At 32.3% G+C, this 72,089-nt stretch overlaps 1 protein-coding gene and 1 pseudogene across 49 annotated transcripts; both read right to left on the reverse strand.

The window, feature by feature from the left end:
* Positions 1-24,100: 24,100 nt before the first annotated feature.
* On the reverse strand, positions 24,101-44,603 carry LOC115953241 (disease resistance-like protein DSC1). Of its 49 annotated transcripts, none has more exons than XM_031070814.1 (20): positions 43,808-44,603; positions 39,276-40,383; positions 38,818-39,090; positions 37,340-38,722; positions 36,445-36,608; positions 36,308-36,334; positions 36,109-36,181; positions 34,385-34,489; positions 32,995-33,152; positions 31,122-31,256; positions 29,706-29,740; positions 29,234-29,471; positions 28,869-28,964; positions 27,794-27,893; positions 27,176-27,280; positions 26,305-26,407; positions 25,350-25,502; positions 24,747-24,814; positions 24,571-24,617; positions 24,101-24,486 (listed from the first exon to the last, which is right to left on the reverse strand). In XM_031070814.1, the coding sequence occupies exons 1-4, from the start codon at positions 44,302-44,304 to the stop codon at positions 37,421-37,423; spliced, it is 3,180 nt and encodes a 1,059-aa protein (XP_030926674.1). In that variant the 5' UTR covers positions 44,305-44,603; the 3' UTR covers positions 24,101-24,486; positions 24,571-24,617; positions 24,747-24,814; positions 25,350-25,502; positions 26,305-26,407; positions 27,176-27,280; positions 27,794-27,893; positions 28,869-28,964; positions 29,234-29,471; positions 29,706-29,740; positions 31,122-31,256; positions 32,995-33,152; positions 34,385-34,489; positions 36,109-36,181; positions 36,308-36,334; positions 36,445-36,608; positions 37,340-37,420. The 49 variants fall into 49 exon arrangements, 48 of the variants coding, with proteins under 48 accessions (XP_030926674.1, XP_030926676.1, XP_030926683.1 ...); XM_031070816.1 differs by having other exon boundaries at positions 24,101-24,504; XM_031070823.1 differs by having other exon boundaries at positions 24,101-24,814; positions 37,340-37,975; positions 38,597-38,722.
* A 13,213-nt stretch (positions 44,604-57,816) lies between these two features.
* LOC115952104 lies at positions 57,817-61,524 on the reverse strand (annotated as a pseudogene).
* Positions 61,525-72,089: the final 10,565 nt, after the last annotated feature.

The following is a 72,089-nucleotide window of genomic DNA, read 5'->3' on the forward strand; positions in this document are numbered from 1 at the left end:
AACAAGATTTTATTTAGCAAAGACTTAGTTACAATGTTATACATTCATTTATTTTGCTTGTGAATTTTATAGAATTTCTAATGCTATTGCTTGTGAAACCTTGATTTTGAATAATAATGGCAAGTTTAATTTAAACATATGCTTACTTTTTTTAAATTACATATTCATGTTATAATTTCTCAAACTTAATTTTATTAGTTATATATATATATATATATATTTAATTTTAAAAAAATTATTTGATCAAGCGATTCGACATATGAGCCAGTGGCTCATAAATCGAGTCAATGTCTAGTCTGAGTTTAATAACTATTGTCTTACCATAAATGGTGATTCAGATTTTTTTTTTATGAGAGTATAACATTTTTACAACAAATCACAGGTGGTTAGTTGTTATTGGTTCAAATTTGAAACTAACATTAAGATTACTTTTTTGCCCTAACATAACAACTAGTAACAACCTGTCACTTAGGATTTGTTGTAAAAATGTTATAGACATATCATTTCTCTTTTCTTTTTTTTCTTTTTTTTTTTTTTTTTTTTTTTTTTTTTTTTTTTTTTTTTTTTTTTTTTTTTTTTTTTATAGAAGAAATTGGTAATTCATTTGGGTGAGAAGAAATTAATGAAATAAATGCAAGTGAACTTATTTCTATATTAATTGGGGGTAATTTAAACACATCTTAAATAAGTGATAATAAAATGATTATTTTTACAAAAATCCCAAGAAAGATTAAGATTGGCAATTTTGGCGAGGGTCAAAGTGTGTATTATTTGTGGGCTCCCATGCATTTTTGAAGAACGCGGCTCCACCGGTGGTAGTTCTCTCAATGTTGTCTCCTTCTCATCTATGTATCGCAAGGTTTATTACTTGGCCTTCTCAATCTGTGGATCGCAACCCGTGTTAAAAAATTGAAAAGGAATTGAAAAGAAAGTCACAAATTAAAACCTGATTTCCTTAGTTGTACTTTTTGAATCCAAATCTAAAACCAAATATTTAAATTGAACATTTAAACACAAAATCAAAACCCTAGATCGATGGCCGAAACCCTAAACCTAAAATCAAAACCCTAAAACAAAAATCAAAACAAACAATTTTAAAAAACTTACTGTTAGTCGGCCTTGCGAGAGTGTCTTAAGTGAGATTGAGAGTTCGAGAAAGAGTGTGTGTGTGCTACCGATCGATGAGAAGGGAATGGAGAGGAGGAAGAGCGGAGGGAGGAAGGGGATTCGGATAGGGTGGAAGTGAGGTTGGTCTGAGAGTGTTTTGTGGAGTTATGGTTTTTTTTGTGTTTCGTTGAGGGATTTTTTTTTTTTTTTTTATTTATACTGAAAGTTGAAGCCGCGTTTAAAGAAACGCAACTCCAAACATGTAGAAGCTGCATTTAATTAAATGCAGCTCTAAAGCATGTTTGAAGCTGCATTTTTTAAACGCAGCTCAAGCTAAATGTCTAAGCTGCGTTTGTTAAATGCAGCTCCAGACTTGTAAACCATATTTGAAGCATCTTTCAAGCTGCGTTCAAGCAATACTAAAAAAAAAAAAAAAAAACCCGGACGGGACTGAAGCCGCGATTTTAAAAACGCAGCTTCAGTCCTAGGGAGCTAAACACAGCCTCACTTGGGAAAAACGCAGCTCCACCCCTGGTCTATAGCCGCGTTTAGTAAACGCGGTTATAGGACCAGGGGTGGAGCCACGTTCTTCAAAAACGCGGCTCAAAGGAAAAGCTGTAGCCGCGTTCTTCAAAAACACGGCTCCAAGGAAAAACTGTAGTGCTTCAGAGCACGTTTTTTGTAGTGTAAGGAAAATCCCATCTCTCTCATTTTTCTTTAGATACTAGGAAGAGAAAAAATCATCTACATTATTTGATTTTCTTTAAGCTTCAATGGCTAAGGAGTTCATAAACTTGAATTCTTGGATTGAGGTTGCCGCAGCTCCTATTATTAGCCCCAGTTCATAATAGGATCATTTCATGAACATTCTATTTTGCAGTGTCTCTTTTGCTTTTATTAAAATGATATTGCTTATTTGCTGAAAACTAAAAATTTATTAGTCCCTGTCATGTCAATTTAAGGTCTATTTAGATACTGCTTATTTGCTAAAAACTAAAAATTTATTGCTAAAAACACTGTAGCAAAATAATTTTTAAAGGTGTAAATAGTACTATGGGAACCAATTTTACATAAAAATCTGCGTTTTGTTGAGTTTGGTGATCCGTAAACAGTATTCATAAAACCCACTAAAAAAAACGTAAAACTCACAATTTGAGCAAAATGCTGCATCCAAACGCACGCTTAGTCCCTATCGTTTTTTTTTTGGTTTAATTAGTCCCTGTCGTTATATATGAAATGAAGAGTAAAGCTACAAGTTTTTTGACAGCGATATTTGAATGGAAAAGAAGGCCTTGAAAGTAGAGAAGTCCCACTTCCACGAAGATTCCATGGGGCGAACTTTTGAACAGAGGCTCTTTCATTTCTCAAAAAGTGAGTGAGAAAACAATGAATAAAAGGACTTTTTTGACAACGCGGAATTGTCTAAAATAAATCATTGTGTTTACTCACACATACATTCGCTCCAATCAACAAAAACCTAAAAAAAGGAAAACATATTCAGCAAAAAAAAAAAAAAAAAAAGAGAGAGGAAAACATACCATACATTCTCTCACACACAAATGAAAGAAAGAGAAGATGGGAAAGGAAAAGTAAAAAGTAGAAATAAAGACAAGGAATCACGTGGGGAGGGTAGGCTTTTCAATTTTTAAGTTGAAACGAAACATCCTGAAAGGTGTCTTACTTACAAATACCATTCCATGGGCCAAAATGGCCGTATACTATTCTTTGGCAAATTATTTAGTAATATACCACCATTTGTGAAATATTTAGCAATTTATACCTTTTTGAAATTTAAGTGTGTTGTGGAACTCAAGTTCCAAAAACTCGAATTTTTTTTTTATAAATAGCCTTCAAATTTGCTGTGCTAATTTTTATGAAACTCGAGTTCCATAAAATTTTTTTCAAATAACTTGAGTTTGTGAAACTCGAATTACTTGACAAACTTGAGTTTTACAAAGTTTTAAAAATGTGATAGATTCCTAATTATTTTGCAAATAGTGATAGATTCATATATATTTTGCCAAATAGTGATACTTGGCCATTTTGGCCCCATTCCATGCATATTGTTTACAAAAATGCCTTTGTTGTTTTCCTTGTATTACCAAACGGTGTGGACTATGGACTGTGGTGGAATACAATATATAAGGACAAATGCATGATGCGTGCAATTATCCAATTTTTACATTAAAAAAAAAAAAAAAAACATATCCTCCAATTCAGGTCATTAGAATTTTTGTTTATTCTATTAATCAATTTAAATTTTAGCTCATTAGTAATAAGTAATAATATTTTATTATATATTTATATAATTATATATTACGGTAATCTTGAAATGGTAAATTGACATCAACCGGTACTAAAATAATATTTTGTTCCTATTACTAAAATCAACATCAACAAGCAGCAAACACAGAGACGAAGCTAAACATTGATTACCCCCCAAATTTTTTTTTAAAAAAAAAATTAGTATTTGAACTTCTCTATCTAAACCTAAGTTTCTCATCTAAACTTAACAGCCTTTTGTGCATGAGTTTTTTCTTTGTCTAAACTTCTCTTTCTTATCCTACAATACTTATACATTAACACATTATACAGTTAAAGTGCTAGATTATTCTTTTTGTCAACTAGCACCTCGTGCTTTTACAAGTTCTAGGTGAAGGGTAAGATTGTAGGTTCAAGACTTATTTGGTGCATGCTTACCAATTTAAAAAAAAAAAAAAAAGCTTCTCTCCTCATTGACTGATTGCACCTACAAGGGGCTTGCTAAGGCAAGCAGATCTGGCCACCCATTATCAGCCTCTTTTATAGTATAATGGAGAATGCATTTATGGTGTTCTTTGATGACCTGGTACATAGACCAGTCTGGGTAATCAATTAGATCGAATGTGCACAAGACTAGGTCAAAACTAGTAAAACCCAAAGGGATATAAGTAAACCATGTGACCTAGCTAGGTTTGTGAATTGTGTAAAATTACGCTAATAGTTCCACCTCAATGACTTTTTTACTATTTAATGTGTGATAATATGGTAATTTAAATAAGAGAAAACCTAAAGAAATTTAAAAAAGAAATGCATTTTTCTCTCACTTCTTTGCTGATTCATGCTACTGTACCCATCACTTTTCACAGTTCAATTCCCCAATACTAGGGCTATGCATCAATTTTTTCTACTCTGAACATATCATTTTTCAGTTTCACATAGCTAGTTAGTAGGTAGGTAGGTATGAATATATCAGTATATGTTATATAGTTTATTGCTTAAACCTTCTTTTTCTTATTTTGTTTTTATTTTTTATGCTTTATTTGTTTATTTCTTTAAGTTTAAGCCTTTAACATTTTTTTTCTCCTCTCTTGTTTACTTAGTTTGAGATTTGCCTTTTTTTTTTTCTTTTTTAATATACACAATTTTAAAACATGTTACAAGATTTTATTTAGCAAAGACTTAGTTGCAATCTTATGACATTCGTTTATTCTGCTTGTGAATTTTATAGAATTTCTAATGCTATTGCTTGTGAAACCTTTATTTTGAATAATAATGGAAAATTTAATTAAAACCCATGCCTATTTTTTTAATTTATATATTCATGTTATGATTTCTCATAAACTTTCTTTTATTATATATATATATATATATATATATTTAATTTAAAAAAAATTATTTGATCATGCGATTCGACAAATGAGCCAATGGCTCACAGCTCGGGTCAATGTCTAGTCTAAGTTTAATAACTATTGTCTTACCATAAATGGTGATTCACATTTTTTTTATAGAAGAAATTGGTAATTCACTTGGGTGTGAAGAAATTAATGAAATAAATGTAAGTGAACTTATTTCTATATTAATTGGGGCTAATTTAAACACATCTTAAATAAGTGATAATAAAATGATTATTTTTACAAAAATCCCCAGAAAGATTAAGATTGACAATTTTGGTGAGGGTCAGAGAGTGTATTATTTGTGGGCTCCCATGTCCCATCAAATTTCTCACACGTAAAAAGTTTTGTCTATTCTGTGAAGATTGTTGAGTAATTCTACCATGATACGAATTTTCCTCTGTTCTAAGCCATTTTCATTTTCATCATTGTCCACATGGACTCATGTACAACCGTCAATTAACTCCATGACTGAGAACTTTCTTTTGTTTCTTCCTTCTATATATTTTTTTCCAATTTGTTTGCTTCCTTCTCTTCCTATATTAATATCTGCCTCCACTTTCACACTCATCACAGTCAATTTCTTATCCTCTGCATTATACAAAGCCTCCCCTATAGAACAATTCTAAGGAAAATTCCATCTCTCTCATCTTTCTTTAGATACTAGGAAGAGAAAAAATCATCTAAATAATTTTATTTTCTTTATATCAAGCTTCAATGGCTAAGGAGTTCATAAACTTGAATTCTTGGATTGAGGTTGCCCCAGCTCCTATTATTAGCCCCAGTTCATAATAGGATCATTTCATGAACATTCTATTTTGTAGTGTCCCTTTTGCTTTTATTAAAATGATAAGTGCTATACACCATATTTCAATTTTGTCCTTAACATTTCAATTGTGTCATTCTTGACCTTTCAGTGTCATGTCAATTTATTCAATGTCATTATATCTTAAATGAAAATTGATGACATGGCAAATGGCCAAAATAAATTTTTTGTGTATTGTCACATCAACGAAAGCTAATTTTTAATTTTGGCCATTAGGCGCATCATCAATTTTAATCCAAAAAATAATGGTAAAGACTGAATTGAAACGATACTGAAAGTATAGAGACCAAATTAACACAATTAAAAGGCTAGAGACCAAGTTGAAATATGGTGTAAAAGATAGAGACTAAATACGTAATTTACTTTAAAATAATTTACAGCTATTTTTTTTTGTTGGTAAATTTGTGCAAAAAGTGAAGATTCAAGCAGGTTTTGCTATTTTGGTTAATTGAACCAATATAAGTTTATTTTTTATTATTGAATAAGATATTTTAGTGTAAATTCAACTTATAAAAAAAATTGATGTCTTAATTTAATAATAAATAACAATTATCTTGAACTGAATACTTAAGTTTAAATCTTATTATATCAATTAAAAAAAAACATCTATAGAGGGGCAAGTGTCATAAGTTTGGATTACTATGCATATAGGACAAATTTTGGTTCCAAACTAGTTTGGAACTATATTTACAACCCATTACATGGTGAATAATATAATTATTCATGTTTATTAGTTAAACAAACCACATGACTCATTACAAAAGTACGATTTTTTTAATTGTCATATAGTAGGTTGGAGCAAGATAACTCCAAATCAGTTTGGAACTAAACTTTTTTCATAAATAAATACTAGGAATTTCGGCTAGATCTTCAAATTTTAAAAATATATTTGAAACTGAACCTAAAATCATATTGGAAGATGTAATTGAGCTTATAAATTCATATGGAGAATCATTCTCCTAACATTCCTCATGTGACAAAATATTGGTACAAAATGGATCTTAATTTCTAATCCTACTTCTTGGCAAGAGCTATAGAAACATTTAATAGATGTTGTTAAACTTGGACAAAATTGGCCTCTGCCCTTTTCGGGCAAAATAAATAGCATTCTACCCCCTTTCCCAAACTAATTAGGGAAATACTCATCTTTTAAAAATCGACTTTCTCAAAATCGAGTTCAAAAAAAAAAAATTCTGGAGCCCTTTAGTGGCGTTTTAAGGAGTTTATAGTGGCGTTTTAAGGAGTTTATAGTAACGTTTTAATGACCTATAATGGTGTTTTGTAACTTGATTTCCATGAAGTCGAGTTACATGCAATTTTTTTACCTATAGCTCAATTTCATGGAGTTTGAGTTAAAAAATGTCACTATAGGTCCTTAAAAATGTCACTATAGGTCTTTAAAAACGTCACTATAGAACTTAATCTTAATTTTGAGAAAGTCGATTTTCAAAAAATGGGCATTTCCCTAGTTAGTTTGGGAAAGGGAGTAGAATGCAATTTATTTTGCCCGATAAAGGCAGAAGCCAATTTTGTCTTGATAAACTTATTGTACTTATTGATAAATTCAACGGATTTTAGTTTTGTCAACTTCAATTCCAATTTTCCAATTCTTCCCATGCTCTATCAACAACTTGGTTAAGATATGATTATATGAGGAAAAAAAATTATAGGATAAAAGTCCTTATTTCTTATGCTTTTAAAAGTGTATTCAAAATTACAATTTAGATTTGTCACCGATAATTGTTTTAATTTTTTCCTTCAATTCTTCCATTTGTCCCACATGTAAAAAAACTTTTTGAAGCTTTTAATTATTTATTATTACCTCTATAGTTTTGATATCGTTTGGATACAGCTTCCTTTCATTTTACTCTCAACTCTCACTCTCACTGCAAAGAAGAAAACCTCCATAGAATTCAGGTTCTCTAGCTATCGAATCCTTTACCTTCAATCTTGCTTCTCTTGCAAAGAAATAACTATCATCCTGTTATGTGTTCATCTTCTTTACAAGGGTCTTTTCCTGTTTGCTTCACAGGGTTGAATTTTTGGGTCTTCGGCTTATTAGCAGGATAAAGCGATTCTCTTACTACAATGGCAAAAGAGATCATAGATTTGAGTTCTTGGACAGAGATTGCACCAGCCCTTCTCATTTCTCCTAGTAACGTTACCATTTCTCCTGTATTGGAGACAATTACTGAAGATAATAAATTTAATTGTATTCTTTAAGCGCCGAATTTGAGATGCTTATAACGAATCTTTTATGACTCTTGGACATTATCTTGACAATTTTTTTTTATAACTTCTGTAGTTCTGTTTGCCCTTTAATTTTGGAAAGGTACTAATTGAGTAATTGTAATAGGTTTTGGTGCTCCTTAACCTTACAAGATACCACTAGTGACTATCTAATATTAGGTACTAATAGTCTAATACTACCCATGCTTTCACTTCGGTGAGAAGAAATTAATGAAATAAACATGTTTCTATTTAACAATAAATCTAGAGCAACCGACAAAAATTACAATTTTTTGAAGTAGCAAGTTATTAATGGTAGATAATAAAGTAGTAGTAAGGATAGGACCATATGAAAATCGATAATAATCTATCAACTCAACAATTGCTTTGTGCTCAGGTCTCTTGGTGAAGTGACTTTTACAAGCTTTGTTGATGAATTGGAGAGAATAAATGTATAGTGGTTACGAATTGAAGGCATAAAATGGGAAACGACACTTTGTAAATGTCCTAATTGTACAAGAAAAAGGGGAATAATTGTGATAGGATTATGAGCTATTGTACTATGCAATAGTTTTTAAGAGATTAAAAATTTAAAAAGTTTACTTTTAATCTCAGCTATAAGATTATAAATTTTGCAATCTTTTAACTTTTTAACTTTTTAAGTTGAATAAAATTTTCTATCACCTTTTTCAAAGAAAATTAATTGTATTGTTTATATTAATTAAAAAAGGTAATTTAAAAGCATGTTACTATAAGAGTCCATTTGGAAACAGCTTAATGTGCATTTGGCATGGCTTAAAAAGCCTTTTTTTTTTTTTATTATTCATCTTATTTTTACTACTATTTATAAGTCCCATTGCACTTTTTATACTATTAATGGGTCCTACTGTACTATTTCAACTAACTTTTAGTTTATTATCTACATTATTTTTAGCAAAATATTTTTAGTTTCAACTAAATAAGTGTCCGTTTGGGAACAGTTTATTTAGCTGAACTGAAATTTTTTTGATGAAAGTACTGTAGATAAAACTAAAAAGTAGTTGAAATAGTATAATGAAACTCATGAATAGTACCAAAAAGTACAATAATACCTATGAATAGTAGAAAAAATAAGCTGAATAGTAGAAAAAATAAGCTAAATAGTAGAAAAAATAAATTAAATAATAAAAAGCTCACTTTTTAACCGAATACCAAATTTAAGCTTTTTTTTTATTTATTTTTATTTATTTTTTAGAGAAACCTCAAACATAAGCTAAGTAGGTGATTAATAAAGTGATTACTTTTACAAAAATCTCAAGAAAGATTAGATTGACAATTTTGGTGAGGGTGTATTATTTGTGGGCTCCCAAGTCCCATCAAATTTCTGACACGCTTAACGTTTTTGTCTTTTACGTTCGGTCCCTTATTCTATCATTATACGAACTTTCCTCTGTTCCAAGCCATTATCAACATTGTCCACATGGAACTGCGTACTACCATCAATTAACTATGACTCAGAACTTTCTTTGTTTCTTCCTTCTAGATATTCTTTTCCATTTTTGTTTTGCACTTTCCTCCTCTTCCTATATTAATACGTGCCTCCACGTTCATATTCATCACAGTCAATTTGTTGTGCTCTGCTTTATACAAAGCCTCCTAGAACGATTCTAAGGTTATCCCATCTCTCTCATCTTTCTTTAGATACAAGGAAGAGAAAAAAAATCATCTACAGACATTTACCCACAGAATTTGTTTCTCTTTATATCAAAGCTTCAATGACTAAGGAGATCATAAACTTGAATTCTTGGAATGAGGTAGCCCCAGCTCCTATTATGTACCCTCGGAAGAAGCCTTCCAATTCACCAAGGCTTGAGCCTATTGCTGAAGAGGGTGCTGAGGAGTACGATGATGATTCATAATCTGGGTTGTTTTCTTTTCAGCTTCTTCTGTCTTGGATACTTAAAGAACTGCTTGCACTTCAATTTTGGCTACCTGTATTCAGATTTATATAAATTGTTATGTTGAGCTGAAGTTTAAAAATCGAAGAAGTATAGCAACCATTTTAATGTTTCAGACTATAGGTGGCTCTGATCCGGAGCCCTTAGCTGTTGTAATAGGGTCATTTCATGAACATATTATTGTAAAGAACAATTTGCATCAGAACAATGCTTTCAATTTGCAAATTAGTTTCCTTTGATGTAAATTTTATCTCCCTCTATGGAAAATGGAGTTCCAATATGTTTGAGACTACTGGACTTTATTTGTGATGCATTAGATTACAAAGATTCATCTTTATTAGTTTGCCCAAGAGTTTAGAGCTAACAAAAAAGCTTAAATTTTCTCCTCACTTTTAGTAATGAGGTCAGAAACTCCATCCTACTCATGAAGACTATCACAACAACAAATTCAATAACTGGATTTCCCCCCTACCGAAATTGGTCAAGTTCAACCCTAGCATGATTTTAGCTCAACCATATTCGTTGGTAGCAACAGCCAACGGGCAACAATAATCTCGAACAAACCAAAAGGATTCAATAGGGCAGGCCAAATATTGCAAATTTATCGTCTATACTGATTGCTTACTTAGCATGGATTAAAACAATCCATTAATAGAGATCCTTCAAAAGAAATATGTAAGTAGCTTACATAAGTCATGATTGACTTGGTACTTTGCATTCATATGGAAAAAAAAACATAAGAAAAGTACATTATTTTATGATAATTACTCTTTATCTTTTGGTCAAAATATTTATTGATTTTTTGTATGAATGAGATTCAAAGTTTTAAATTTTTGTCGCTTATTCAACTATCATGAATTTTACCAATTAAACTAACTTGAAATCACAAATCATTTTTTTTTAAATTAATAAAGGAAATTTTAAACTTAGGGGGTGTTTAGATTGCCGTGATATTACATTACACTGTAATATCATGTTATTGTAATCTTATAACAATGTAATCTCAATACAAGAATACAACATTACATTGTTTAGGACGGTGATGAAATTAAGGTGATGTGATATATTTTATAATTTTAGACTATGGTAATGTTAGAAAAAATAAAATAAACCAAAAATCATAATATCACATCATTGATGAAATTATCCCCTCTCCACTCACAAATATTTTTTTACCACTTTTACTTTTTAACTTTTTTTATTCAATGATTGAAATAAAAAATTATTTTTTTCAACTCTCAATCTCAACTATTGATAACTATTGCACCAGCTTCTCAATCCTTTTAAAACAATATATGTTCCTTGGCAACAAATAATTACAGCCCTATTTTCCCTAGTGTCCTCCACAGTGCCGACTGAACAGTGGAGCAAGAAATGCAGTCGCCTAAGGCCCCAAGTAAAAAAAAAACCCCCAATTTTTAACCAATAAGGTTATTTATAATCAATAAATAAAATAATATTTTTTTACTAGATGAAAAACAAATAAAAAATAGAGAAAAATGCAACGTCTACAATATTTTTTACAACACTTTTACAATTATGCTAAGTAGTAGATTGTTACAACCTGTTATTGATGGCAAAAAAATAATTATAGTGATATTTTCAAAGAAAAAAAAATTAGCATTTGTTGTAAAAAAATATTGTGAATGTTGTACTTCTAAAAAAAAATAAGAATAATAATAAGTGTTTAATTAACAAACTTTTACTAGTTCTCATCTAAGTCCACCACTAATACTATTTTTTTACTTACTATTATCAATCTACCATATCAACAAGTATGAAAAATTTTGTCAAATTTTTTATGTTTATAAAATTTCTAAAAAAAGAAAATTTTCTATATAATTTTTGTTAATTAGTAGTAATTTTACATATAAAATAAGATAATCAATTTTCGCCTTAGACCCCCAAATATATTTAGCCGCCCCTGGTCCTCCACACAGTCTTTCCACATTTCCCAAGTGTAAAACTTTTTTAGGCTTTTTAGCTTTTTACTTATTTATCTTGATATCTTTTTTCTTTTTGTGCCGCGTCCTTCTATTATTTTTCACGTTTTCTACTTTTTATTTATTTAATTATTAAAAAAAAATAGAACACATTATCGTTTTAACGCTCATAAAATGACATCCGCCAACTTTACTTTTCAACTCACTCTCACAGTCTCACTGCAATTGCAAACAATTATAAATTTAAAAATAGTTTCATTAGTTTCAAATCGAATTTTGAAAATTTTAAAATCATAAGAATTTAAACCCTTTTTTTAAAGTCTGAGTCCATGATTCAATTTGATTCTAAAAAAATTATATGGTTTAATTTGTAGTAATCTTAAACCTTGCAAATTAATTTGAAACTTTTGAAAGAATAAAGTCCAATTTGAAACAAAAGATAACAAAAATGTCTTGCCCAATCTTACTTGCTCTCTCCTTACTCAACCATGATTGGGTTTCCTTTGCTTTGAAAAGGGGATTGGGTCGAGGACAAGTTTGTTCGCCTCGTCTACTAGACAAAAAATTTCATTTGATGCTCATCTACTGTTGGTCAATGTTGATCTTAGTTTCAAAGAATTATCAAAGGTTTTAGCCAAAATCATCCTTGGATTCGCATACTCAACCAATTGAAATGTATATGGTAGCTTAAACCATCACTTGCTATCGATGAACTTTGATAATCTACTTACAACTTTGACTTCAACGAGCCATGTCCAATGTACATTGAAGACCTACTCACAATTCTGCTTGGCAAGTTGCACTCTTGAATTCGCTATTTGACGCCAACCAACCTAATTCACTTTGGGATGAATTAGGGACCGTTATTGCTTACTTTGCTTTATTATTGTCATCTCTACCATGATCAGTTTGATTTTATGGGGATTTCCTTCACACCTTGACCAAAATTGACCGAGTTTAGTTCAAGCACAATTTTAACTCCATTAGGATCTTAGCATCAACAAGTGGTGGGTACAAATAACCTTAGACAACCCAAACTAAAGTCCCATTAAGATTCAAATCTAGATTCAACACCGTATTACAAACCATATAAAAGTAACTTATGACCATTTAGCAACTCAACTTTGAATCTTTGAGGGTGTTTATAGAATCTATTTTAATTGAATGTGAGCATAAATTATAAACTCAATAGGGCATGTCAAATTAAGTCATGACAACTGTTTGTAGTTCAATTGACAATCCTTGATATTATATATAAAATTTGAGAGAGAGAGAGAGAGAGAGAGGGAGCATTTTTTTTTCTTTAAAATCATTTGTTTAAAGAAAAAAAAATGGTTGGCACTGATTAAGCCATCTATTTATAGAGATCCTACAAAAGAATGGTATTTACGAAGGCCATAACTTTAGTTATACCTCTAAAATTTTAAGTTTCATTTATCATTAAATTTTATTCATTATTTATTTAGGAAAAATTGTACTTCTTTTAAAGAAGTAAAATAAGGTAATAGAAATAAATTCATCCAAACTAGAAAGACATATCAACTAACTTATTTGTTTTTTTTTTTTTTTTGATGAGGAACTTATTTGTTAAGACGTGTTTATTGTTTTATATATCATATCTAGTTTATGATTATTATTCTCTATCATCATGTTAAGACATCAATTGATTTTTTGTGTAAATGAAAATTAAACATCAAAAATTTTATTCGATGATAATAAATTTTATCAGTTGAGTTAATTAGAAACTATTATTTATTTATTTATTAAATTGATAAAAAAATAAAAATAAAAATATATACTTAAAATCTAAAAATGCATATGACATCCCATTTTTAATTTTTTTAAATAAAAAAAATTTTTGTTTGTGCTAAATTGTTAAAATGAAATCTTACCTATAAGAATTGATCATATACATGATAATGTCTGAAAATTTGTCATAATAATATCTTAGCATAGAAGGTCACGGGAAATGTTTAAAGCAACATGTTTTTTGGCTTCTTGTGCCACCAATAATTAAGACCCATATTTCCCCAAGTGTAAAAACCTTTTGATGAGTTTTTGGCTTTTAGCTTTTTAATTATTGATTTATTTGGATGGCCCATATGGTGCCGCGTCAACTCATTGTTCACATCGTCGCTTTAAGGCTTATAAATTGACACGCCCACCATCTACTTCACCCTCAACCCACTAGCCTCAGTTTCTCACTCTCTCACCATAGCCAACAAGAACAACAACTTCAAGAAAGGTTCTGAAACTTTCATACACTCCATCTTCAATCTCACTTCTCCAGCGAAGGAAGAACTACTCTCTTTTCATTTCGTGCTAATTTTCACAACCAGGGTCTCTCTGTTTCCTTGACTCCGTTGAAAACTTTTGTGGGCGGCTTCTTAATCAGCAGGACATCGCTATTTTCTTAGTTACTACAATGGCAAAGGGTGTTAGATGTTTGAGTTCTTGGATTGAGGTTGCACCAACCTTTCTTATTATTTCTCCCAAAAAAGTTCCTATTTTTCCTGTATTGGAGACTATTACTGAAGATGAAACTGAAGAATGCAACGAAGACTCCTAAATTATTGGAGTTTTTTTTTTTTTAATTTATTTAAATTTTGTGGATTTGTTCGCAGACCCTTCAATTATAAATTGGGTAGCGAATGGGACTGTAAAAAGTTTTGTAGTTTATCCTAACAATTAGATTTGTCTTTGTAACAATATCTTCCTCTGCAATTCCAATTTTCCTCTGATAAGTGGGGCAATTTAATAATCTCTTTAGCAAAAACCAAAAAGGAATTTAATCACAAAAAATATGACCCATTGGCTAATTCAACTATGGTCCCACCAACTTGTAACTATCTTCTCTTGGTCTTGGCTCACTTCATCTCTCCAATCAAACGTCAACCTCTCTTTTCTCTTTCATTTTTCACTATCTTACTCTTACCTCAAATTAAAAAAAAAGTCTGGTAACGGTTTTTTTTCCACTTATCTTATATTTTTAAAAATAATTTTCTATTTTTAAAACTAAAAAACTTGTTTAGTAACTCAAAATGGACAAAATATAAAAATTGTTCTCAAAACTCAATTTGTGAAGAAAAACATGCAAAAAACTGTTTTTAGCTTCTAATTTTCAAAAGTCAATGAAAATACGTATTTAGTTTAATAAATATGTTTTATTTAATGAGTGAGCTTTAGAATTCAAAACCTAGTAACAACATATTTTAATATTTTCTATTTTTTTTCTTCAAAAAACTATTTTTTTTTTAATTTCAACTAACCAAACATGTTTTTTATTTCAAAAATACAAGAAAATTATTTTTTCATTATGTTACCAAATATAACCTAAGCATCCAACCAAGGACAATATATGCTTGTGACAAATTATTGGTGCCTCCTATTTTAAGCAAGTAAAAATCCTCTAAGTCCATAAAAAAACAAAAATTTCCAATGATGAATCTGTCATCATCTCAATACAGTATGAATGTAGATTTCATAAAATTGACAAGACAAATATCCTTGATGACTGCTTCTAGAATTTTGGTTTTCCTAAATAGACAAATATAAAAGTGATTACTTTAAACTTACAACAACTAAAAATTATTCATGAGTTAAATTTTAAAGTTCAATAATGTACTTAAGCCTATACACCAAAAAGTCAATCCGTCTGAAATTTACGTTTAGTGCCCATCTACTATAGTCTTTGTTCCTAAGAATTCTCAAGTTTTAGGCAGGATTAACCTTGAGATTTACATTGCAACCAATAAAATTTTATATGGTTTTTTAGGCCATCACCCACGACGTCTTCTACATCTCATATATATATATATATATATATAGAGAGAGAGAGAGAGAGAGAGAGAGAGAGGACTCATATTTGGGCTTAGCAAGTCATGCGTGATATATGTCAAATACCCACTCATAGACATGCTTGGAAAGTTGCACTCCTAACTCTTCTATTCGACACCAACCAACCTAGTACACATTGGTACAATTAGGGGGTTGTTATCGTCTACTCTACTTTGTAAATGCCATCTCCACCATGACAAGTTTGGTTTGGTGGAGATTTCTCGGGAAAAATTGCCTTTTAGCATTATTTTTAGCAGCTATTTTCGTTAGTTGGCATGTTTTGCAAACATTTTAGCAAACTAACATCTCAAGCATCAGAGGGTCGAGATTGGTGACAAAAATTGAGTCATTTAGACACAAGTTCTAGTCTAGTGTGGAAGAAAAAAGCCATGAGGAAATTGAGTCTGTAAGACTCGAGTTCCATAAAGAGAAGAAAAACAAAGAAGGAGAAGAAACCCAGAACATCACAAACCCACATGAATTTTTTTTCAAAAACCAAAAAAAAACTAAATAAATAAATAAAAACAAGAAAAGCATCTCCAAAAAGAAGAAGAAAAAGGAAAAAAAAAAAAAAACCAACCTCGATGAAGTTGAGGATTGATTTGGTCTAGGATTGGCTAGCCGTTGCATGAACTGATTGAAAATCAAACAACAAGGGCCTTGAAGAAATGGGTCCCAAAATGACGACGAAGAAGAAGAAACCTAGTAGAATGCTATTTCTTAGTGAAGGAACTCGAACGTGGATTTTTTCTTTCACGTCAAATTGCCAACACCTTGCAACCCTTGAGATACTAGTTTGCTAAATAGTTTTGCAAACTTGATAACTAACTAAAATGTTTCAACATTAATGTTAAATGCAAAAAAAAAAAAAAAAAAAAAAAAAAAAAAAAAAAAAAAAACAAAATTCTGATTTCCCCTGCACCTCGACCAATATTGATGAAATTTAGTCCTATCATTATTTTAACTTGACTAGAATCGTAGTATCATCAAGTAGTAGGCAACAATAATCTTACACAATCCAAGTATCCTCAAGTAGTGGGCAACAATAATCTTGCACAATCCAAATTCATGTCCCCAAAGGATTCAAATCTAAAATCTACTACATAGCAAACCATATAAAAGTAAGTCATGATCAAAGTTCAAGTGATAACCTAATTACAATAGTTTTGTAGTTTAAGTGACATCTCTAAAATTTTAATATATATATATATATATATTTTGCAGTGATGGAGTGAAAAAAAAAAAAAAGTATTTACATTAAATCTTTTTTTTTTTTTGCTGAAAAAAATTAAATCTTTTATGCATTTAAAAAAAAAGTGTTAAAAATGAAATCTTAACTAGAAGAATTGATCGTATACATGATCATGCCTGAGATTTGTCCGAATTATATCTTTAACATAAAAGGTCACGGAAAATTTCAAAGCAATATGCATGTTGTCTTCTTGCCACCAACAACAACAGCTAGCCACGAATTTTTTACTCCTTAACACTACCCATATTTCCCACGTGAAAAACTTTCTGGTGAGTTTTACTTTAGCTTTTAAATTTTATAATTATTTATTTCGATGGCCCTTTCGGCTTTTGGTTTAGACCCGCGTCCTCTCATTGTTCACGTTGTCGTATTAATGCCTATAAAAATGACTTGTCCACCCACTATACCTTCCACCCACACAACTATCAATTTTTCACTCTCAACTCTCAAGAACATCTCTCTTGATACTCCATCTTTGATCTCACTTCTCCAGCAAAGGAAGAATACTCCCTTCTCATTATCTTGTTCATCTTCATAACCAGGGCCTCTCTGTTTCCTTGGCTTGGCTGAAAATTTTTGTGTATTAGCAGGACAAAGCGATTCTCTTGATTATTACAATGGCAAAGGGTGTCAGATATTTGAGTTCTTGGATTGAGGTTGCACCAGCCCTCCTTATTTGTCCAAATAAGCTTCCTGTCTCTCCTGTATTGGAGACAATTATTGAAGAGGAAGCTGAAGAATGCAACGAAGATTCCTAATATTTTTTTATTATATTTTTTAATGAAATTCTGTGGATTTGTTAATACCCTTCAATTATAAGTTTTAAGGGTAGTCAATGGACCTGTAAGTTTTGTAGTTCATCTTAACAATCAGAATTGTCTTTGTACCTATGTCTTCCTCTTCAATTCTAATTTTTGTCTTATAAGTAATCTTTTTAACATAAACAAATAGAGGATTACAATCACGGAAATGTGGACCATTTGCTAATTAAATTTATCTTCAATCATGGACAAGAAACGATCAAAGAAGAACCTAAATTGTTATTACATCAATTTAACTCCATTAATATTGCAGGTGATTAAAAATCCACTCAAGCCCATTAAAAAACCAAGAATTTATGAACTAGTAGTCTACCATCAAGACCAATACCATATGGATCTTGCTGGGTTTCCCCAAGATTGACAATTGGGACAGATTTTATTGATGTTTGCTTAATTATAGGATCCACAATCAATGAACCCAATATGAATCTTGTTGGTGAAAAAGAAAAATTGAGTTAATTTCCCTTGAGAGCTTTGGGGGTTAAGGAAGATGGGGTGGGGGGCCTAGTGGGTACCGGGTAGGGTAGGTGGAATTGAGATGGAAGAGGATCTCTGAAGCAAATTTGTTTCTATGAAACCATATCTGATAACATATAACAACTGCAAGTAGAGTAAAGGAAAGGGCCTCTTGCAATTGGAGAGGTTTAATTATTTCTCAGGATTGAAAATAAATTTGACCCAATTAGTGGGCAGCTTAGAGGGATCTTATCTATAAGGATTGGCCATGGGGAAGATAGCCACTCTAATTGAGCTATGGGGCACATTGAGTGAAGATGTGTGGAGTTGTTTCCGATACCATTTTCCATGTCAAGAGTTTGTGGCAGGGGCTGATTTTGGCTTTTCATTTTGAATTACCAATCAGATTTTGATAAGGGACCATAGGATTCAAATATTTGTTTTTGGTCTGTAAGTTATGCCGATTTTACCAAGAGGAGGATGCCATTGCTCTGGTGAGCCCAACAAAATTTAGCTTGCTGCTATTATGAGCCCAAATGGATATTTAAAATTTCTCCAATAGTTTTGAGTCTTTGTGAATTAAAAAGTGTAAAGAGCTTACTCATATCCCATTAAAAAGTGTTTGGATTAATAGGATTAGATACTCCGTAGATGTTTGGTAGTTCTTGGATGAGAGAGAGGGATAGAGTTTTCCATATTGGGGATCCCAAATCTAGTTACTTTTAATCTAAAAATTTATATGACATTGCATCTTAATTTTGTTAAACTCAAATCTTAACTATAAGAATTGATCACATACATGATCATGTCTGAAATTTGTCAAAATGATATCTTTCCACCAATAATTACAGCCATGAATTTTTTTTTTCTTACTTTGAGTCCTCCACACTTCCCATATTTCCCATGTGTAAAAACTTTTGGATGGGTTTTTGGCTCTTAATAATTTATTTATTTTGATGGCTCTTTTGGTACCACCACGTCGTCTCATTTTTCACGTTGTCGTTTTAACGCTCATAAAATAACATGTACACCTACTTTTAACTCTCAACCCAAAACTCTCAATTTCTCATCAGTCTCTCAAGTCTCACCACCGGAAACATGAACACCTCCAAGAATTCAGGTTTTGAAACTGTCTTATACTCACATCTTCAATCTCACTTCTCCAGCAAAGGAAAAACTACTTCGTTCTCATAATTAGCAGGACAAAGCGATTCTCCAATGGCAAAGACTGTCCAATATTTGAGTTCTTGGATTGAGGTTGCCCCAGCCCTTCTCATTTGCTAATTAAATTACTCTTCAAATTTTGAAAGAGAAATAGCCAAGAAGAACGGGTTGATTGTATCTATTCTATTCCCTAAACATTCATGTGCAGTTTATTTGTTTTGTTTTTGTTTGTTTGTTTGTTTGTTTGTTTTTTTTTTTTTTTTTTAATGTGGGAGTGTTACCAACATTTTTCTTTCTAGGATTATAATTTTTTAAAAAGTTGATTACATATTAAACACTATATTTTAAGGTTGAATGAAATTATACCTTACAATTTTAAAAGCTTTAAACTGAATCCTAAAGTCAAGAACAGTTACAAACTAAAAATTATAGTTTCGTAGTTTCAAATCGAATTTTTAAATTGTAACAATGTAAACCCTATTTTTATTTATTTATTTTAGTTTAAGGTTTTCACCAAGTATTAAGTGAAAGAACAATAATATTCTATAAGTCTGTTTGGATACCGTTTTTTGCTGAAAACTGAAAATACTATAGCAAAATAATTTTTAAATATGTAAATAGTGCCGTAGGACTCAATTTTAAAGTTAAATTTGCATTTTTCCCAAGTTGTGGGTCTCATGAATAGTGCCCATGGACCCACAGAAATGAAATGCAAATGTACTGGATAGCGCAAAATGTGCTATCCAAACTCACACTATATTGCATTGAAAATCTTCTTCAGATTGTTATTTTGGAGGATGGTTGTGCTATGCTCTTATGGTTAATAGTTTTCCCAGATTTAATATTGTGTTAGATGGGAACTAAAGAAGTGATTGGTATATGTGCTTGTTCCTAATTGGAAAAACTAGATGACTCATTTTAGTTGCTAAAATCAAATTCTAAATTATTAGAGCTTTTCTGAAGATCAGGCTCTTTATTAGACTGCCCAAAAACTATTTAGCTCTAGGGATTATTAGTTTTTTGATAGCTAGTGGATTGAATTAAATTACTAGTTAAATATCCTTCGGCAAGAAAGCTTCAACATCTGTGCATAAGTTTCTTCTTTATCTGAACTTCTCTTTTTTATCCTACAATACTTATACATTAACACATTATATATAATTAAAGCTTAAAGGGCTAGATTTTTCTTTTAGTCAACTCAACTGGCACCTCGTGCTCTTACAAGTTTTAGGTGGAGGGTTAGGTTTTGAGTTCAAGATCCATCTGCTGCGTTCTTACCAATCAAAAAAGGGCCCGGGGGGGTGTGGGGGGGGGGGGGGGAGAAGAGTTTTCTTTAAGTCCTAAATCCATAATAATCCCCCTTATCACTTCTTTGCTTTCTTCCTATAAACTTATCCTTTATTTTATACACTCTTCCCCTGTATTAAACTTCTTGTCACTGGTCACTGATCACTGATCGCACGTGCTTGCTGAGGCAAGCAGATCTGGCCACCCATTAGCAGCCTCTTTTCTTGTATAATGGAGAATGCGTTCATGGTCTGCCATCTCCTAAATTTACAACAAAAAATATTAATGTCATAACTTTACCTCTTTTTATCTATACTTTTAGATTGGAGGAACTCTCCTTTTTAGTGTTACCTTTGAGCTAAAGATAAAGGTAATGGAGGCACTTCTGAAAAATAATAATAAAATAAAGGAAATTGAGGCATCACCTTTAGATGGCATTAAACCCATATTTTTATACTTTTCCTCACTCATCTTAACCCTAATGTTCTAATTTGATTGGCCATCTAAATGGAAGTAGTTAAACTGAATCCATTACACATTCAGTGGTTGTCTACTTAGTCATATTTTAGATAAATTCTCTAGCCATAATCCACCCTAGGAACCCCAATACTTGACTAAGCCCAGTCTCTGCCATCTTAATAGAATTCTTTTCATTTTGAATTTCTCCCTTAAGTTTAACACTCTTTATGCAAGCAACTCAAAATGTTGCAACTCATTTATCATTAGAACTTCTAATGTTATTGAATATATGATCGCCTCCTACCTTAACTATGTCTGATGCTTGATGTCCATTTGCAATGTCACTTATAAATTAATTACTTTGATATCTGTTGGGGTGTATAAATACCATTAGTTATACTTTCTGTTTAAGTTTTTACTTTACTAATTGTAATAGACTAATAATATTATCAAAATATGTACAAGACATTTGCTGCATATTGCCATGTTTCCAAGATGATAGTAATTTGTAATAGCAAGGAATGCAATTAAACTTGACTTTGACTTATAGGTCTATCCTGTGGTAAAATCTTGTCTTCTCGTATGGCCAGGCATCTATTAAAGTCACTTGTAGATGAAGTAACATTAGTTACTGAGCATTAGAATCCAAAGATGGATGCCTTAGCAACATTATATATATGTAGTGGGAACTAATCACTTTTGGAACTTCCATAGTTTTCTTATAAAAATTTCCTAATTGTTATGTTTAACTACTGAGTAGATTATCCGAGATCCAAGTAATTGGGAAAAACAGAAGTTGGAACTTCTAGAGGCTGCTTGCATTTTATTTGGTGAGTTATGTATCTTTTATGCTGATTGTATACTAAGCATGATGTAGTAGCAGCTCCTCTAGGAATATTTTCTAGGAGATCATTCAAATTCGTATTGAAGAGATTGACAATGTCCTCTAATAATATTTCTTATTTCATCTTGATTTTTAGGATGAAAGTGCGATATTTTCTTGTAACCCATGATTTGTAAGATGATTTTTCAATAAACATGAGTTCTCTTAGAATAAGAATTTTAGATAGGAGATGAATCTTGTGGTACATGTGATTTCCTTGTCATAAATTTATTCATAGTATTTGCAAGGGAATAAAGGATAATCTATAAGTTTATTGGGCATATTGTTTCTTTGAAAACATTAATTATTGTTGCTAAGATTAAAAGATTGAGATCAGGTGTAATACCTAATGCAATAACTCTCAATGGCTGAGATTGAGAGTTGAAAAAAGTAACTTTTAATCTCAACCATTGAATAAATAAAATGAAAGTCAAAAAGTAAAAATTGTAAAAAACAATTTATGAGTAAGAATGGGGTAATTGCATCAGGTGCAATACCCTAGCAATTACACCCGATCCAATTCCAAGATTAAATGTTAGAAATCATCTATTGTGTCTTACTATAATAAAGTTATTAATTAGTTGTTAAGATAAATTATTGTTGTTAAGTGAACTTTAATCATCATTGCTTAGAATACTTTTATATATTATTTATTAGTTTATGTCTTTACTATTTTCAATTCTTTTATTTAAAAATTCAACACAACTTTGACAACTTATTGGTTTTTGTAATTCATTAAGAAATATTTTTGTTGTACTTTTTGCATTACTCAATTAAGAATTTAACACAACAATGCAATTATTTAAATTAAAAAAAAAGTATTTTCATTCCCAATTGTTTCATGCCTCATTTCCACAACCTCAAACTTAATTGTCTTTTGGTGTTTACACTTTACTGCTCACTTAATTGTCTTTTTGTAAGATTTAGGATCCGTTTTCAGTTTTCAGTTTCAGCAATAATAAAATCATGTGATTTTACTGTTCATGTGCAGGAAAAAAAAAAAAAAAACTGAAAACGCAAAACATGGACGCCACTTTTAGCGGAAACCAAACAGGTACTTAAGATCAATAAATTACTAATTTTTTGTTTGGCTTGCTTTTTTTTTTTTTTTTTTTTTTTTAATTCCAAAATAATGTTGGTGTTGAATTGGTTTGTTGTTTGGCCTCTTTTAGGAGGTTCAATTTTTTATTTTAAGATGCGAATAACAAAAAATTATAAAAATATATATGTAAAAAATAAAAAATAACAAAAAAAAACTCCCCAAGTCCTAGATTCATTCGAACCACCTAAAGATAATGTGGTGCCGCCCCTAGCATGATGGTTATTTTACATTTGGGTTGCATGTTTAATCTCCTTTCATTAAATTTTCACAGGATTGCTAATACATACATGCATTTACAATTGGCACAACAATTTCTCTTATGGGTGACATGTCTCCTCCCAAAAGGGCCTCTTAACTGCTTCTTCTAATCTAGAACAAACTCTCCACGTCAACAACCAACAGAAATTTTTATTGCGTCATAATTTTATAAATTAAGAAAGACTGATTCTTTAGTTCCTTGATTAGCTTGCTAAGCTTCATATTTAGAAGGGATTTTTCATTTCGGCATTTATGCTTTCGCAATCAAGATAGTCGGTGTAGTCAATTAACCTGATTTCTACAGATAGGAAGTGTGAAAAACCCTTATTAAGTAATGTCATACGGGCATTTATAACTTGTCTCTTGATTCCATTTTGTTTTCGGCCTAAATAAAAACATTACTGGCAGCTGTATAGCCATCAAGGTCAGGTCAAGTTAAGGATTAATTTTTAGGTACTATTGAAGGATGGTAAATAATGCTCATTCCTCTCAAATTTACAGTAAGGTACACTCATTAAATTCATGGTTAGTCCACCGTGAATGTGAAAAGAAGAAATACCATTTTACTATACTCTGGAAGTACTTGAAAATATTCCTTTGGTGAGGGTGTATTATTTGTGGGCTCCCATGTGAAGTCCCAACAAATTTCTCACACATTTAACGTTGTCTTTTCTGTGGTGAATGTTCAGTGGCTTATTCTATTATGATACGAACTTTCCTCTGTTCCAAGCCATTTTCATTTTCTTCAACATTGTCCACAAGGGACTGAGTACTACCATCAATTAACTATGACTCAGAACTTTCATTGTTTCTTCCTTTTAGATATATTTTTCCTATTTGTTTTGCACTTCCTCTTCATATATTATTAAAAGCCCCAAGTTTATACTCATCACAGTCAATTTCTTGTGATCTGCATTACTCAAAAACTCCTAGAACGATTCTAAGGAAATCCCATTTCTCTCATTTTTCTTTAAATACAAGGAAAAAAAAAAATCATCATCAACAGGAATTATTTACAGAATTTGTTTCTCTTTATATCAACCTTCAATGGCTAAGGAGATCATAAACTTGAATTATTGGGTTGAGGTAGCAGCCCCTGCTCCCATTATTTACCCTCTGAAGAAGCCTTCCAATTCACCAAGGCTTGAGCCTATTGCTGAAGAGGGTGCTGAGGAATACGATTATGATTCATAATCTGGAATGTTTTCTTTTCATCTTCTTGAATCTGGAATGTTTTCTTTTCATCTTCTTCTGTCTTGGATACTTGAAGAGCTGCTTGCATTTCAAAGGCTACAAGAATTCAGATTTATGTTGAGCTGAAGTTTATATTATTATTTATCCAAAAAGGAGACGAACCATTTTGATGCTTCAGACTATAGGTGGCTCTGATCTGCAGCCCTTAGCTGTTGTAGTAGGATCAATTCAGGAACATATTATTGTAAACAACAATTTGCATCAGAACAATGCTTCAATTCAACCCAATCAAGTGCAACCAAAATCAAGGTTGTTGCCATTGAGGCTCTTTTGCTCACCATTGCCAGCAATCCCACTTGTGTTTAATTGTATGGCTATTTTCCATCCATGTCTTCTTGCCCAAAAACTGAATCAAGGTATGATAAATCGATGTCATTTCACAAAGGCCTTGATATTATAACTAGATTTTGAAAGGAGAAGAAAAACAATTCAGATATAGACTTAAGAAATTCACAACACTCAAGCCAATCCGTGTTAACTCAAATTACACTTTTTCCTCCCACAAGATGAGTGGAGAACCCACTAGGTGCATGCATAACTTACTAATAAAAAAAATTACATCAATAAAATATAATTCATGAAAAGTTTGAATGTCATATGGATTCATAATCACTAAATAGTGTTTTACAATGCAGTAATGCTCACACAACTCCAAATCACTTATGAATAAAAAGAGAAAAATCGCATCAATAAGAAACCTAAATCAGTATTATTGTCTTAGAAAAATTGAAGAGAGAAGCACACAAGACCATCCAATATTCCAGTTTGGCTATTTCCGAAAACTATACCAACCCACACTTCAGTTTCCATATATTTGTAAAATCAATCAATTGATTATATTCTCTAGTGACATGTACATAAAAATCCCAAAAATGACTGACCTCATATATACGAGTGATCCAAACTTCTTTTGCTCCAAATACCCATAAAATCACTAGGTACCACCAATCATCACTTTTGTTGCAACAAGATAAATTCCCCATAATGCAGCTCCAAATTAAAGACTTTCAGCATTACCTAATCACAAAATATTTCTGGAAATCCTGACAATTAATAGGGTTGTACATAAATTTATGTTCAAAGAATCAACAAGAGATAAATGATCCATATTTGTAGCATTTGAAAAGACAAACTAGTAAAGATCATATGAAAGATGATGAAAAAATCGGTAATTTATAAGGTTCAGTTACACTGTCTGCAATCTGAAGAAACATTACACAAAATTTGACTGCTAACTAGATGCAATGATCAACACAATAACTTGAAATCCCAATTATAAAGCATGTGTTGCTTACAACTTCTATTGCACAATCAAACGCAAATTCCTAGGGAGTACTTTTGGTTTTCTTTTAAAGCAATCACAAATGCATATGTACTAGGTAGCCTTAAGCACCATATCTCAACCATATGAACATCTAAGCTAGCCATATTGATTTAAACAATGCCTAGGAATTACCTAGCAACCCCTCATCTGGGGATTCATTGAGCACTCCATACAGCTAAAAGAGTACTAGAGTGTACAAAGCTTTTAATTGCAAGCCTACCCCCCATCCACCATAAATTGTAATTAGAACAGGATTATTCAAGGGAAAATATATATATATATATATATATATTTTTTTTTTCAAAACCAGACAAATAGTTTTAAATATATCTTCAAATGAATTGGTTTATAAGCATACTTATTAAAATAATTTTTAAAGAAGATACTTAAGGATCAATTAAGCAAGATATGTAATAGATGTTTCAGTTTCACTCATCCAATAATATCACTCAATAGATGAAAGACTTCGGATATATTTTATCACATAAAATTCTACAAAAGACCAGGTATACCTTTGTTAATCTTTGGACTAATTTTCACATCCATCTCAAAACTATTGTTGTTCCTTGGCAGCTAGACTTGTTCAAGCTTTTCCAGAGCCTCGTAATAAATAATCTAAATACCAAAGTTATATTAAATAGAGAAATGTAGAGAGCTGATATGATGCTCATAATAAAAAGAAGATACTGTTAAGGTGTGTCAAACAGATTTTTATTTATTTATACCCGAATCTAGCGAATCTTAAAACTACTATCTCCATCTTCACCTTACTTTTTCAAATATATTTAGTTTTTTTACGGTGTGCTCACAATGATGAGCATAATGCACCTTGAAGAAGTACAGGCAAATCAAAAAGAAGATCTAAGAGAAAATTGAAAATATAAATAGAAGTACAGTTAGTAAAATGCTTGAGATCATTCAAACAAAGTGAGAAGTGGCAAGGACTTCAATTTCTCAATAGATCTCATACCCTCCTAAAATTTTCCACACGAACCACATCATGCATGCTAGCACCAAGTTCCATACATTTGAAGATTACTTTGACATAATAAAAACTTATTTTAATTAAAAAAAATTAAAACAACTACATGGTTCATGACATCACATTGGGCAAGTACAGACCCATTCAACCAATTCACTTAGATAATCACAAGAAACTACCCTCTTTTCGCCAAAATACTGACTCAAGAAATTGATCCCAACATATGAGTTTCCAATTATGAAATATCTAATGGAGCTAGACTGTTATCTTTTCATCTTCATACACGCCATATATAATACATAGAACCGTATGAAGCATCCAACAATAATTTTATTTTACCAAATTCTTTATAGGTTTTACACCATCATATAGACATATCATGAAAAAAGAGAGATCTATACCTCCAATATATGATCATGTCAGGTGCTATACTTCCAAGAAAACTGCTGAAAAGTACACCAGATGGTTTAAATGCAGTGTCCACTTCCCATGTGTTTGCTGTATCCCTACAAGTAGAACAAAGGTAAGCCCTATGGTTTAAGACTTTACAAGCTAGCATTAACAGTTATTCCTTCATGCACTACTTTGTTTCTATGTATTAAAATAGCCCAAAGAGTGTTGGCAAAGATGACAGTGATGTGATTGCACTGGTCTTGTGACTGATACACTCTTTCCTTTGGCAGCCCATTCCAAATTTGTAGCTTTTAGAACCTCTTAAGATTATTGTTTAGCTGTTTGAATAGTCTTATACAACTTTATGCCAAACTCTTTTCAAGTGCAAATAACTTGGTATTAAACAAAACCAAAAACTCAACAAACACCTGTTTGTTTTTGTGAACACAACTAACCAAAGATCATAATTTTAATTAACAATCAACTCATTATCTTAACATGTGATCCAAAAATATTAATACATAGAACCGTATGAAGCATGCAACAATAATTTTGTTTACCAAATTCTCTATAGGTTTTACACCATCATATAGACATATCATGAAAAGAGAGAGAGATCCACACACCTCCAATATATGATCATGTGCTATACATCCAAGAAAACTGCAGAAAAGTACATCAGGTGGTTTAAATTCAGTGTCCACTTCCCATGTGTTTGCTGCATCCCTACAAATAGAAGAAAGCTAAGCACTATGACCTGGGATAGTAATACACTACTTTGTTTCTATGTATTAAAATATCCCAAAGAGTGTTGGCAAAGATGACAGTGAAGTGATAGCACTGGTCTTGTGACTGACACTCTTTCCAGCCAAGAAGAAACTTAAGGTTGACTTGACTTTGGCTCTAGGACCTAAGTTCTAATGGTGAGTGGTGATCTGAACCACGTCATAGACAATAAATAGGTGGTGTAGGCATTCCTTTTCTGTAGCACATAAACAGCAAGAAACATCAATGATGAGATTGCTAATTGCTAACTCCCTTCTCACTAGAAAAACATCATTTAATAGTTTCCATTGGAAAAATAATGGCTTTGAAAGGGAGATAAATCTTTCACAGGGAAGCCCACATCTAAGAACTATATCATCTTCCATAGGGCAGCCACATTTGAGAACTATATCTCTGAATTATGCTTCTTCCATCTAAGTGTTCATTATGGAGAAGCCAATAGGTTCTCTTCATAGTAAAGAGATCTGACTGATCATGGGGTCAAATTAGTTTCCCTGTACTTCCGAATTAGTTATAATGTTGTATTCAATGGCAACATGACTCAAAACTACTTTGAGAATTTAGTTTGAGCTTTAGAGAATGGTCAATCAGATTCAAACGCAAGAACCTAAAAGATAGAAAGATCGTTTTTAAAAAAGAAATAGAACTTAAAGGATGAAGAAATTTTATCAGCAAGTACAGTTGCAATCCCAACAATGATGAAAACACGTAATTTTTTTATTTTTTATTTTATTAAATGATCAATCACGAATCTGAGGGGTTGAAGGGATACTCTAGCGGTTCCAACACCTCTTAAATATTATGATCGGGAAACATGTTCTAATACATATTAAAGCAAATAAAATAAACCAAATAAATGAATAAGCCAATCTTTGACTCCTTATCCTAATTAAAACTACTTATTTGTTTGGCTACCTGAGTAGTCTTATGAACAGACTCCATAGTCCCAATTCTTCTCAACTCCAAATACCTTCCTTCGGCAACCCATTTCAAATTTTCAGCTTTCAGAACCTGTAAAAATACTTTTAGCTGTTTAAATATTCTTATGACAACTTTATGCCAAACTCTTTTCAAGTGCAAATCATTTAGTATTAAACAAAACCAAATCTCAACAAACATCTGCTTGTTTTTTGTCACAAAACTAATCAAAGATCGTCATTTTGACTAACAATCAACTCATTATCTTAATACGTGATCCAAAATTTTTATTTAATTTTAAGAACATTAAGAGCAAGGTGCACTATCAAAGATGCTTTTCCAAAAGTATTTAAATGAATTACCTAGCTCTTTATCTGTAGAGAGTACCACTTGATGACCTTGACATAGGATCTAGTCCTTTAATGATTGCTCCACATTCCTTTACAAAAAGACCCAAATAAAGATTTGAAACAATTAATTTGTATAAAAACTATTTAAATCTCTAAATCATAAGTGATAGCAAATAAAAAATAAAAAAGAGTACATGCCATATTAGAGGAGTCTACTCTTTACTTCCCATCTTAGCTCTAGAATCTGAATCTAGGCATCAAAAAAGAAGAAGAAAAGATTATGTATTTTTTAAGCAATTGAATAAAAGGGGAAATTGGTTTAAGATATTTTCAAAGAAAACAAGAGAGTTCAATACCACTGAACTATATTGAAAAGGTTGCAATTAAGTCATTGACCTGGTACCATCCTCCCATCCAAGAATATTCACAAAAACACTTATAACTAAAGTAGGGGAACCATAAAATAACATTTCCATGATCTTACCTTAGAGGTTTTGAATTCCAGCGGACACTTCAAACCTAAAAAGTAGAAAGAAACAACAAAGATAAACATTTAGACTAGAAGGACCTTTCAACATTTTACCACACTAACCATTACATGATTCAGCTTGGCTGGATAGATCTAAAGCATTTTCAACTCTGAGAGTTGAACTTTAAACACTCAAATCTGTTTTACAGTAAATTTAATATCTTAACAATAAGCAGGAAGAAAATATACAAATTGAATCCCAATTATGGAAAATAAAAAAGGATAGGATTTCATACCGCATAGAAACGTCTCAAACATTGCATATTCTTACGTTTTCCATCCAAATCTAAAAGTTCTTGATAGTTAAACCACATTAAGGGGAAAAAAAGGCAGAAAATGGAAAAATGCAGTAACCATACGAGCAATTCAATCAATAAAAAAAGAGTAACTTTGGTTAGAACATTCTGCAATGGAATTCAGTTTTGAATTCACACTTTCTTTGAAGTTTGTTCTTATTTTGGCAATGTAGAAAATAAGTATACAAGCATAATAAACCACTGCAGACCTAGCAATTTTTCTTATGGTGCTTTTCAAACTATTGGCCTTCAAATTATTTTTACCCCCAAAGGACTACTTGGTACCAGCTATATGCCTCGGATTATATTAGACACTATGACTTAACTTGCTACCATAGCCTCTTTGAGAAAGGAAGGTACTCAAGAATTCTGAGTCTATAGTTTAGTGCAAAGTTGATTTTTATTTCTCTTGGTAATATGTTTGATGCATTCTCATTCTGTTGTCACTTACCTCTCAATAAAATAATGGAAAAACCTAAGTAATATTATTCAGCGAATCAATAAAGGTAAAGAAACAAAATTATTTTTTAGAAATTAACAATAAAACATGAACAATTGGCTTGATGAATTGCATAGGTCAGAAACACCTAAGCAAATAGGTTCAATATCTTCACAAAGCATTTCATCGAACAGCTTGTGTGCTTTACTTAAATTTCAATTTCAAACAATCAGTAAGCATACTTGTGATTTGGTAAAATTGAAAATGTCATAAGAAGAAATTATGCACAAGAAGCAGAAAATTTCTCAATAAATAAGAGACAAATATTATAAGAAATGAAAATCAAATTGCAAGGTGGAAATGAAAGGGTGAAGTTTGACCATTTTTTTCAACTCATAGTCCAACAGGAAGTAATGCAATAGAGTCCAGCGGGAAGATATTTTTGTTTAACCACAACCATCTTTATAAAGAAAAACGAAAGGGTGAAGTTTGACCATTTTGTTCAACTTATTAACAAGATCATAATGATTCATCTATAATGAATTTTCAGCCTCCTTAAAGCTTCCAATATACAATATTTATGGCCAAATATAGTAAGAAATATATCTTTTGCTACTAATACCAAGTCTTACATACCAATAACTAATACCGAAAAAACATCCCACACATAATGGCCATTTTCACCATCATGAATCTTCAATGCAAGTGATGCAAATATGTCATCAATTATTTAAGGGTTGCTCTTGTGTAATCAAAAACAGTAGTTAAAACCTGAAAGAAAATTTTAAAAAGAAATTGTGTAAATATTCATTCATAGATGAACTTAATGCAATCTTGTTCAAAGTAGGATATCTATTAAATTCCTAAAGAATCTCATTAAGTGAAGAGAAGCAGAATTAGTGACCAGATTTGGTAGTAATTGTTTTCAAAAATATTCAAAGAATGTCATACGCTAAGTTGTAGTTCCAATTGGAGTTGATTCATCATCTGGAACTATATAAATTAAATTAAGAATCATTATTTGTAATTATTGTTTGGGCTGCTTAACGGAAAGGCATGCCAATCCTCCATCTTGAGCAACACTTTACACACCATTGAGATAGGCGCAAAAAATGCGATTACTGGAAATCTGTTATGAGTAGAAAAGCTCTTCAAAAACCACAATTGAACCAAGGTGAAACCTATGAAGCCGGAAAATTTTGAGGAGGACAAAATTTCAATAGCAACTCATATTATGAATGACCCAAATATTTATCATAATATGATTAAGGTTCATGTCAAATATAGCAATTTCATTCACCATAAGATAACTCAAGCAAGTGACAAACATCTTTGGCTCTAGGAATTTCAAAGATTGCTCTTGGTCATTTGTCTTTTGTTAATTGGTATGGCATATAAAAAAAGGGGGCCAAAATAGAGCTATTGAAAAAGATTTTTCCAATATAGCCATTGACACATTAAAGCTGCCAAGGAGGGATTTAACTATAGCATTAAAAAACCCAAACAAAGTATTTTTTTTTTACCTTGACAGGTCAATCGTTAATCTTCTGCGTTAGTCCTATATTCTTGGAATCATTCAAAATGTTAAAAGACAAATTGAGAATAAAGTGATATCTTTTTGAGGTGCTACTTATTCATATTCCATTTAGTTTTGGTAGGAAAATTTTTAGTAAAAATTTCTGAATTGCTAACAAACAGAGAATACAAGTCGAAGTACATATGGATAAAACAAAAGTGCCAAGATGCGCTCAATTGGAGACAGAGTTTCAAGGGCTGGCCGGCAAAGCCTTCCCCTACAGAATCCCTAAGATTCTCAAAGTAGCTCATAATCCTTTTCTTTTTTTAAAAAAAAAAAATTGAATGAGAAAGAGAAGAGCATAACATTTGAAATTTTAGAAAAGGAGAGACAGAGGAACCTGGTGAAATGATATTGATTTCTAAAGAAACAATATTGTGTGCATTAATTTAAAGGGGAGCTGAACAGTTAACAGAGAAAGAGAGGTGTACTGGTTTAATGGTTTTTGTTGAAGCAATTAAATAATCCACATCCTTTCAAATTCTAAAAGGACATTAAAATTCCATTTTTTAAGAAAAGGTGAGATGGAAAGTCAAATGCAAAAGTTACTCCAATAGAGAGCCACATGGTAGAACCTCATGCTCTCCCGCATGAGGTCTTTGCTTTTATATATATATATATATATATATTGATTGATGATCGATTATGGAAGCGATTGAATGTCACATGGATTCATAATCACTATATAGTCTTTTACAAATGCACACATAACTCCAAAAGTGAGAACCAAATCACTTATGAATGAAAAGAGAAAAAGATCATCAATTAGAAACATACATAGTATTAGTGAAATTCCAAGAGCATTGAAATTCCAGTTTGACGATTTTCGAAAACTATATCAACCCACACTTCAGTTTCCATATATTTGAAAAATCAATCAATTGATCCATATTCTCTAGTGACAAGTACATGAAAATCCCAAAACTGACTGACCTCATACTACAAGGGATCCAAACATCTTTGCTCCAAATACCCTTTAAATCACTAGGTACCACCAATCATCACTTTAGTTGCTACAAGATAAATTCCCCATAATGCAGCTCCAAATTAAAGAATTTCAGCATTACCTCCACATAATATTTCTGGAACTCCTGGCATAATTGGGTTATACAGAAATTTACGTGCAAAGGATCAACAAGAGACAAATGATGCATATTAATAGCATTTGAAAAGACTACCTAGTAAAGATCATATGAAAGATGATGAAAAAATTGGTAATTTATAAGGTTCAGCTACACTGTCCACATCATCTAAAGAAACATTACAATATATTTGAGAGTTATCTAGATGCAATGTATAACACAATAACCTCAAATCCCAATTATAAAGCATGTGTTGCTTACAACTTCCATTGCACAATCAAATGCAAATCCTAGGGTGTACTTTTGGTTTGCTTTTAAAGCAATCACAAATGCATATGTACTAGTTAGCATTAAGCACCATATCTCAACCATAAGAACATTTGAGCTAGCTATATTGATTTAAACAATGCCTAGGAATTTACCTGGCAACCCCTCATCTGGGGATTCATTGAGCATTCTATACAGCCAAAAGAATACTAGAGTGTACACAGCTTTTAACTTCAGCCCCACCCCCCAATCTCCCCAAAACAGTAATTAGAATAGGATTATTCAAGAAAATCTTTTTTTTTTTCAAAACCAGAACAATAGTTTTAAACATATTAACATATCTTCAAATGAATGGTTTAGAAGCATGCTTATTAAAATAATTTTTAAAGAAGATACTTAAGGATCAATTAAGCAAGATACGTAATAGATGTTTCACTCATCCAATAATATCACTCAATAGATGAAAGACTTCGGATATATTTTATTACATAAAACTCTACAGAAGACCAGGTAAAGAGTAGACGCCTCTGCTATGGCATGTACCTTTCTCAATAGATCTCATGCCCTCCACAAAAATACCGTTATTACGCTCTATCCACACTAACCACATCACGCATGCCGGCATCAAGTTCCAAACATTCAAAGATTACTTTGACATGATATAAACTTTTAAAATAAAAAATAATAAATAAACAACTACACGGATCATGACATCACATTGAAATATGGGGGCAAATATAAACCCATTCAACCAATGCACTTAGATAATCTCAAGAAACTGCCCTCTTTTCCCCAAAATACTGAATCAAGAAATTGCCCCCATCATATGAGTTTCCAATTATGACATATCTTCATACGTGCCACATATAATACATAGGACCGTATGAAGCATCCAACAATAATTTTACTTACCGAATTCTTTATAGGTTTTACACTATCATATAGACATATCATGAAAAGAGAGAGATCCATACCTCCAATTTATGATCATGTCATGTGCTATACTTCCAAGAAAACTACTGAAAAGTTCATCAAGTGGTTTAAATGCAGTGTCTACTTCCAATGTGTTTGCCGCATCCCTACAAATAAAAGAAAGGTAAGCACTATGACTTAAGAGTTAGAAGCTAGCATTAACAGTTATTCCTTCGTGCATTACTTTGTTTCTATGTATTAAAATAGCCCAAAGAGTGTTGGCAAAGATGAAAGTGAAGTGATTGCACTAGTCTTGTGACTGATACACTCTTTCCAGCCAAGAAGAAACCTAATTTTGACTTGACTTTGGCTCTAGGACCTAATTTCAAATGGTGAGCGATGATGTGAACCACATTGCACTAGCTAAGTCATAGGCAATAAATAGGTGGTCTAGGCATTCCTCTTCTGTAGCACATAAAGGGCAAGAAACATCAATGATGAGATTCCTAATTGCTAACTCCCTTCTCACTAGAAAACCATCATATAATAGTTCCCATAGGAAAAATGATGGCTTTGAAAGGGAGTTAAATCCTTCACAGGGAGGCCCACACATCTGAGAACTATATCATCCTCCACAAGGCAGCCCACATCTGAGAACTATATTTCTGAATTATGCTCCTTCCATCTAAGTATTCATTATGGATAAGCCAATAGGCTATCTTGATCATAAAGAGACTTGACTGATCATGGAGCCAAATCAGTTTCCTCTTACTTCCGAGTCAGTTATAATATTGTATTCCAATGGGCAATGGCAACATGACTCGGAACTACTTTGAGAATTTAGTTTGAGCTTTAGAGAATGGTCTATCAGATGTGAACAAAGTAACCTAATAGATAGAAAGATCTTTAAGCATGCAAATGAAAATATCATTTTTAAGCATGTAAATGAACTTAAGGGATGAAAAAATTTTATCTGCAAGTACAGTTGTGAATTGCGATCCCAACAATGATGAAGTTGTGGCCCTATTCATCCTCATTAATTCAAATATTTCTAATTATCAAAAGATTAACTAGTAAATAAAAACAAGCGATTTTATATTTTGTTTCTAAAAATAATTCCTCAACCAATCATATATAAATAATATTCTTCCACAGATCCCAACCAAATATATTAAATAATCAATCACGAATATGAGGGGTTGAAGGGATACTATAGTGGGTCAAACAGCTCTTACGATCTCTAGTATTGGGGTTCCACCCCTTCCCCAATTTACCTAGGAAAAAAACCTTAAATATAATGATCAGGAAACATATTCTAATACATATTAAATCAAACCAAATAAACTAAATAAAGAAATAAGCCAATCTTTGAGTCCTTATCCTAATTAAACACTCCTTATTGGTTTTGCTGCATGAGCAGTCTTATGAACAGACTCCGTAATCCCAATTCTTCTCAATTGCAAATACCTTCCTTTGGCAGTCAATTCCAAATTTGCAGCATTTAGAACCTCTAAAATTATTGTTTAGCTGTTTGAATAGTCTTCTAATAACATTATGCCAAACTCTTTTCAAGTGCAAAAAAATTAGAATTAAATAATAATAAAAAATCTCAACAAACACCTGTTTGTTTTTTGTCAATAAAACTAACCAAGGATTGTCATGTTGATTAACAATCAACTCATTATCCTAATATGTGATCCAAAAATTTTATTTAATTTTTTGAACATTAAGAACAAGGTGCACTTTCAAAGATGCCTTTCCAAAAGTATTTAAATAAATTACCTACCTTTTTCACTGTAAAGAGTACCTCTTTATGACCTTGACATAGGATCTAGTCCTTTGATGAGTGCTCCACATTCCTAGACAAAAAAATCCAAAAAGATTTGAAACAATAAATTTTTATAAAACTATTTAAATCTCTAAATCACAAGTGATTGCAAAAAAAAAAATTAGTACATGCTGTAGCAGAGGAGTCTACTCTTTACCTTTCATCTTAGCTCTCAAAGCTGAATCTAGCCAACCAAAAAAAAAATAAAAAAAAAAAGATAATATATTTTTTAAGCATTTAATGAACGAGGAAATTGGTTTAAGATATTTTCAAAGAAAAGAGAGAGTTCAATACCACTGAACTACTATGAAAAGGTTGAAATTTAACCCATCGACCTGGTACCATCCTCCCATCCAAAAATATTCACCAAAACATTGATCACTAAAGTAGGGGATCCACAAAATAACATTTCCATGGTCATATCTCAGAGGCTTTTAATTCCTGCAGACACTTCAAACCTAAAAAGTAGAAAGAAACAACAAAGATAAACATTTAGACTAATAGGACCTTTCAACATTTTAGCACACTAACCATTACATGATTCAACTTGGCTGGATAGATCTAAACCATTTTCAACTCCGAGAGTTAAAGTTTAAACACCTAAATCTGTTTTACAGTAAATTTAATATCTTAACAATAAGCAGAAAGAAAATATACAAATTGATCCCTAATTAAGGGAAAAAAGAGAGGATAGGATTGCATAGTGCATAGAGACTTCTCAAACGTTGCATATTCTTATGTTTTCCATCCAAATCAAGAAGTTCTCAATAGTTATACCACATTAAAGAAAGAAATATACAGGACATAATAAGAGATGCTCAGAAACTCCTGATATAGAGTCTGGCCATGCTTCATGTTTTTCTGAAAAACCATTGGTGGAAACAACGAAACAAGTTGCTTCTGTATCTTTGACCTCCGTCGATCGAAAAGCAAAACAGAGAATTAATGTTTTAAATTCACGGCCAACCACGAATGATACAGAATTTCCAACACTCTGATGGTTCAATTTGAACCACTTCGAAATCTCAATTCTTGGTAGTACAAGATAATTGTGATAAGAAATCGAGGGATCCATGAATATTTCTAGAAACCGCTTGCATTTAGCAAAAACAAGAAATTGAAATTTAGAGATTCTTGTAATATATATCACTTAAACTTAAATATATAGAGAGAAGGGGAGAGAGCGCACCTGATTAAATAGTCTGAATGATGATGGTAGATCCAACGACATGCAGTCTGATATATAGATATGTACTGTAGCAATATAGCTTTATATCATATCTGCGCAGTCGCTTAGTCTAATAAATTCTAAACATTTCAACCTAAGGGTGCTGGGAAGAATTTGGAGTTTTTTGCAATCCGTGAGACACCACACACTAAGGTTATCAAGAGATCCAAAGGCCTCATGAACCTCAATTAAATTTTCACAATTATCTATGCTCAATCTCTTTAAGTTTGGGGCACCCAAGTCAGGTAATTTTTCAAGACTTACGCAGCCATCTAGATCAATATCTTCAAGAGATTTCAACCTAAAGTTGCTAGGAAGAATTTGAAGTTTTTTGCAATCCCTGAGACACCACTCCCTAAGCTTATCAAGAGATCCAATGGCCTCATGAACCTCAATTAAATTTTCACAATTTTTCATGTGCAAAATCTTTAAGTTTGGAGCACTCAAGTCAGGTAATTTTTCAAGACTTACGCAGCCATTTAGACAAATATCTTTAACAGATTTCAACCTAAAGCTGCTAGGAAGAATTTGAAGTTTTTTGCAATTGCTGAGATCCCACCTTTTGAGCTTATCAAGAGATCCAATGGCCTCATGAACCTCAATTAAATTTTCACAATTTTCCATGAGCAAAATCTTTAAGTTTGGAGCACCCAAGTCAGGTAATTTTTCAAGACTTACGCAGCCATCTAGATCAATTTCTTCAAGAGAATTCAACCTAAAGCTGCTAGGAAGAATTTGAAGTTTTTTGCATTTCATGAGATCCCATAATTTGAGCTTATCAAGAGATCCAATGGCCTCATGAACCTCAATTAAATTTTCACAATTATTAATGTTCAAATACTCTAAGTTTGGAGCACCCAAGTCAGGTAACTTTTCAAGACTTACGCAGCCATTTAGATAAATATCTTTAAGAGATTTCAACCTAAAGCTGCTAGGAAGAATTTGAAGTTTTTTGCAATTGCTGAGATCCCACCTTTTGAGCTTATCAAGAGATCCAATGGCCTCATGAACCTCAATTAAATTTTCACAATTATCCATGTTCAAATTCTCTAAGTTTGGGGCACCCAAGTCAGGTAATTTTTCAAGACTTACACAGCCATCTAGATTAATATCTTCAAGAGATTTCAACCTAAAGCAGCTAGGAAGAATTTGAAGTTTTTTGCATTTTTTGAGACTCCAACTTTTGAGCTTATCAAGAGATCCAATGGCCTCATAAACCTCAATTAAATTTTCACAACCATTAATGTTCAATCTCTCTAAGTTTGGGGTGCACAAGTCAGGTAATTTTCTAATGGATATACACCTTTCCAAATTGATACTTTTCAAATTATTGTACTGGCCCCCCTACAAGGAAAAAAAGACCCCAAAAATTGTTCATCAAAACAATTTTAGAAATAACATCCAAAGAAATCAAAATTCATTAATACTAATACTCATACCTTCATGAATAGCTTGCCCAATCTACTGCAACTACGCGGCATTTCGAGTACAACAAGTTGTTGAGGACGATAATTGGATGGCAAAGGAAAAGGATATTCGTGCCATTCAAGTAACTTTAACCCATTGGGAAGATATATAAGTTCTTCAGAAATAATTACATTACGAACCATAAGAAATTTGAGATTTTCCATCTTTTTGAAAGCTTCATCATGTAATTTCACTGTTATTCGATTAGGCGAATGCCACATTATACCTCGAATTTTGTCTGACCCCTGATTGGATAAAGAATTAAGTGAAACATATAACACAATAGAATTTGCCAAATCTATAATAATCATGAAATTTTAAGCAAAAATGATATTGTTAAACTTATATTTGCTATAATATTAAAAAGAAAAAATTATCACTTCTACCTGATGAAAAAAGAAGTTAAAATCTAAAGAAAAATAAGTTATACCTTACTTCCAGTTAGTACTTCACATGCATCATCATAATACCATAACCTGCTACGTGTTTCGAGGATTTTTGGTGATTCTTGCCGAACAATTTCCCTACCCATTTGTTGTACCAAGTCATGCATCCCCAATATGCCATCATGACCAATGGTTACGAGACATTTATTAACAAGGTTTGGAATACCATTTCCTGGATATAAATCACAAGCATGTAATATATTTACAACATCATACTTGTTCCTTCCCTTGAAGAAACATGCAATATCAAGAAAAATATCCTTTTCCGTAGCTTCCAATCCAGCATAACTTACTTCAAGTATATTATGAATATCTTCTTTAGGAATTTTTCCATATTGCTGTACTGCACTTTCCCATTGAGATCTTGGTTTTCCACACAAATCAGAACCTATTATTGTTAGAGCTAATGGTAGGCCATTGGCATATTGTATGACTTGGTTTGCAAGTATAGAATAATCTTCCTCAAGTTCATTTCCTTGGAATGCATGTTGATTAAAAAGTTCAAGAGCTTCACAGTTGTCCAATTCCGTCATCTTGTAAGTTGTACAAACTTTTCCAAGATTATCGAGCAAGTGTCTGTCTCTTGTTGTTATAAGGACTCTACTTCCTGAAGCAAACCAATCATAATTTCCAAACAAATTTTCTATTTGTTTTGTCTTATCCACGTCATCAAGAATAACAAGAATTCTTTTACGAAGAAGCATTTCCACTATCATATTGGTTCCATGGGCTACACTCAACACTTTCAAATCTTTGCCCCTTAAGATATTAAAAAGGACTTTCTCTTGTAGTTGGATCATGTCATTATTTGTTTCAGAACTTTCTCTAACATTTTCTAGAAAGCAACTTCCGTCAAAATGCTTAAAAATTCTGTTATAAACAGCTTTTGCAATAGTTGTCTTACCTATTCCCCCAAGACCATGAATCCCTACCATTCGAAATCCGTCTACCTTAATATTTAAAAGTGATTCTATCTCCTTGGCACGAGAATTTACTCCAACTGGATATTTAGCAACAAATAACTGTATGCCATTTAATTTGGTATACAATATTTCTTCAATAATTTGTTGGATGAATTTGAATTCAGAGCTGCTGCCAATCACAAAGTATATGAGACATTAAATGAGTTGGACTAGTTGAAAATATGAATATGAAAATAAAAGAATCAAGATGTCTAGTTTTGTACATTACATCCTACACTTTGACATATTATCAATTGAATTAAAACTTTGACATATTATCAATTGAATTAAAGGACATAATTCAAGTATTTGAGAAGTATCATTTATCTTATTTTTTATTCTTTGAGTATAAGATTTTGGCTTTCCATACTTCAAGAAATTTTGGATTTAAAAAAAATGGTGGGAGAAACTATAACATTATCAAGTCTTCGAAAGGTATATTTTGTTTCTTTGCCAAACCGAAATGACATTCTATACTTTATTCATAACTTTGATTTTGATTCATTCTATTTTTTTCACTAGTAAGAAATTGTTTTAGGCTTTTGGCAAATAGTTGCATGGAAACTTCACCTTAGGTGAGAAAAAAGCCTATTGACAGCCCATTTATAACACATTAAATGAAATGATTAAGAAAATTAGAGAAATTTTTTTTAAAGGATTATGTGGATGAGCCTTGATTCAAACAACACTCCTCTTAGGGGTGTGCACAAAACCCACCGACCCGCCAAACCCGACCCGTCGGGTTGGGTCGGTTTTTTAGGCTTGGTGGGTTGGGTTGGGTTATAAAAATTTTTTTAATGGTGGGTTGGGTTGGGTTTAGGTCATAAAATTACAAACCCGCCAAACCCAACCCGACCCACCCATATTTAATATATATTTAAAATATATTTTATATTTAATAATTTTTTTAAATCAATTATAGGGCACTTATATATATATATTATATTATATTATATTTAATAATTTTTTTAAAAAAACTAGCTATAGAGCAGCATTTCTTCAGTTCCTCCTACTAATACTAATTTAATATATATATAATATATTATATAATTAATAAATTTTTTTAAATAGTCAATTCTTCCTATCTTATATAAAAGCCAATTAGTTCACACAAATCCTAACAAATTACTATTGTTGTTTAGTTATTAGTGTTGTTTACCTTTAAGGAGTTACATTGATACTAATCTTTAGGTTTTTTTAATATATTAATTTTTTTTTCTACTCAATTTAATAATAATAATAATAATAAAAATTTGTCAAATCCATGGGTTCAACCCGACCCAACCCGACCCATGTGGGTTGGGTTGGGTTGGGTTGGGTTGGGTTGGACTTATGTGATGGGTTGGGTTGGGTTGAATTTTTTTTGACCCACCATGGTGGGTTGGGTCAAAAAATCCCCTCAACCCGACCCAACCAGACCCATGCACACCCCTAACTCCTCTTATCACAAGTGTGGGTAAAAGGTGAGGTCATGGGATTAAAACTCATGAGATGTGTTTGCAACTTACTAATAGGGGAAGAAAAACTCAAAAATATGTTAGACAAACTCTTTAATTAGTATGATTAAATTTTTGGCAAAAAATATATTTTAGTCTCTACATTTTCAGGCGATTCCTATTTTAGTTCTTAAATTTTATTTTTACCGCTTCTAATCCCTCTTTTGAAAAATGCTTTCCGTTTTGGTCCCTGTCGTTACTCATTTAACAGAATTATCCTATGTGGTAAACGGTCCAACAATAAATACTGACGTGTTCATTAAAATAATATTAAAAAAATTATTTACATTTTCAAAAATGCCACATCAACAATTTAATTTTTTTTTAAAAGTCATGTCTAATAAAAATAATATAAAAATTTATAACCTAATTATTTTTTTAAAAAAGAAAAGAAATTAGTTAAATTAATTTTTTTCTTTTTTTGGGAAGAACATGAAGAACTCAGAACTATGTGTTCTTCATTTTCTCTGTGTTCTTCCCCCCAAAAAATTGACTCATATTCTTAGCAAATTAACCCTTATTTTCTTCCCTTTTCTTTGTCTTTCTTCTCTTTTTTTTTTTTTTTTCTCATGTATTTCCTTGGCATCCAAACCCAAAAAATTTTCACACACTCAAAAGAAAACCTTCAAACCAGTTCCCCTCCCTTCTAAATCTCAAACCTTCCTCTTGCTTCCAAAACTCTCACAACTGTTTCAACCTCCATGGCCGGCCTCCTCTACTCATCGCTAGTACCGCCACCACCACAACCAGCGGTGGTTCTCTTCTTTTCTTTCTCTGAAACGACCTACTCTCTCTATCACGATTCGCTCAAACTCAGACCCAAATGGCTCAAACTCTTTCTAACTCACAGATCGTTGTCTCTCTATCCCAGATCGGTAAGTCTCTCTCTTTCATCTCTCTATCTCTCAGCTCAGTGGTGTAGATCGTGGTGGAGATGTGCATTCCGATGGTGGGTTTGGGGATTGTGAGTTTTGTTGATCTGGGTTTGTGGTGTATGTTGATTTTTGGGTTTGTGGTGTATGTTGTACTCCGATGTTGATTTCTGGGTTTGTGGATAAGGATGATGATTGCATGGATCGGGTTGAGTTTGAAGTGAAAACCCAGTTCTCTCTCTCTAAACCCATGGACGAAAACCCAAACTCTCTCTCTAAATTGATGGCCGAAACCAGTGGTGGCTTTCTCTCAAAACCCATAGGCTAACTAAATCGGCGGCTTCAGATCTGGGGTTAAAGGTGTGTGGGTTGTTGAATTTAAGGTTGTGTGGTTGTTTGTGGTTTGGTTGTGCATGGAGGCCGAAAATCTGGGTTTGAGTTTTTTGTTTTTTGTGTTTGGTTTCCAAGCATAAGAAAATCTTGTTGAATGTGTGTGTCTTGTAAATTTTTATGGGCATGTCTTTTTATTTTGTAAATCTAAGTGATTTTATGGGTTTAGTTGCTAAGGAAATGCAAGAAAAGAAAAGTAAATTTTTAATTTTTAATTTTCTGGGCAAGCTTAGTAGGGGAAGAAAATGAAGAACACATAGTCCTTTTTCATGTTCTTCCAAAAAAAGAAAAAAATTAATTTAACTAATTTTTTTTCTTTTTTTAAAAAATAATTAGGTTAGAAATTTTTATATTATTTTTATCTGATGTGACGTTTTTTAAAAATTAAATTATTGATGTGACATTTTTAAAAATAAAAATAATATTTTTGATATTATTTTAATGAACATGTCAGCATTTACTGTTGGACCGTTTGTCACGTAAGATAATTCTGTTACATGAGTAACGACAGGGACCAAAATGGAAAGCGTTTTTTAAAATAGGGACTAAAATCGGTAAAAATAAAATTTAGAGACTAAAATGAGAATCGCTTGAAAATATACAGACTAAAATGTGCTTTTCGCCTAAATTCTTTTATTTCTACTAACCTAACTAACTTAGTAATTGAAGAGATAATCATAATATATATATATATATATATATTTTTTTTTTTCATATTTGGCATTTGTGGTTGTAACAAAACCATTAGAAATCTAAAAGTTATAAAAGCACATAACATTAGTTATTAGATACATACCCATCCTTATAATGCCATCCAGATAAATCAGCCGCTTCTTTTAGAGCTGTCCTCCACCTCTGCACCTTCTCTTTGTTATTCTTGAATTTGTTTTCTTGTTCGGCCAATGCTTCTTTAAAAGCACATTTTTCTTGCTTACGTACTTCAGATGGATCTACTTTGTAAAAAACAGGTACAACCCGTTGTCCATTTAGCCTGCAGTTAAGAATCTCGACAAGTTCTTCCAAACACCAAGTCGAAAATGCGTAATTTTGAGAGAATATAATTATTGAAATCCTTGACGATCTAATAGCTCTGCGAAGTTCCTCTGAAATTGTTTCTCCTCTTTGCAGATCATTATCAATGAAGGTATTAATACTTTTGTCACACAAACCATGATATAAATGGTCAGTAAAACCATTGCGGGTATCCTCACCTCTGAAGCTCAAAAAAACATCGTAGTTACACTGGCGAGTGGAAGAAGAAAAAGAGAATCCTTGATTGATCGGGAAATCCATTAGAATCTACCAGCAGAAGATTGAGAAGAAGAAAGATTTGATGAAATGAGAATTATAAGAGATGAGGAGTAAAGCTTCAAGTTTTTTGACAGAGCGATATTTGAATGGAAATGAAGGCCTTGAAAGTAGGGAAGTCCCACTTCCGCGAAGATTCCGTGGTGCAAACTTTTGAACAGGGGCTCCTTCATTTGTCAAAAAGTGAGTGAGAAAACAATGATTAAAATTACTTTATTGACAACGCGGAATTGACTAAATCATTGTGTTTCCTCACACATACATTCGCACCGATCAAGGATCAACAAATTAACCCAAAAAAAAAAAAAAAAAAAGGAAAACATAACATACATTCTCTCACAAACAAACGAAAGAAAAAGAAGATGGGAAAGGAAAAGTAAAAAGTAGAAATAAAGACAAGGAATCACGTGGGGAGGGTAGACTTTTCAATTTTTAAGTTGAAATGAAACTTCTTGGAAGGGGCCTTACTTACAAATACCATTCCAGGCATATTTATTTACAAAAGTGCCATTTTTTTCCCTTGTATCACCAATCGGTGTGGACTGTGGACTGGGGTGGAATACAATATGTAAGGACAAATGTATGATGTGTGCAATTAACCAATTTTTACTTTTTTTTAAAAAAAACCATATCCACTATTAGAATTTTTGTTTATTCTATTACCAATTTAAATTTTAGCTCAATAGTAATAAGTAATAATATTTTTATTATATATTTATATAATTGTATATTGCACTAATTTTAAAATAGTAAACCGATATTTACGGATGAAAATATTCCGATCCTGTTATTAAAACCAACATCAACAAGTAGCGAACACAGAGACGGAGCTATACATTGATTGCTCCTCAAATTTTTTTTTTTTTAAATTAGTATTTGACTTCTTTATCTAAAATTAAGTTTATTATCTAAACTTAATAGCCTTCTGTGCTTAAGTTTCTTCTTTGTCTAAACTTCTATTTCTTATCCTACAATACTTATATATTAACACATTATACAGTTAAAGTGCTAGGTTATTCTTTTTGTAAACTGGAAACTTGTGCTTTTACAAGTTTTTGGTAGAGAGTAAGGTTGTGAGTTCAAGACCTATTTGGTGCATGCTTACCGATAATAATAATAAAAAAGCTTCTCCTCATTGATTGATTGACCTATAGGGTGCTCGCTAAGACAAGTAGATCTGGCCACCCATTAGCAGCCTCTTTTATAATATAATGGAGAATGCATTTATGGTGTTCTTTGATGACCCAGTATATAGACCGGTCTTGGTGATCAATTGGATTGAATGTGCACAAGACCAAGTCAAAACTAGTAAAACCCAATGGGATTTAAGCAAAACATGTGACCCAGCTAGAACGTGAATTGTGTAAAATTACACTAATAGATCCACCTCAATGACTTTTTTACTATTTAATGTATGATAATATGGTAATTTAAATAAGAGAAAACCTAAAGAAATTTAAAAAAAAAAATGCATTTTTCTTTCACTTCTTTGCCGATATATATTACTGTACCCATCACTTTTCACTGTTTCAATTCCCCAAACCTAGGGCTATGCATCAATTTTCTCTGTTCTGAACATCACTTTTCAGTTTCACATAGCTAGAGGTATGAATATATCAATATAAGTTATATAGTTTATTGCTTAAACCTTCTTTTTCTTATTTTGTTTATATTTTTTATGCTTTATTTGTTTATTTCTTTTAGTTTAAGCCTTTAACATTTTATTTTCTCTTCTTTTGTTTACTTAGTTTGAGATTTGCCTTTTTTTTCTTTGTTTAATATACATAATTTTTAAACATGTAACAAGATTTTATTTAGCAAAAACTTAGTTGCAATCTTATGACATTCGTTTATTTTGCTTATGAATTTTATAGAATTTCTAATGCCATTGCTTGTGAAACCTTGATTTTGAATTATAATGGCAAGTTTAATTTAGACATATGTCTACTTTTTTAAAAAAAAATTTACATATTTGTGTTATAATTTCTCAAACTTACTTTTATTAGTTTATATATATATATATATATATATTTAATTTTAAAAAATTTATTTTATCATGCGATTTGACAGATGAGCCAGTGGCTTATAGACCAGGTCAATATCCGGTCTAAGTTTAATAATTATTGTCTTACCATAAATGGTGATTCACATTTTTTTTATATAATTTTTTTTTAGTAAACAATAATACTTATTAGAATACACGAAAATAGTACTACTAGTGTTTTAAACCGGATTTATAATACTAAGTACAACCACGAATGGGATAAACATCTTTATTTTTTTTTTTAATAAACGGTAATACTTATTTGAACACACACGAAAATAGTAATACTAGTATTTATTATTTAAAACCGGGTTTATAATACATCACATAACAAGAGTATAACTACAAAAAAGCCAAACCTTTGTAGTTGTAGACTGAAATTATAAACAACGGACACTAGACATACATAACTAATGTGGGATAAACATTTCTATTTTTTTTTTTTTTATAGAAGAAATTGATAATTCACTTGGGGGAGAAGAAATTAATGAAATAAATGTAAGTGAACTTATTTCTATATTAATTGAGGGTAATTTGAAATTTTGAACACATCTTAAATAAGTGATAATAAAATGATTATTTTTAGAAAAATCTCAAGAAAGATTAAGACTGACAATTTTGGTGGAGCGTCAGAGACTCTGTCTCAGAGGGTGTATTATTTGTGGGCTTCCATGTCCTATCAAATTTCTCACGCGTTAAAAGTTCTGTCTATCATGTGAAGATTGTTCAGTAATTCTATCATGATACGAATTTTCCTTTGTTCCAACCTCCAAGCCATTTTCATTTTCAGCACTGTCCACATGGACTCGTGTACAACCGTCAATTAACTCCATCACTGAGAACTTTCTTTGTTTCTTCCATCTAGATATTTTTTTTCCAATTTGTTTACTTCCTTCTCTCATCTTTCTTTAGATACTAGGCAGAGAAAAAACCACACAATTTGATTTTCTTTATATCAAGCTTCAATGGCTAAGGAGTTCATAAACTTGAATTCTTGGATTGAGGTTGCCCCAGCTCCTATTATTACTTATTAGCCCCAGTTCATAATAGGATCATTTCATGAACATTCTATTTTGTAGTGTCTCTTTTGCTTTTTATTAAAATGATGGGTCTTAGACACTATATTTCAATTTCGTCTTAATATTTCAATTGTGTCAATTTAATCTCTAATTTTTCAATGATGGGGCAATTTAATCTCTGCTATTATATATTAGACGTATCTTAGATGAAAATGATGAGTAAAGCTCCAAGTTTTTTGACAGAGCGATATTTGAATGAAAATGAAAGCCCTGAAAGTAGAAAAGTCCCACTTCCACGAAGATTCCATGGTGCGAACTTTTGAACAGGGGCTCTTTCATTTCTCAAAAAGTGAGTGAGAAAACAATGAATAAAATGACTTTTTTGACAACACGGAATTGACTAAATCATTGTGTTTACTCACACATACATTCTCTCCAATCAACAAAAACCAAAAAAAAGGAAAACATACCATACATTATCTCACACGCAAATGAAAGAAAAAGAAGATGGAACGTCAAAGAATTCGGAAAGGAAAAGTAAAAAGTAGAAATAAAGACAAGGAATCACGTGGGGAGGGTAGGCTTTTCAATTTCTAAGTTGAAATGAAACTTCCTGGAAGGTGTCTTACTTACAATTACCGTTCCATGGGCCAAAATGGCAGTATACTCGTGTGGTAAAATATTTAACAATATATCATATTTAGTCATATTTAGCCATTTATACTTTTTTGAAATTTGATTTTGTTGTGAAATTTGAGTTTCAAAAACTCGAGTTCTTTGAAAAGGTAACCTTAAAATTTACTGTGCTATTTTTTATGAAACTCAAGTTACTCGACAAACTCAAGTTTCACAAACTCAAATTTTTTAAAAAAATACTAAATTCCTAATTATTTCGCAAATAGTGATAAATCCCCATATATATATATATATATATATATTGCCAAATAGTAATACTTGGCCATTTTGGCCCCATTCCATGCATATTTATTTACAAAATTGCCTTTATTTTTTTCCTTGTATTACCAATCAGTGTGGACTGTGGACCGGTGGAATACAATATATAAGGACAAATGCATGATGCATGCAATTAACCAATTTTTACAATTAAAAAAAAAAAAACCATACCCTCCAATTCAGTTTCGTTAGAATTTTTGTTTATTCTATTAGAACATTATTATTGGTGATGCTAAATAGCTATATTGCTATTTTTAGCACTATCAAAATCAAAATTCGGGCTCCATTGGTGGAGCCAAAGCCCTTGTATTACCAATCAGTGTGGACTGTGGATTGTGGTGGAATACAATACATAAGGACAAATGCATAATGCGTGCAATTAACCGATTTTTACATTTAAAAAAAAAAACCATATCCTCCAATTTAGTTCGTTAAAATTTTTGTTTATTCTATTAGAGCATTATTATTGATGGTGCTAAAAAGCTATATAGCTTTTTAGCACCACCAATTACAGAATTGGGGCTCCATTAGTGGAGCCAAAGCCAAAATTTTTGGCTTCTCAGGTATAGTGCACAACCAAAGATGGCTGTGCACGGTAGCTCAAAGGTAAAAATATATATGTATATATATATATTTTATGTTGTGTTCACACTCTATTCAAAATATTTTAATATAATTTTTTTCTTTTTTTCTTTCTCCTCCTTTCCCATTTATGTTGTTGCTCCTCTCTCCTCACTCTCCACAGTCATTTGCTCTTCGTCTCTTCCAACAAACCTCGCCGTTCTTGCCGATCTCGCATGCCCAACCACCATTCTCACATGCCCAGCCACCGTTCTTGCTTGCCTAGCCGCTATTCTCGTTGCCCACCCCTTCCGCCGACCCATCTCACCTCTAATATTTGGGGAAAATTTTGAGAGTTTTTGAGATTTTAGATTGGATTTTTTTTTTTTTTTTTTTTTTTTTTTGCTAATTTGAGGTTTTTTTGTGTTGAATTCAATTGGTTTTTGAGAAATGTGATGGATTTTGAGTTTTGAAAATTGATCTTTGCTGTAATTTGTATTAACTATGTGGTTGGGTTGTGAATGTTTGCTAATGGACTCACCTGTCTTTATTGTTGCATGTATAAACTGAAAGAAATTAAGGAAAAAAAAAATGTGAACTGCAAACTTGGAAGTTGCAATGAGGAAACAAATGAAAGGAAAATGAGCTAAAGAAGAAGAAAAAGGCAGGAGAAGTAATTGCCTTTAATATTGAAAAAAAAAACTAATTGCCTTAAATTTACAACTAATTGCCTTTAATATTGAAAATAATAATAATAATAAAGACATGACCATCTCCACAACCATTCAATTAAAAATTGCAATTACCATCCTAGAAGGACATCCAAGTGGTGGTAGCAATGGCAATGGCAGTGGCGGTTGTGGTGGTAGTAGTGGTTGTGATGTTGTTTATTGTAGTGGATATATTATTTTATTGTATTGTTTATATTATTTTATTGTGTTGAAAGTTAAAATAAAATCACTTATGTTGGGTGTTTTATAAAGTGAAAATGTAAAATAAATAAAGTAATTTTTTGTGATGTCAAATAGCTAAATTTTTGGCACCACCAATATGGATGATCTTATCAATTTATATTTTATCTCATTAGTAATAAGTAATAATATTCTATTATATATTTATATAATTATATATTACAGTAATCTTGAAATGGTAAACCGACATCTACCGGTACTAAAATAATATTTCATTCTTGTTACTAAAATCAACATCAACAAGCAGCAAACACAGAGACAAAGCTAAACATTGATTACCCCGCAAATTTTTTTTTTTTTTTAAATATTAGTATTTGAACTTCTCTTTCTAAACTTGAGTTTCTTATCTAAACTTAAAAGCCTTTTGTGCACAAGTTTCTTCTTTGTCTAAACTTCTCTTTCTTATCCTACAATACTTATACATTAACACATTATATGGTTAAAGTGCAAGATTATTCTTTTTGTCAACTAGCACCTTGTGCTTTTACAAGTTCTAGATGGAGGGTAAGGTTGTAAGTTCAAGACCTATTTGGTTAAAAAAAAAAAAAAAAAAAAAAAAAAAAAACTTCCCTCCTTATTGACTAATTGCACCTACAAGGTGCTTGCTGAGGCAAGCAAATCTGGCCACCCATTAGCAGCCTCTTTTATAGTATAATAGAGAACGCATTTATGGTGTTCTTTGATGACTCGGTACATAGACTGGTCTAGGTGATCAATTAGATCAAATGTGCGTAATACCAGGTCAAAACTAGTCAAACCTAACAGGATTTAAGTAAACCATGTGACCTAACTGGGTTTGTGAATTGTGTAAAATTACACTAATAGGTCCACCTCAATGACTTTTTTATAGAATTTTATAGAATTTCTAATGTTATTGCTTGTGAAACCTGGATTTTGAATAATAATGGCAAGTTTAATTTAAACATATGCCTACTTTTTTTAATTTATATATTCATGTTATGATTTCTCAAACCTACTTTTATTACTATATATATATATATATATATATATATATTTAATTAAAAAAAAATTATTTGATCATTAGATTCAACAAATGAGCCAGTGGCTCATAGCCCAGGTCAATGTCTAGTCTGAGTTTAATAACTATTGCCTTACCATAAATGGTGATTCATATATATATTTTTTTATAAAATAAATTGGTAATTCACTTGGGTGAGAAGAAATTAATGAAACAAATGTAAGTGAACTTATTTCTATATTAATTGGGGGGTAATTTAAACACATCTTAAATAAATGATAATAAAATGATTATTTTTACAAAAATCCCCAGAAAGATTAAGGAGGTATTTGGTACATGTGTTTGAAAACATATTTGAAAATACGTGTGGGTGAAAAATTGTATGAAAATACATGTAATATTGTTTAAAAACTGAAAATGTGCCTATCAAAAAAAAAAAAAAAAAACTAAAAATGTATGTTTGAGTGAGTGTACCAAACACCTTCTAAAATTGACAATTTTGGTGAGGGTCAGAGAGTGTAGATTATCTGTGGGCTCCCATGTCCCATCAAATTTCTCACCCATTAGAAGTTTTGTCTATTCTGTGAAGATTATACAGTAATTCTATCATGATACGAATTTTCCCATGTTCCAAGCCATTTTCATTTTCGGCATTGTCCACATGGACTCGTGTACAACCACAATTAACTCCATAACTGAGAACTTTCTTTGTGTCTTCCTTCTAGATATATATATTTTTTTTTTCCAATTTGTTTACTTCCTTCTCTTCCTATATTAATATCTGCCTCCACTTTCACACTCATCACAGTCAATTTCTTATCCTCTGCATTATACAAAGCCTCCCCTATATATAGAACAATTCTAAGGAAAATCCCATCTCTCTCATCTTTCTTTAGATACTAGGAAGAGAAAAAATCATCAACATAATTTGATTTTCTATATATCAAGCTTCAATGGCTAAGGAGTTCATAAACTTGAATTCTTGGATTGAGGTTGACCCAGCTCCTATTATTAGCCGCAATTCATAATAAGATCATTTCATGAACATTCTATTTTGCAGTGTACCTTTTGCTTTTATTAAAATAATGGGTAAACTATGAATTTAGTCTTTATCCTATAAATCATATTTCAATTCAATTCCTAACATTTCAATTAGGTCAATTTGGTCCCTAACCTTTCAGTGTCGTGTCAATTTAGTCCATATTGTTATATCTTAAATGAAAATTGATGATATGACAAATGACCAAAATAAAATTTTTGTGTATTGTCACATCAACAAAATCTAATTTTTTATTTTGGCCATTAGATGATTCATCAATTTTCATCCTAAAAATAATGGTAAGGACTAAATTGACAACACTGAAAGGATAGGGACCAAATTGACACAATTGAAAAGTTATGGACCAAATTGAAATATAGTGTGTAAGATAGTGACCAAATATGTAGTTTACCCTAAAATGATTTATGGTTTTTTTTTTTTGGGGTAAATTTGTGCAAAAAGTGAAGATTCAAGCAGGTTTTGCCATTTTGATTAAATGAACAGGTATAAGTTTTTTTTTTTTTTTTTTTTTTTTGGTTATTGAATAAGAGATTTTGATGTAAATTCAATTTACCAAAAAAAAAAATTGATATCTTAATTTAATGATAAATAAAATTATCATAAACTGAATACCTAAGTTTAAATCTTATTATATCAATTAAAAAAACACCTATAGAGGGGCAAGTGTCCTAAGTTTGGATTACTATGCATATGGGACAAAGTTTGGTTCCAAACTAGTTTGAAACTATATTTCCAACCCATTACATGATGAATAATATAATTATTCATGTTTATAATTTAAAAAAAAAAAAAAAAAAAAAAAAACCACATGACTCATTACAAAAAGTATGATTTCTTTAGTTGTCATATAGTAGGTTGGAGCAAGATCACTCAAAATTAGTTTGGAACTAAAATTTTTCCATAAATAAATGTTATTAATTTGGGCTCAGATCTTCAAAATTTAAAAATGTATTTGATACTAAACCTAAAATCATATTGGCAAAAGTAATTGAGCTTCTAAATTCATATGGACAATCATTCTCCTAACATTCCTCATGTGACAAAATATCGGTACAAAGCGGATCTTAATTTCTAATCCTACTTCTTGGCAAGAGCTACAAAAACATTCAACAGATGTTGATAAACTTATTGTATTTATTGATAAATTCAACGGATTTTAGTTTTGTCAACTTCAATTCCAATTTTCCAATTCTTCCCATGCTCTATCAGTAACTTGGTTAAAATTAGGAGTGCCAAAATTGGACACGACCTGCGAACCTATCACGACACGACATGAAATTAGTTAGTTATGAGTTGAGGCTTAATAGGCTAGTGTCATATTCAGGTTGACATGACTAACCTGTTTAATAAACGGGTTGAGTTAGTGTCTATCACATAGAACTTGTTTGACCTGTCTGACCCATTTAATTAAATAACATTTTACCAATATACCCTTTAGACCCTAAATATATAAACTTATTAATTGCTGTGATTTATTTTATTTGACATATTATGATTGATTATCTGTGATATTGAGATGTGCTTTAGTTTTGAATGATTATTTATGATATTGAGATGTGCTCTAGTTTTAAATGATTATTTGTGATGCAACTATTCATTAGTTCTAAATTTTATATTAAAAATATTTATTTACTTAGTTTTTCATAATTCATATAAATCTGGTTAATAATAATTTTTTTTTTGTTTTGATAAAATTTGATAAACATGTCAACACAACTGACCTATTTAATAAATGAGTTGTGTTAGGGTTGGGGAATCTTGACCCGTTTAATAAACATGTCAAGTTAGTGTTGACCCATATATTCGGATACTTATAAGTCGAAATGACATGAACCCGACACACGAACATAAATTGTCACCCCTAATTAAGATATAATTTTATACGAGGAAAAAAACTATTAGATAAAAGTCCTTATTTCTTATGCTTTTAATTTGTAATTTAATTTTTTTCCGTCAATTCTTCCATTTATCCCATGTGTAATTGTAATAGGTTTTCTTTTCAGCTTCTTCTATCTTGGCTTACTAATTGAGTAATTGTAATAGGTTTTGGTGCTCCTTAACCTAACAAGATACCACTAGTGACTATCTAATCTTAGGTAGAAATAGTCTAATACTACCCATGCTTTCACTTCAGTGAGAAGAAGTTAATGAAATAAACATGTTTCTATTTAACAAAAAATCTAGAGCAACAGACATCACAATTGTTTGAGGTGGTAAGTTATTAGTGGTAGATAATAAAATAGTGTTAATGATGGGACCATATGAAAATCAATAATAATCTATCAACTCAAAAATTACTTTGTGCTGAGGTCTCTTGGTGAAGTGACTTTTACAAGCTTTGTTGGTGAAATGGAGAGAATACATGCATAATAGATACGAATTGAAGGCATAAAATGGGAAACGACACTTTGAAAATGTCCTAATTGTTCAAGAAAAAGGGGAATAATTGTGATAGGATTATGAGCTATTGCACTATACAATAGTTTTTAAGAGATTAAAAATTTAAAAGGTTTAATTTTAATCTCAGCCATTAGATTAGAAATTTTGTAATCATTTAACTTTTTATCTTTTTTTAAAGTTTGAATAAAATTTTCTATCATTTCGGTTAAAGAAAATTAATTATATCATTTTTTTAAAAAGTAATTTAAACTCGTCTTATATAATAAGTGATTAATGAAGTGATAATTACTTTTACAAATATCTCAAATTCAAGTTCCCAAACAACCCAAGAAAGATTAGAGCAACCACATCAAATCGTGTATAATCTTACAAAATAAAAAAAGTAATCAATTTTACACATTTTGAGCAAAAAAAATACTCATATCAGTGAGTGTAAAATTGTGCATAAATGCACAAGTGCTACACTAATCGTGTATATATGCATAATTACTGTAATTCGTGCATTTAATATTTTAGTATTTTTTTGGTAGTGTTGGGGATGTGAGAGAGAGGGGTAGTGAGTGAGGAAATAATAAAAAATTGTAAAAGAATGAATATTTTATTAAATAGATGTGTAGAATAAATAAATTGACATGAGTATTTTATAAAAATAAGTATGTAAAAAAAAATGTAGTTTTTTTTTAATGCAAAATAGACTTTTTTTTTTTTTTTTTGGGGGACAATTTTACAATTTTGGTGTGGCTGTCTTATTCGTTTATTTGTGGGCTCCCATGTTCCATCAATTTTTTCACACGTTTAACGTTTTTGTCTTTTCTATGGCAATTGCGGTCGCTTATTCTATCATTATACGAACTTTCCTCTGTTCCAAGCCATTATCAACATTGTCCACATGGAACTGCGTCCTACCATCAATTAACTATGACTCAGAACTTTCTTTGTTTCTTCCTTCTAGATATTCTTTTCCATTTTTGTTTTGCACTTTCCTCCTCTTCCTATATTAATATGTGCCTCCACATTCATATTCATCACGGTCAATTTGTTGTGCTCTGCGTTATACAAAGCCTCCTACTCCTAGAACGATTCTAAGGAAATCCCATCTCTCTCATCTTTCTTCAGATACAAGGAAGAGAAAAAAATCATCTACAGAAATTTACCCACAGGAATTTGTTTCTCTTTATATCAAGCTTCAATGGCTAAGGAGATCATAAACTTGAATTCTTGGACTGAGGTAGCCCCAGCTCCTATTATGTACCCTCGGAAGAAGCCTTCCAATTCACCAAGGCTTGAGCCTATTGCTGAAGAGGGTGCTGAGGAATACGATGATGATTCATAATCTGGGTTGTTTTCTTTTCATCTTCTTCTGTCTTGGATTCTTGAAGAGCTGCTTGTTTTAGAATTTTGCTACCGGAGTTCAGATTTATATAAAATGTTATGTTGAGCTGAATTGTTTAAAAATCGAAGAAGTAGAGGAACCATTTTAATGTTTTCAGACTATAGGTGGCTCTGATCCGGAGCCCTTAGCTGTTGTAATAGGGTCATTTCATGAACATATTACTGTAAAGAACAATTTGCATCAGAACAAAGCTTTCAATTTACAAATTAGTTTCTTTTGATATAAATTTTAACAAAGCTTTCAATTTGCAAATTAGTTTCTTTTGATGTAAATTTTATCTCCCTCTACGGAAAATGGAGTTCTAATTTGTTTTAGACTACTGGACAGTATTTGTGATGCATTAGATTACAAAGAATCATCTTTATTACTTTGCCCAAGAATTTAGAGCTAATAAAAATGTTAAAATTTTCAGCCCACTTTTAATAGTGAGGTCAGAAACTCCATCCAACTCATGAAGACCATCACAGCTACAAATTATTAACCCAAAATTTTGGGATCATTTAAATTACTTTCGGCTCATGTAGCATATTCTTAATTGGTCACATGGATTTTTCAACTCTTGAATTACTTTAATGGCATATCATTTTTTTTTATTGATGTTATTTTTGGTTTTCTTCTGCCTTTTTCATTCCTTCAACTTGAATTTACTTTTCATTGGTGCATTAATCACACTTCTAAATATGCTACATTCAACTCATAATTAGTGAAAAAAAATTACTAAAACCTTTTAGCAAAAATGCAATTCAAGGGTGTAATTCTGTTTGCAATGTCCCTTTTGCTTGTATTAAAATGATTTGCAGCATTTTATTGTAAATTTGTGTAACAAGATTCAAATGGCATACCTATGTTGGGTTTTGATTAACTCAACCAATATTGAATAAGGAATTTTGGTTTCAATTCGATCTACACCAAAAATTAGTTGATGTCTTGCTTAGTTGATAAAAAACAATTATTATGAAGTGGATACTTAGGCTTAAATCCTATTATATCAATTAAAAAAAGATACCTATAGACTGTAGATGTATGTAAGGCCGAAGCCAAAGGCTGCGAGGGAGAGGGGTAATTGCCTCTCAACCTCCCCTAAAAGCTCCTTTATTATAGGAAAATTTTAGTTTGCCCCCTATAATTTCTTGACAAGTCTCGCACAAGTAACATCGTCCACATAATACAGCTTCTACTTGCAACTGTCACTACACAAGTTGATTGTGAGTTTGCATAGAAGGGGAAGTTTGTGTGGAATTTTAATAGAGCAGAATTATTAATGTTGGAAATAAATTCCCCCAAAGAGATAAGTATAACATTTAAAAACTGATAAAGTCTCTAATAATTGTATAAGAGATATGGGGTTCAATCCCCGCCTACACCAAAAACTAATTGATGTCTGATGATAACTTAAGATTACTTTAAAAAAAAAAAAAAAAAAAAACTACTTGTGTCTTATTTTCTCATGATACGAAACCCCTAATATCTTCATTTCCTACATTAATTTTTTAGATTAAATTTGGCTTCAAACATATTTGAAACCTAAGGCTACAACATACCTTAATAAGGACATGATGAGGACACATGTTAGTTTATTAGAGCATGTTTGGAGCCAAACTTTGTTCTAATCTTTTTCCCTCAATTTGACTCTTTCACAATTTCAAACACTGGATTTTAGCTATAAACTCTAAATTTTTAGCAATGAATATTGTTAAAAATAAGGCGGAAAGCACATTTTAGTCCCTACATTTTCAAGCTATTCCCATTTTAGTCACTACATTTTATTTTTACCACTTTTAGTCCCTATCCTGAAAAACGCTTCTGTTTTGGTCTCTGCTGTTACATCAAAAACAGAGAAAGATGACATGGCAAACGGCAATAAATAATACTAAATTGATATCCACGTGGCCTAAATTAATAATAAAAAATGTTTTTTGACATTAAAAAATGTCACGTTAGCATCTAAATTAAAAAAATTAATTTATTAATTTTAACTAATTAAAAACAAAATTAAAAACTAAAAATCATATGAATTGAGATCTAAGTGTCTTGAACAATAACACAAATCCAGATCCAAGAACACAAACCCAGAAATTAAAAAAAAAAAAAAAATTCTTTTTTGTCAACAAGAACACTAAATTGGCAAATCATTACCAACATCAGGATCCATTTGAGTTTCCTCTTTTCTTTTTTCTTTTTTTTCTTTTCTCAACGTTGGCATTTCCGTTCCTTCTCTTCTTGTTGCTGCTTTAAGATCCGTTCATCAAGAGCTTGTTCAGTGAAGCTTCCAGGATTCTTAAGAACTTCAAATCACTGTTTGACGTGGTCAATAGATGCCCGTTCTACCTGCATAGACATACCCAATGTCCTTTGATATTTCTTTTTATTTGTTAGAAATACTGAATGATTGTATATTGTATTTCACAGTAAAATAATACACATGCAGGGGCGGAGCCACATAGTGGCTTGGGGGGGCCCCGGCCCCTGCAATTTTTTTTTTTCCCATTAGAGTAGGTAGAAAAAAAAAATTGGGCCCTCCCAATATTGGACAACCGGCCCCCCCACAGCCCATTCTCAACTATTCTCCCAAGCCCAGCTCAAATATTCTACCAAGCCCGGCTTTAGTTTTAGGCCTTATCACTTTATGTACTCTAAATAAAACAAGCTGGCCCGCTCAAGTCCAAACACAAAAAACAAAACTTCACTTTATCTTCATCTCAAAAAATCCATCTACTAACTCACGGAATCCCTTTCTTTACTTCTTATTCTTTTGTTTTGTCTTCTTTGATACACTTTCATTTCCACTGGTACTGTTGCCTACCTACCAACCCCCAAAACTCCAATCCTCTGTACTCACAATTCAGAAAAAAAAAAAAAAAAAAAAATCATGACCAATTTTTTCTTTCTTCATCAGCTTTAGTTTTGGAACTTGGTGACTAGTGAATTTTCTTCTCTTTCTTAAGCATTAGATATTCATCTCTTTTTAGTGTCTTTTTTTTTTTCCTCAACTATCTACACCTAAATATTCACATGCTCTTTATATTTTCATAGATTTTTAGAGAAATACATGATTGAAGGCATGGGGAGATTGTTTGTGATGAGTCTTGAAGGGAAGATATAAAGTTGGAGGCAGTCAGGTAGAGGCAGTAGGCATTGCCACACGGGTGACCCATCTTTGCACTTTGTGAAGACAAAGTTTCTAAGGTAAAATTGTTTTGATTTATTACCTATTTTTGATTAGTTAGATATCATATGGCTGTGGGTGTTGTTAAATTGTTTGGTTTATGTTGTGTACCAATGCTTGTGTATTTAATTTTTGTTTTTGTTTGAAAGCTTATTATTAATTAAAGTCGTATTAAAAATGGATTGTATGTTTAAATTATAGTGAAAATTTTGTTTTTTCTTGAGTATGAATAACATCCATATAACTAAGTAAAAATTTTTAATTAAAATTTTATTTTTTAAACTTTTTTTCAGGTTAATTTTTGAGTCATATTCTTAAACCTAAAAGAATTATGAGCAAACGAAAAACAATTGATGCATTCTTTAAGAAAAAAGATGTTAGCAATTCAAAAATTAGGACACCTGTGGCTGTAGAAACAAATGTTGATACTTCAATGCCTGATGAACACCCTGACCCCTCCAAATGTTCAAGAATTCAATCTGAAGAGATAGATCGTGATTCAGGATCACATAAACAAATATGTGAATTCCTTATCAACAAATAAGATGAAATCCAACGAGCTTATCTCAAAGAAGATCCATATCAACCTAAAAATATAGACTATCCATACAACGATGATACTCATCATCGTCGATTTCAACCTTCATGGTTCGAATCGGCCCCCCCATGTAAAAATTCTTGGCTACACCCCTGTACACATGAATGTCTTTATATAGGAGGCATATGAGTACAGTACAAGTAAGAGTGTAGTATAAGAATGTGTGCTATAAAAATAATCTAGTTGGGCCTAACACTATACACATTAAAACCATTGATATGATCCAAGTAATTTGCAGGATCCTTCACTACACACACACACACACAAACTGAACAGTAATATCCAGGTGCCACTACTGGAGTAACAACAGGCTGAGTTTTTCCCAACCGAGATTCAAGGTCCACTCTATAATTCCTATCTTTCAAAGGCTTCCTCCTCTACACTGGACATTTGGATTTAGACTGTGACTCTTCCTCTCGTCTTTCACACTCTCGAGCTCGCTCCTGTTTTTCCTTTCTACTTTTGGATTGACAAATTGTTTTTTGAAATTGAAACATTCATTCATTCAATTAAAAAAGATTTTTTTTTTTTTTTAATTTCTAGGTTTGTGTTCTTGGATCTGGATTTGTGTTTTTGTTGTTTTTGTTCAAGACACTTAGATCTCAATTCCTATGATTTTTAGTTTTTAATTCTATTTTTAATTTTTTTAATTAGTTAAAATTAATAAATTAATTTTTTAATTTAGATGCTGATGTGGCATTTTTTAATGCCAAAAAACATTTTTTATTATTAATTTAGGCCACGTGGACATTAATTTAGTATTATTTATTAATGTCGTTTGCCACGTTAGCTTTTTCCATTTCTGATGTAACGGTAATGACTAAAACGGGAAGCGTTTTTTAGGATAGGGACTAAAAGAGGTAAAAATAAAATGTATGGACTAAAATAGGAATAGCTTGAAAATGTAGGGACTAAAATATGTTTTTCGCCTAAAAATAAATAAGATATCAATGGATGAATGATTACTTAGTCTATTGAAAACTATTGATAATAAAGAAATCATAAAATGGTTTTAAAGATATATTTAAAATTACTAGGAATAAATAAGAAAACTCAATAAGGGTAACTTAGTAATTATACTAGGTGTCAAAAGTAAATTGCAATTTACATTTATACTACGTGTCTATTTGGCTAGCTTATTTTTTGCCAACTTATTTTACTTTTTGGCTTATTTTTGTAACTATTAATAGATCTCACTGCGTTTTTTGGTACTATTCATGGGTCCTACTGTACTATTTCAATTAATATTTACCTTTATCTACAGTACTTTCAACAAAAAAATTTTCAGTTTCAACAAAATAAGTGAATCTCAAATAGATCCGACATTTTGTATAGCAATTACACTATTATATATATATTTTTTAATTTCTTTAACAAAGATTTTTTAGTTTTATTTTGCTTCCTATCTTGTCTTTTAAGATTTCCCTAAACCCGAGCTGAAATCCTTGCTCCATCACTCGGTGTAGTATGAGACATAGAAACCAAGAATTTTCAGTATTATGAGGGGAAAGAGGGGCAAGTGTCATTAGTTTGGATTACCATAAATAAATGTTAGGAACTATTAATTAAAAAAAAAAAAAAAAATCAGTTGGTGGGTTCAAGACTGTTGGGTGCATGTATATCTTATCATTTTTATAAATTAAAAAAATAAAACCTTATATTTGTCTACTTCTGCTGTACTGCATATGCACAATAATTGTCAAATCTTTTTATATAATAAATTATACTTATTCAAATAAGATAGAATCGTATGAGCTAAACTTTTTAATAAATGTCCTTACTTCTTTGCTTGTAGAACCGATCAATTTTTTTTTTTTTTTTTTTCTTCTGATGGGTCGATCAAAATTACTTGATGATAAAGATATAATTTTCACAAATATAAAAGTGAATTCAAAGTTACGATATAGATTTGTCTACATTCATTGTAACCCAATTTTTTTGACTGCTGTCCTCCTCACTTTCCTTCCATATTTCCCATATGTAAAAAACTTTTTTAAAGCTTTTAATGATATATATTATCTCTAAGTTTCGAATCTTTTGATATCTTTTGGATACCGCATCCTTCTTTCATTTGACGCGTTGTCATTTGCTTGTATAAAAGGATAGCTTCACAAACTTTACTCTCTCAACCCACTGTCACAGTCTCAGTCTCACTGCAAAGAAACAATAAAACCTCCAAATAAAGGTTCTCAAACTATCTAATCCTTTCCTTAAATCTCACTTCTCCAGCAAAGAAAGAACTATCATCGTGTTCATCTTCATTACTAGGGTCTCTAAAATTTTTGGGTCTTTGGTTTATTAGCAGGACAAAGCAATTCTCTTACTACAATGGCAAAAGAGATCAGAAATTTGAGTTCTTGGATTGAGATTGCACCAGCCCTTCTCATTTCTCCGACTAAAGTTCCCATTTTTCCTGTATTGGAGACAATTACTGAAGATGAGGCTGAGGAATGCAACGAAGACTCATAAAAATTTTGAGTGTGCCTTTTTTTTTTTCCCTGTATTTATGAAATTCTGTGGACTTGTGTAGTGCAGATCTATAGGTTATAAATTATAATGGTAAGAAATGGTCCTATACTATCAGAATTGTATTTGTACCAATGTCTTTCTCTCATCCTCTGCAGTTAAAATCGTTGTCTATTCTTTCTTCCTGGCTAGTTTCCCTAATAAGAGAACCTAGAATATCTCAAGTGGAATAGTTTTATATAATCATGGAAAATAGGGGTCATTTGCTAATTAAATTCCTGTTGAACCTATTCACACACACACACACACCAAAAAAAAAAAATCTGATTTAAAGAGAACAATATAACTTCAAGTTTGAATTATGGTAGATTGGGGAGAGAAAAATGAAATCAAAGGCTTATTGATAAAAGGAACAAGATGGGAAAGAGGAGGAAAAAGATGAGTTTATTTTTTTCAACACGTTACATGACTATTTATAAATTATTCATGTGTATTATTTAGATTACACAAATCACATAATTGGGTATTATTTACACATGAATAGTATCTTCAATTGTCACATTATAGGTTAAAACAAAATAACTTAAAACAAGCTACAGCCAAGTTTTTTTTCATTATTTTTGCACATTGAAACCAATCAAAATCTAGATGGTTGTTTACTTGTTTAAACCACCACCCACAATGTGGGATGTCCTCCAATCCCCATTTATGGCGTTCATATCACGTGCGTACATGTGCAGGAACAACAAAGGAGAGGACTTGGATTTGAGTTTGACATTGATAAATAAGCTTTGTGACAAACTCACAAACAAGGTTGTCAAAATTACAATCTAAATCGTACCATCTTACAATCCCATTGTTCAAAATGATCAGAATCATTTGTAGTTTAAGATGGTAGGTAGGATCATGTTGGATTGTATGCTCCAACGATCTTACACAATCCCACTTCAAAACCAAAATTTTCTTTGAAACATAAAAAGTCCAGTTAGCTCTCACCAAAGACGATGACCCAATAGACCCTTATAAGATTTAAAGTGTCATAACTACCCCATTGTGAAATGAAAAAAAAAAACCTTAATTAAAAATAAAAACCATAATGAAAATATCAATATTTGAATCCCTCTCTTTCCCTCCTCTCCTAATCCCCAAATCATGGCCAAGGAGGTTACCTCTCGTCGTTCAATAAATTGTAAGCAAATATCAAATTCTAGATTCTGATTTACTTGCTTTTCTTAGTTTTTTTTTTTTAAATTTCAATTGACGTAAATTTGAAGCTTGGTGAATCGTACTAGTGAACAACGTGTTTTGAGTTAATGTTGTTTATTAGGAGAAATGAAGAACATTTACGCTTGGTTTTTGCTTAAACTTAGGGCTATATGATTGGGAATTATTTTTCTTGTGTTTTTGCTTTGGCTTAGTGTTTTCGTTTTATGAATATATCATGTTTGCTTCTTTTATGATTGCATAGGTTGCTTCTTTTGAGCATGCCTTCGGCTCTTTGTAATTTTATTCTATGTTTCTCACCATTGCTGATTGGTGTATGGCTCTTTTATTCTATGTTGATTGGTGTATGGTTGGTCTTATTGCAGCCTTGGTACTTGGTTGTTAACTAACTATTTATTGAACTTTTTCAATAAATTATATTAAAAATTAAGTATATTTGTTTTGTTAGTATAAAATTAGTGTGTAACTCCGTGCATATACATGGATACAATTTGATAAATTACCAATTGTCCCAAAAATTTAAGTTGTTAGGAAATTGTGAATTTAATCACTTAACCATAAATCTAACATTAAAAACAATCACAATTATACGATTCAAACTATACATTTTTTTTAAAAGAGGTTCAACTTATACGCGGTATTAGCTTACACTTATTCTAAACCATACATTTCTAAAATATGTAATAGTTTTATATATATATATATATAATATTTAGAATTTAATTGGTTTTAGTCTCTTTATTTTTTTGCACCCAATAATTTATTTGCCACAAAAATTGAAAATTTAGATGAACATGTGGCGAAAAATTGGACTCCAACTGAAATCCAAGTTAGAATCTAATTGGATTTAGGCTTTTCAATTTTTACACTTAATAATTCACTCAGCACAAAAATTTAAAATTAAATACGACACGTAACACAAAATTGGATTTTCTATGAGCTTTGGCTATATAGATATATATATATATATATATATACATACATACATACATATATATATATATTACATTATAATGATGCAATATTTTTATGAATAAATTTATAATTTATGTGATTATTCAACATATAAAGTCACTACTAAGGTTTTTTTTTTTTTGGTTAAAAAAATAGGATCTTTTAATCCACAATCTACTTCTACAATTTGATCCAATCCCAAACAATCCTAGGTAGGATCCTGACTTTAGAAACTTTACTCACATGTCTGAGTTCAATAAACCATGATCAACCTACTTTGATGACCCACTCGAATATTTGAGTTTGGTAAGTTACGATCTCAACTCTATCATTCAACACCAACCATGAACCAACTTAATACCCATTGGCACAGCTTGGTGACAAGACTTGAACTTGCTCTCAACAAATGAAATAACATGTCTAGCATGCAAACCATTGGGCCATGCACATCTTGTTGGTCAGGAATGAAAAATTAATACATATAAACCAATTTAAGTATCAAATATATTCATTCTCAAAAAAAAGTATCAAATATATTAAAAATCAAATGACATATCATAGTTTGACCTCAGTTTGGTCCGACCTCAAAAACCTTAAACCTCTCCCTTTTTTAGTTCATTAAACTGTCCGGGTTTCAAAATCATAACTAGATTTTTCCCCTACCGAAATTGGTCAAGTTCAACCCTAGCATGATTTTAGCTTTACCATACTCGTTGGTAGCAACAGCCAATGGGCAACAATAATCTCAAACAAACCAAAAGGATTCAATAGGGCAGGCCAAATATTGCAAAATTTATCCTCTATACTGATTGCTTACTTGGCATGAATTAAAACAATCCATTAATAGAGATCCTTCAAAAGAAATATGTAAGTAGCTTACATAAGTCATGATTGATATGGCACTTTGCATTCATATGGAACAAAAATATAAGAAAAGTACATTATTTCATGATAATTGCTCTGTATCTTTTGGTCAAAATATTAATTGATTTTTTGTATGAATGAGATTCAAAGTTTTAAAATTTTGTCCCTTATTCAACTATCATGAATTTTACCAATTAAGCTAACTTGAAATCACAAATCATTTTTTTAAATTAATAATGGAAATTTTAAACTTATGAGGTGTTTGGATTGCCGTGATATTACATTACACCGCAATATCACGTTATTATAATCTTACAACAATGTAATCTGAATACAAGAATACAACATTACATTGTTTAGGACGGTGATGAGATTAAGATGATATAATATATTTTGTAATTTTAGACTATGGTAATGTTAGAAAAAATAAAATAAACCAAAAATCTTAATGTCACATCATCGATGAAATTATTCCCTCTCCACTCACAAATATTTTTTACCATTTTTACTTTTTAACATTTTTTTTTATTCAATGATTGAAATTAAAAATGGTTTTTTTCAACTCTCAATTTTAACTATTGATAACTATTGCACTAGCTTCTCAATCCTTTTAAAACAATATATATTTCTTGGCAACAAATAATTACAGCCCTATTTTCCCTAGTGTCCTCCACACAGTCTTTCCACATTTCCGAAGTGTAAAACTTTTTTAGGCTTTTAGCTTTTTACTTATTTATTTCGATAGCCTTTTTCTTTTTGTACCGCGTCCTTCTGTTATTTTTCACGTTTTCTACCTTTTATTTATTTATTTAATTATTTTAATAGAACACGTTATCGTTTTAACGCTTATAAAATGACACTAGCCAACTTTACCTTCCAACCCACTCTCACTGCAAACAAGAATCTGAAGAAAGCCTCCAAAATCGAGCTCTTCCTCTCGCTCTAGTGCGAGATCTTTCTCCCTTGGCTGTGTGCGAAGGGTAATTGGCCAGTGATAACCAAATGGAGGATGCTGTGTGTGATACGCTGGATAAGATGAAGTTGACTACAGAAGAAGAAGAAACTATAGCCATCTCGGATGACGGAAGATTGGAAGCTATTGAGAGTTGCAGTTTGAGTTTGATAGGAAAATTCCTTACATGTAAGTCATTCAACAAAGTTGCAGCGAAGAATACGATTTGGCGCGCGTGGGGATTGAATGACTCTATGCAAATCCTTGAAGTAGGGCCAAATCTATTCCAATTCAAATTTCAATCTGAGTTTGATTTGGAGAGGATCATGAGAGAAGGCCCTTGGTCCTTTGATAATCAGCTACTATTACTTCAGCGGTGGAAAAAGGGTATGAAGGTGGGAAATATTCGATTCGAGTCAGCATCCCTATGGATTCAAATATGGGATGCACCTTTCAACATGGTTTCACCTCATGTAGCAAGGGAAGTGGGGAGCCGGCTGGGAAAGGTTAAGGAGGTGGAATGGAGGAAACGGAAAGATGATATAAGTATGTTTATGAGAGTCCGGGTAGCCCTTCCAATTGCTAAACCTATTCGACGGGGAGGGTTTATTGCTGGTTCGGATGGTGTTAAAACGTGGGTATCTTTCAAGTATGAGAGATTACCCATCTTTTGCCACTACTGTGGAATTTTAGGCCATGATTTGAGGCACTGTGCAGGCCATTATGCAGTGGAGAAAAAGGGTGAAAGAGTTGAGTATCAATATGGGGACTTTCTCAGAGCGGTAGGTGGTCGTTCTAAAACACTTTCTGCTAAAGCTTCAGGTCAGTCGGCAGACACAGAGGAGGTAACGGATTATGCAGCAGAGACGAGATCGAAAGATGGTATGCAGAAGGGTCCGATGAGTACAACGGCGGCGGTGGTAAACTTGGATGATGATAGAAACCCTAGCGCCGTTGAAAACCCTAGAAGAGTGCTTAATGATGAGGCCGTGAATCCTGGAACAGTTGCTGAAATCACGCTCAGTAATATTGAGCATATCCACTCCCATGCAAACGTACAGGGCGCTAAATTAACTGCTGAAGTAACGGGTCAGAAAAATAAAGAGAAGGGACAGGTCAGCATGGATGTAAATGGAATTGATGAGAACGTGGGGGCTAGTTTCAAATCCAATGAGGACAACTTGGTGGATGTTGTGATCCAAACTCAAGGGCAGGGGCTGGACGCTTCTACATTAAGTCCGGGTATGAATGGGCCAGCTAATGTCAAGCCCAAAGGTTCTTGGACCCGTGTGAATAGAATGGACTTTGGCTTGGGAGATTTTAGCAATACTCTTATGCTACCTGGATTGGGATAGAGAGGGCCACGTGAATATTATGAAGAGCCGGCTGAGAAGCAGACTTGTAAGAAAGGAAAATTGAATAGTGGTGATGAAAATAATGACCATGGATCGGCGAGGGTGGAAAGCCACCCTTGCCGGGAGCAATGAGGCTTATAAGTTGGAACTGCCAAGGGCTTGGGAACCCTTGGACAAGTCGAAGCCTTCGCAAGATTGTGAGGGAGCAAGTTCCCATAGTATGTTTCTTGATGGAAACTAGACTTGATAAGGAGGGTTTTGAAAATTTGTATGGAAACTTATCGTTTCAGAATAAAATTATAGTCAAACATCCGGATTCTGGGGGAGGATTGGCTTTCTTGTGGAAGAATGATGTAGGATTGGAGGTTATTAACTTCACGGCTAACCATGTATTAGCTAAAGTAACTGAAGAGGATGGCTTTGTTTGGTATCTGACGGGATTTTATGGATGGCCGAATGCACAGCAAAAGGAAAATTCATGGAGATTGTTAAAACACTTACAGACATTTGTTGTGGGTCCATGGGTGGTGATTGGAGATTTTAATGCGTATTTACATGCATCTAAAAAGATGAGTGCAAGACAACCGCAATTTTCTCAGATTGAAGCATTTAGGGAGGCATTGAGCTCTTGTCAACTGCATGATCTTGGCTTTAAGGGATATCCCTACACTTGGAGTAATAAGAGGCCTGGGGAAGCTAATACTAAGATTCGGCTGGATAGGGGGGTTGCCAATAAAGAATGGACTGACAGATTTCAGATGAGTAGAGTTGTGCACTTGTCATCTCATGCATCGGATCACCTTCCACTTTTATTGCATGTTCAATCCTTTTCACAACCAAGGCAGCACCGTGGGAGAAGTTTCAGGTTTGAGGAGTCATGGCTGCTTCGGGATGAATGTGCAGATGTTATCCGGGAGGCTTGGGGGAATGGAGATGGGAATAGGGATGGGTTGGCTGCAGTACAAGAAAAAATAAAGGCTTGTGGGGTGGATCTTATGGCTTGGGGTTCTTCAATAACTGACCCAGATACAGGAGCTATTAAGGAAACTCAGAAGCAACTGGACAGGTTGAATGAGACTGAACTTACTGAAGCTTCTAAAGCTGAATTTTTGAGTCTGAGCAAAAAGATGGATGACCTTCTGCAAAAGCAAGAAATTTACTGGGCTCAGCAGTCTAGAATAAATTGGCTGAGACATGGTGATCGAAATACAAAATTTTTTCATGCCAAAGCTTCACAAAGAAGAAGGAAAAATTTTATTAGAGGCATCCGGAATTCACAAGGGCAGTGGGTGGAGAATTTGGAGGAGGTGGTACAGGTAGCTTCAGATTACTTTGATAATCTGTTTCAGGCAGGTGCGGGGGATCAGATGGAGGAGTGTTTGGATGCAGTGGATACTAAGGTGACTGAGGACATGCGGGAATTTTTGTCCACTCAATTTACTGCTGAAGAAGTGCAGGCGGCCCTGTTTCAGATGGGACCAACAAAAGCTCCAGGACCTGATGGTATGACTGCCCTTTTCTATCAAAAATTCTGGCATATTGTGGGTGATTCTGTTGTTTTAGCTGTTTTGGATTTTTTAAATAATGGTAACATGCTCCCTGAAATTAATCATACAAATATTGGGCTTATTCATAAAGTACAAAACTCGGAGAGAATGTCTGAATTTAGGCCTATAAGTTTATGTAATGTTATTTATAAAATTATTTCCAAGGTGCTGGCAAACAGGTTGAAACAGGTACTGCCACAGATAATTTCATCCACACAGAGTGCCTTTGTACCAGGGCGATTGATCACTGATAATGTATTGGTGGCCTATGAGACACTTCATACAATGCATGCCAGAAAAAAAGGGAAAAAGGGCGCTGTGGCTTTGAAGCTTGATATTAGCAAGGCTTATGACCGGGTTGAGTGGCACTTCCTGCAAAGTATTATGGAGAAAATGGGATTCCCAGCTGGTTGGATAGAGAGGGAGATGAGCTGTGTCACAACTCCATCCTTCTCTATTTTGGTGAATGAAAAACCTTATGGGATGATTCAGCTATCTAGAGGAATTCGTCAGGGGGATCCAATATCACCATACTTATTTCTTTTGTGTGCTGAAGGCCTTACTGCTTTGTTAAATAAAGCAGAATCGAATGGGAGGATTACGGGAGTGTCTATTTGTAGAGGTGCACCAAAGATTACGAATCTTATGTTTGCAGATGATTCATTACTGTTTTGTCAGGCTACTCGGGCTGAGGGAGAAACCATAGCAGAAATCCTCCAAATTTATGAGAGAGCTTCTGGGCAAAGTATCAATTTGGAAAAGTCTTCAGCTTATTTCAGTACTAATACTTCGGAAAGGCAGAAGGGACAGATTTTGGAGATTTTTGGAGTAAAGGAAGTGGACCGGTTTGTTAAATATTTGGGTCTACCAACTTTAATTGGCCGGGCTAAGTATAATACCTTCTCTGAGTTGAAGGACAGAGTTTGGAAGAAACTCCAAGGATGGAAAGGAATGTTGCTGTCTAGGGCTGGCAAGGAAATTCTAATCAAAGCTGTGGCTCAAGCTATACCCACATACACTATGAGTGTATTCCAAATCCCTTTGAAATTATGCTCTGAACTTGAAGCGTTGTGTGCAAGATTTTGGTGGGGTCAAGTTGGCAATGAACGAAAAATTCATTGGAAGAGTTGGGACAAGTTAACGGCTCCAAAGAAAGAGGGTGGAATGGGATTTAGAGACTTGAGAGCCTTCAACTTGGCTATGTTGGCCAAGCAAGGGTGGAGGTTGGTCCAAGGCATTGATTCACTGCTATATCGATGTTTTAAGGGAAGATACTTTCCGAGATCTTCATTCCTAGAGGCTAAAGAATCTCCTAATTGTTCTTTTGTGTGGAGGAGTTTGATGGCAGCACAACCAATTCTTCAAGCAGGCTATTGTTGGAGGGTTGGGAATGGATATTCAATCAATGCTGTGAAGGATAGATGGTTGCCTAACTTCCCAACAAACAAAGTCCTCAATTCAGTCCAGAGAGATGGGAGTGAGATGCTGGTGGCAGAGTTGATTAACCCGGAATTGAACATCTGGAATTATGAGGAAATCAGGGCAATATTTCATAAGGATGAAGCTGAAGCAATTTGCCAAATTCCATTGAGTCGAAGACATGTACTTGACTCTATTTTTTGGCTGTATGATCCAAGGGGATTGTTTAGTGTTAAGTCCGCTTATCATGTAGCAAGGAGGATCCTAACTGATGCTACCTGAGGAGGAACATCAATGGAAGATGCTGCAAAAAATATATGGAGTGCCATATGGAAGCTTCAGCTCCCAAACAAAGTGAAAGTCTTTGCATGGAGAGCTTGCCACGAGATACTCCCAACTGCTGTGAACCTGACCACAAGGAAGATTATTCATGATGATAAATGCTTGATTTGTACAAGGGAATCAGAATCCACTATTCACGCCCTATGGGATTGTGCTGCGGTCCAAGACATATGGTCTGGTAGTTCTAGAAAGTTACAGAAAGCTAGACATGGCCAGGCGGACATGGTGCAATTGATGGAGGAGTTGCTGGAGCGCCTTAATCAAGATGAGCTTGACTTATTTTGGACCCAAGCTTGGCTCGTGTGGTGTCAACGTAACAGCTTGCTGCATGGTGGTCGACTGAAGGTACCAAGTAGTTTAAATCTTCGGGCTGAGGAGTATATCACAGAATTTAGAAGTGCGAAAAACCGGCTGGATGTGCAACGAACACAGCAATCAATCAGTGATATTTGGCAGCCACCGCCACCAGGAGAATTTAAACTGAACTTTGATGCTGCTGTGTTTTCTGACTTAGGAAGAACAGGGTATGGTGCAATTATTCGAAATGAAAAAGGGGAAGTAATGGCTGCTATGTCTGCTAGCGGTCCGATGGTACGCAACAGTGATGAAGCTGAATTTCTTGCTTGCCGAAAAGCTATAGAGTTTGGAATGGATGCTGGATTTTCGAGGTTGATAGTTGAAGGGGACAATATCAATGTTACTCGTGCTATCTCTTCTTCTTTGGAAAACACTTCTCCATTTGGCAATGTTTTGGATGACATTCGTCATTTGTTACGGAGGTTGCAATGGGTTAGTGTTGGCTGTACTAGGAGGGGTGGGAATCAAGTAGCACATGTTTTGGCCCAATATGCCAGAAATTCTTTAGAGGAGGATGTTTACTGGATGGAGGACTCTCCCCCACCAGCAGTTGAAGCCTTGTATCGTGATTTTTCTCTTCTTTAATTGAATGAATATCCCCATTTCAAAAAAAAAAGAAAAAAAAAAAGAAGAAAGCCTCCAAAATCAGGTTCTGATTTCTGAAACCATCTTCTTCTCTTCCACCTTCTAAGTTCTATCACACTCCTCAGTAAAGAAAGAACTACTCCCTTTTCCTCATCATCGTGATCATCTTCGTAACCAGGGTCTCCACTCTCTGTTCCTTTGCGTGGTTGAAATATTTTTTGGGTTCTCTTACTAAAATGGCAAAGGGTGTCAAATTTTTGAGTTCTTGGATTGAGGTTGCACCTGCCCTTCTCATTTCTCCCAATAAGCTTCCTATTTTTCCTGTATTGGAGACAATTATTGAAGAGGAGGCTGAAGAATGCAACGAAGACTCCTAAAATATTGGAGTGCGCCTTTTTTTCTTTTTCTTTTTTTTTCTTCTTAAATTTTGTAGATATGTTCGTACCCTTCAATTATAAATTTTAAAGGTAGCGAATGGGCATGTAAGTTTTGAAGTTCATCCTATCCAAAAAAAAAATTGTATGTCTGGTAGCAATTCCTTCCTCTGCAATTTCCAATTG

The sequence above is a fragment of the Quercus lobata genome, chromosome 7 (assembly GCF_001633185.2).
Source record: "Quercus lobata isolate SW786 chromosome 7, ValleyOak3.0 Primary Assembly, whole genome shotgun sequence".
In the NCBI taxonomy this organism is placed as follows: Eukaryota; Viridiplantae; Streptophyta; class Magnoliopsida; order Fagales; family Fagaceae; genus Quercus; species Quercus lobata.

What these genes read in the sequence shown, in the direction of transcription:
- LOC115953241 (XM_031070800.1), bottom strand. Translation starts at nt 44,304, where the DNA reads ATGGATTTCCCGATCAATCAAGGATTCTCTTTTTCTTCTTCCACTCGC. An exon ending in GGATGGCATTATAAGGATGG is followed by an intron (nt 40,384 to 43,807) that starts GTATGTATCTAA and finishes TGTGATTGGCAG; the next exon opens with CAGCTCTGAATTCAAATTCA. An exon ending in AAGTACTAACTGGAAGTAAG is followed by an intron (nt 39,091 to 39,275) that starts GTATAACTTATT and finishes TTATCCAATCAG; the next exon opens with GGGTCAGACAAAATTCGAGG.